Below are 72,089 nucleotides of genomic sequence, written 5' to 3'. Positions count from 1 at the left end.
CAATTTTAGTTCTTGCAAATCCAAACCAAATTACCTTACACAGCATCCACCTGCCATCTCACTTTTTTTCACTTTTTACACCTACCACTCACTTATTTGTCATAAAGACTTTGTAGTTACTTGTAGAGAAGTATATTTTAGACTTGTGGTCGAGCGGCTTTTATATCTTGTAGTAGTTTCCCCACCAGATGTCATGTAGTGACGGGAGAGGTAAAGAATAGTATGGGACTATTTTTATTTGTCTTGGAAATATTAAACAGGTATAAGAGTATAAGTCCCGGGTAGCTACCTTCCTGTCTCGCTATCTCTCTCTCTTTCTGTTCTAAGGCTAATCTCCGTCTCGACCTCTCTCTAGGGTCGCTTGTCTCCTTCTGTCTAGCCTGTTCGGTGGCTAATCTCCGTCTGAGCTCTCTTTCCTAAATTCTGGTATAGCAGGGGTGGACTAGATCTTTGTTCACGAGAGGACTGCTGACAGCTAACTGCATCATCTCCTTACTGGCCGCTGTCGTCAGCTTTCCTCAGTGTTAAGAGTGTGTAAGCATGCTTAGCACTGCTCGATTCTCGCAGACACAACACCTTCTCATCATTTGACTTCCTGCTTCTATCTGTCTCTCTATCTATCTATTTATCTATCTATCTAGTATGATTTGCAATTATAATATGGAGACCTACCACATATTCAGTTCCTCCTTTTACCCCCATTCATCATTTTTTAACACATTCCTCTCTCATTATAGGCACCCATTATTCCCACAAGCTTTCTCTCCACAACTTCCACTTTATTGAGTGTACCTTTCACCATTCCACCCCAGTCCACCTACTTCAATCTACAGATGCCTTCGCTTCACCCCATCACAACTTTACCTTTCTTGATAGACCCAAACATGGAGTTCTCATATGGCACCCATCCAACCACCTCACTTTCTCACCTGTCTTCTTACATCCACCTATTCATATCCTCTTTTTATCCCTATTTATCACTTTTTAACACAATTCCCTCTCACTACATGCACCCATGTCATCAGCTCACAGTCAGCCAATAGTGCATTTCAAAAGTACCACCCCCACACTCCATTTCAATTCTCACTTCCCCTACAAGTTTTTTCTCCCAAACTCCCACCTTATTGATTACACATTATACCACACCACCTCCTCCCCCATCCACCCACATTAATTCACAGATGCCTCCTCTTCACTCCATTACAACTTTAGTCTTTTGACAAACCTGAAACAGCAGTCTTGATGGCACTTGTCCTCCCTCACTACTCCCAAAAATTAACTTTACATCACCTTTTCTTACTTCCCCACCTTCACACCCACACTACTACTTAACACATTACCCTGCTCTATACTTTTTTTTTTTTTTTTTTTTTTTTTTTTTTTTTTTTTTTACTCAATTATCACCAACCCCAGAAGCTCTCTTCCCTTAACTCCCAATTTTTTTACTACAGCATCGAGTGAGTGGATGGTGAGCGCCCCCACCTACGACTAGCATTTCTGACATAATTTTTGAATGTATTTCAGGTGGAACTTGCTCTCATGTAGCAGCCATTCTTTTCTATACTGAAGCTGCAGTACGCATCAGAGGCAAGAAAACTGTGACACAAGAGAAGGCATATTGGTTACTTCCTTGGGCACTGGGGAAACTAAAGTATGAAGAAGTATCCAGCACAGACTTTACCTCTTCAGCCCGAAAGAAAAGAATATTGGATGATTCTTTGGCCAGCACATCAAAAGAGGTCAATGGTAAGAGGCAAAGGAGCTACAGTGAAATGGAGCCAAGTGAGAAGGAAATATACCATCTTATGAAATCATTTAGTGATAGTGGTGCCCGAAGTGTTATGCTGTCTATAAAATCACCCTTTAACAGATCTTTCATTCCAACTGCAGTAAGACTAGCAAATGATCTGCCTGCACCACTAACCAACCTTAAAAATGACAAAGATATAAGCAGTGACACTGAGGAACTTATTAAATCAGTTCTGCAAGTGAAGGTTGTAATAACTGAGGAACAGGTATCACTGGTGGAGTCTGCAACTCGTCAACAGTCTAACTCAAGGTTGTGGTTTGAAAACAGGGCAGGAAGAATCACCTCTTCAAATATGAAAAAGGTATGTTCAGCTCAATCAGACAAACCTTCTATATCTCTGATTCAAGAAATATGTTATCCTAGCAAGAATAAGTTGAGAGTACCAGCAACCAAATGGGGTTTAGATCATGAGAACATTGCCAGACAAAACTACATACATCATCAGAGCACAAGTCACCATAACCTTACTGTAAATACTTGTGGTTTGTTTATAAGTCCTAGTCATCCTCACATTGGAGCTTCACCAGATGGTATTGTTAACTGCACCTGTTGTGGCAAAGGATGCATTGAAATCAAATGTCCCTATAACCTTGCAGAGGGAAATCTTTTGGAACATCCATGTCTAAAAAATGACCCAAATCTTGGATGTCATCTGAGCGAGAGTCACCCTTATTACTATGAAGTTCAGTCACATCTTTTTGTGACCATGACTTCCTATTGTGATTTTATTTTGTGAAATCCAAAAGAAATATATATACAAAGAATAAAACCAAACACAGAATTCCAGAATGTTATGGTGAGTAAAGCCTCAAAATTTTTCAGTAATATTGTACTTTTAGAGCTTTTAGGATGCTACTTTTCAAAGATGAAATGCTCAAAGAATAATGAGAATAAAAAATCCCATGAAAATATACCAACAACTTCGTGTTCTAACTTGTAAAATCTAAAATTCTCACACAACACTCACAAATTGCTGTTCAACCTATGATTCCACTGTAACTGTGATCAGCTTCTGTACAAATTTTGGAAAGGAAAAAAAATCATATAAAGCAGTACATGAAAGAAAAGCATAAATGGAGAGAAGAGGTTATGTTTACATAGATATTCACAGCTCACATACTTACCAATAAAAACATTTTTATTAGCAAGTTTTCTACTGTATATTACTATCCTTACAGTTCCTGATGTATTAATGCTTACAAAAAAGAATATGTTGGTACAAAAAGATTTTATTTCATTTGATACATTTATTGTCAAATAATTATTAAATACACATGCATATATTATCTGACATTGCTTACCAGACAGTACTTCATCATAACCAATGCAGGACCAAGGATGTCTGCTGTTTTACTTGAGTAGCCCTAGACAACTATATTCTCTCAGGTAATATCAAAGTACCTGAAGTTCTTTGGTGGACATTTGTGCTGGGAGGGGGTTGGCCATTGCCAATAACTTCTTCAGACACAAAATGATCCACAGGTATACATGGCAAGTGATGAGGAGAATGAGTGAGGTATTGGAAGAATGGAAGGCAGTGACTGATTGTGTGTGTGGGTGGGCGAATGAGAAGACAAGTGATGGATGCAAGAATGTGGAGAGGGTGGGGGAGTGGATTATCTGACCATTACATAATAATGACCAGATTAACAGTACAAAAGAAGTAGATGAGAGGGAGAAGGAGTAGACAGGAGGAGACAGCTCCTGTGTATAGAGAATATTTTTGTTGGCTTCCATAGCCACAGACCACTGAACTAGGCTGTGGAAGAGGTATAGGGATGGGTGGGTTTAAGTAATTATGAATGGAACAATTTTAAAATATAAGACAAATGTCTCTACTCATCTGGGTGGACAGCTGGTCAATCAAAGGTTATGACTGAAGGACAAAAATTGCAAAGAGCACAACATACAACAGCTATCTTATCAGATGTTGTCATTTTTTGGCTGTCTGAGTTCATAACATAATGTACAGGTATGGGTCCTCCCAGGATTTTATACTTTTGACGTACATGACCAATCACCCTCTCAACATGTATCCGTACATTAGCAATATTCCTGGTTGCTACCACTTCACTCATACTCAGTTGCCTCCTTCCTTTCATGTATGCTGGAATAACAAGTGATCCATGCACAAGACCTACACTCTCAGCTATATCAAACCCTCTGTCAGCCATTACCAAATCACCTGGCAAGATGTGATCCAGGATACCACAGTTTTCAGCAATGTATTTGTCACTTGTTCTACCACCCCATGCCTTGGATATAAATGACACAGAACCTTGAGGAGAGATTCCAATTAAATATTTCACAGTATTATGGTGCTATAAGATGACCAAGTTTTAGTCTGTGCCAGTAAGTTTGTTGGCCGATCCAAAAACACTTCAAAACAGTCCATAATAACCGCTACCTTCTCCCCATAATGTTCCCTGAAACACATTGGCATTGTTAGCTGCAACTCCTCTCGGGTTGGCCATCTGACATTCCATTTTGTCCTGACATACAGAATGTCCAGTAACTTAAGGAATATTTTTGAGGAAGTGTTAGTGGAAATATCAAATCTGATGGCCAAGTCTTGGAGTGGAAAATTATGATGCAGTTTCATGAGTGTGAGCATCATCTGCTGAAAAGGTGTTAAGGCACTCTTACCAGTTACAGTAATGTAATGTTTTATAAAATGAAACAATTTCTGTAAATCAGAGTAACTGTTCAACCCAGTATAAAATATAACTCTTTCATCATGTCCTTCAAAAAAGTCTTCCGTTATTTCCTTTCTGCTCAGCTTTTCCTGTAATTTCACTTTGTCCATAATTAACCTGTTAAGCTGATCCTGTAATAATTCTACATGGTTAGATGTAACTTCCGTTTGTGATCCACTTTCAACCATACTGTTAGCTGACTGTTGCTTGAGTTCTTGGCCAACAGCAGAAATATCCAAAACACAAGTGCAGCCTGGAGCATGAGCACCAGTATCATGGCTAGGTGTATAATCATCCACAGTATTGCCAGACGCAGAAGCATCGTTAACTCCTAGATGGGGTGGAGAAGAAGCACCCACATCAAGATGACCAGGAACAGGTACACCCACATCAATGGCAGGAGCATCAGACTGGACAGCAGCACCCATACCTACAGTGTTGTATAAAAATCATACGTATATCATGTATACAACACCTTTTCCCTCAAAGCATTTACAGTATATGATGTAACCTATAGACAATACAAAAACACAGTTAAGCAACGAAGAAAGTCAAATTGGGGAAAGCCCAAGGAATTGATGGAGTGTCTGGTGAAATGCCGAAGCATAGGGGAGAGACAGTAGTCGAATGGTTACATAAGATGGTAAGATTGGCTGGAGCTGGAGGTGGGGCTGGAGCTAGCTCTGTGGTTAGGGTGAGAAGTGGTTGGAAGAAGTTCAGGGAGCTCTTGCCTCTCCTGACATTGAGAGGGCTCTCCCTACGTGCTAAGGGGTCTTTGTATGCAGCATGTGTTAGGAGTGTAATGCTGTACGGCAGTGAAGGAGGAAGTCATTCGCCGGCTCAGACGTACAGAAATGACAATGATTAGGTGGATGTGCAGTGCGTCCCTGCGTCCAAGGCCTGGAGGGGCTGGGTTTACAATGGAAGAGTTGAGAGGTAGGATGGGACTGGAGTGTATTGGTGTTGTGATGAGGAGAGGTAGATTGAGGTGGTTTGGACATGTGGAGAGGATGGGGGATGATAATTGGGTGAGGAAGGTGAGAAGTGTTAATATTGGGGGTGGGGTTATGAGGGGTAGACCGAGAAAGACGGGACGAGGTCATTAAGTGTGACCTTAGGGGTAAGGGACTGAACAGGGAGGCTGCAATGGATCGTGCAGCGTGGGGAGCCGCCATTAGGTGACCAAGGCCGACACATGCAAGCATGTTGGAGCCTTTAAAAACAAAACGAAACAATTGGCCTGGGAGGATGGTTGAGTCCCGGAGGATTGGAAGTCAGGTATAATTATTCCCTTGTACAAAGAGAAAGGAGAAAAAGAAATATGTGGTAATCACAGGGGCATTTGTCTTCTTAGTGTAATGGAAAAAGTATATGGTACGATACTGACAAGGAAATAACAGAGGAATTCGTTGGAGAACAGGGAGGCTTTAAGAAAGGAAGAAGTTGTGTAGATCAGATATTCATTCTTAGATCTTTAGTGGAAAAGTTTCTAGAGAAGGGAAAGAATTAGTATGCAGCTTTCATGGATTTCGAGAAAGCATATGACAGGCTGGACGGACAAGGATTGTGGAACGTATGAAAAATATATGGAGTAGATGGGAAGTTGTTGAATGTTGTGAAGAGTATGTATGATGGTGCCAAGGTTGCAGTGCATGTCGATAGTGAACTGAGTGAATTTTTCTGTTTGAAGGTTGGGTTGAAACTGGGACGTGTCATGTCTCCATGGATGTTTACTCTGTACATGGATGGGGTAATAAAAGAGATACAAGGTAGGGCAGTGGATGTTGGAGTGGCCCTAGTGAGAGAGGGTAGTGTTTGGAAACTCCCTGTACTGTTGTTTGCAGATGATACTGTGTTGTTGAGTGAAGACGAATGGGAGCTGCAAGGCTTGGTGGATGAGTTTGGGAGAGTATGTAAGAAACAGAATCTAACGTTGAATGTTGGGAAGAGTAAAGTGATGGTCTTTGCGAGAAGTGAAGTCAGTGAATGTACGCAGAGGTTGGAGGGTGAGGAAATGAAAAATGTGAGTACGTTTAAGTACTTGGGGAGTGTGATGAGTAAGGATGGAAATTTGGAGGGTGAAGTGCTTGAAAGAGTTCAACATGGAAGAAAAGTTGCTGGTTCCTTGAAAGCAGTGATAAGAAACAGGGAACTGAGCATGGAAGTGAAAAAGTTACTACATGACCGAATTGTGATACCAACTCTAACACATGGAAGTGAAGCCTGGACGTTGTTGGAGGGACACAGGTCAAGAGTGAGAGCAGTGGAAATGGGTTACTTAAAGAGGAGCATGTTGAGTCACAGGGACACACAGGCAGACAAAGGAAGTGAAGGAGGGTTGTGTTGTGGATGTGGATGTTATAGGAAGCGTTTGGAGGAACACATTGAGGTGGTTTGGCCATGTGGAGAGTGAGAAACTAATGAGAGTGTATGTGAGGGAGGTGGAGGGTTAGAGGGGGAGGGGAAGGCCAAGGATGGGATGGAGTGGAGAGATATATGAGAGAGGGGGGTGTGAGTTGAGAGCAGGGCAGTGAAATGGCGGGGGACAGGGCCATGTGGAGGCTATTTGTTTGTGGCCACCCCGTATGGGATTAAAGTGTTTGGCAATAGATAGATAGACAGTTAAGTATCACTTTATATCTCACTTGGTTGTATCGTCAACTCTAATAAACCCTCAGCTGCAGCAAATCTAGTTGTTTGTGCATGTCGCTTTGATAAACGCTCATCTCTCTCCATTGACTTCATAGACTTTGTTGCATTAAACACAAATTTTGAATGTCCCAGGTTCAGGTTTGGTGCCCAGTCTGGGTTGTCCAAGTCATATAAGACAGCAGGAGCACCTGAACCGATACAAAAATCATTATAAATAAACATGCCCTACCATTTACACTCTGGGTAAAGCATTTGTATTTTTTCTTTACATGAAGGTATACGTTGGTGCTACAGTGAACAGAATTACATAATTATACTTGCAGTAATATCTTGTCCAAGTTCATGAAATAACAACCTTACATAAATGACACTATCTTGCACAGAGATAATAATACTGGACTGTATTATCAGGGCCTGTAGCAAAGCAGACAAGGAAAACTTTGACGTCCGTGTTACTTTCTTCACTCATGGATCATACTATGTATAAAGATTTAATTACCTGTTATAAAGTGCTTCCCGCTGACCTTCCAGATGTCAGGGTTTGAGGTCTTGGCACGAGGAATCCTTGCTAACCATAATTTTCTCCTTTCTGCAGTTAATTTCTTTCGTGCTTCTCCCCGACTTGGGATCTTCGGTATACCATAAAAGGAGAGACTGGGGTGTTTATTGGACTTATTTCCACAGCCGACAATGCAGCAAAAGTGTGGCATTGTTATTCGTTACGAGACAAGTACACACACCACGTATAAGTCCCCAGAATCTGAAAATATTCACCACCGTACCAAACCAAAACAAATACACAGGAGCCTGGCTGGTCTCACACTTCCGCGCGCTAACCCACAATGCACCAGGATGATGACGTCACATGTTTGTGACGTCAGTCGAAAATACCCTGTTAAGGTGCTCCAGTCAGATTGAGCATGTGTAGGTTTATATCCACGGCGTGGTAGGGGTTTATTGCTCATATAATGCCACTCAGGGATGAGTAAGGCTGGTCACTCTCATCTTAAATGTCAGGACCAGTTTGCCCAGCCCCCGGCTCCTATATTCCTCATGGGGCAAAACTGGATTGGATGATGGAGGGATGGATGGTTTGTGGTCACCATCTCGAGGAGTAAGGCATCTGGCCATAGACATACAGTATAGAGTAAAGCTGTCTGTGGTCACCACCTTGAGGATTAAAGCATCTGGCCACAGACATACAGTATAAAGTTGTTTGTGGTCACCACTTCGAGGAGTAACGGCCGTATGCTTAAAGCTAATGTAGGGCCTTTCCTAAGGGCCCTATATCAAAACGGTATGCTAAAAGTTTAAGTAGGGAACGACTTCCCTCAATATGTAGGGTTGTTTCAACATTTTTTTAAGGGAAGGAATTAAAATGCCCGCCGTGCCCGCCACGGGACCCCCCACACCACCACCCCCCACACCACCCCGGGAGGACACACCGGTGAGGTTAGTGACCCCGGGCAAGAGGGTCATCGGGGATCCCGGCCCTGAGCCCCTATTCCCCGCAAGTGCCCCAACCCCAGGCGTTCAGGGAAACCGAACTACTGTGCGGGCGGGGTAGTGATCGTCAGACCAGGGGTGGGACTGAAAAGAGGTCAGTCCCAGGTAAAACCGTATTGACGGTCTTGTTACACCCTCTAGGGCAGGAGGCCCAAGGGCAAGAGGCCCAAGGCTACGGCCTAAAGAGAGATAGACACAGGCTACGGCCTGACAGAGTGTGTAAAGGGGAAGGTGACCCCAGGCTCCGGCCTTAACATGCTGAGGAGAGAGAGTTGCCTGTGTGCATCCCTCTCCAGTCGCTCTTTGGCTACGGCCAGAATACGGTCCAGGGTAGAGAGACCCTGCTACCGTACGTGTAGCGCTACCCAATGGGGTGCTTCTGAAAAGCCTAGTATTCCGTCAGATGGCTCCACTGTAGCAGTAAACACATTCCCGCGCTGTTTAAAAAGCATAATTTTATTTGTTAAATATTTACACTGTTGTGTGAAATTGTGAATCATGGTAATGTCATATGCCGTAATATAAATAATACAAACAGAACACGTATATATAACTTATCATGAATTGTTTATATTTATCATAAACTGAAATTAAAATATCACTGATGGCATGTGATGGCAATCCGCCATTTCAGTGGTCCTACATTATTTAATTTCTGCTACATTTAGTGCAAGTTAGATTCTTAATACATAGTTTGTTCAGAGTGTAAAGTACGCCTAGTGGGTATCTTGACTCATCCAGTCTCTATGTGGGCAGAAATTTAATGTTGAGTAAATACTGGCATTCACCATCAAAAATGATCCGGTCTGAGGAACCGTCCCAAAACCAAGATCGTTTACGCGTCATTCTTTGCCCGGTCTCACCGAGGACAGACGACTGTGGAAGGTACACAAGCCAAGACATCGCCTCCAAGTGATCCACAAGATTCACACGGAGTCAAGTTCAGTATTCACGATTTTATATATATATATATATATATATATATATATATATATATATATATATATATAATATGTATATATTATATATACACACACACATGCAAACGTGAGAACACATGATGAGTAAATACTACTGTATCCTCTTAAATGTCTACCCCGAGTGAGATTGCATCCAGGTCAAGAGGACTGGTATGTGCACAAGCTACTGACTCAGTCAGTGGAAGATCTTACAAACATATGTGTGTGGACAGGTGGCCTGGAGACAGTTCTCACATGACCATACCATTAGAGACTTGCCAAGAGGGGGCAATGTGTGTGAGATATTGAAGATAAGATGACCTTAAGGTATTTATTTGGTAGGCACTTGGTGAAATGTAAAAATTAAAATAACCACTAGTTCTCAACAGAAAAAGACAAAACTTCACTGTAACACTTTATTTACAAAAAGCTACAATGATACATATATGACTCACTCATGGTGCAAGGAAGCTGCAGGGGAAGGTCTCTCTCTCTCAGCTCAACAGTCAGGAACTCACATTACTGAACTATATGTGTTTGTGGGTGTGTCCGTTTACGACAGTAATGTAACCAACGTCGGGTACAGGGACATGAGAAATGGGCGTAGCTTAGTTAACAGCTAGAGAGGCAATATGTGGGAATGACAATCACACAAAGATATCGCTCAGTGAAACACACTGCCTGTACATAGTCACTTACGAACCAATGACGAATGTTATGAATTTAGCTTGTTTCTACTCTGAGTGAATCCGTGACATTACACGTCATCAAAATAAAATTTTTCATGGAAACTTGACATCCCTCGTGAAAAACTTAAACACGGGACTGTCTTGTGGTGCGCATGCGTGAAGGAAGCGAGCAAAATGTTGAATGCCAGTATTTACTCAACATTAAATTTCTGCCCACATAGAAACTGGATGAGTCTAGATACCCACTAGGCGTACTTTACAGTCTGAACAGACAATGTATTAAGAACCAAATTTGCACTAAATGTAGCAGAAATTAAATAATATAGGGTCACTGGAAGGACGGGTTGCCATCACATGCCATCAATGATATTTTAATTTCCGTTTATGATAAATGTAAACACTTCACGATACGTTATATATACGTGTTCTATTTGTATTATTTATATTTCGGCATATGACATTACCATGATCCACATTTTCACACAACAGTATAGATATTTACACAATGAAAAATATGCTTTTTAAACAGTGCGGGGAATGTGTTTACTGCAACAGTGGAGCCATCTAGCGGAATACTAGCTTTGAAAGCACCCCATTACGGAAGCGGCGTCCCGGGGTCGGTATCTTGCCGCAACGGACGGGCGAACCAGTTCACTCGTTAGTTGCTTTCCGTACGGGCAGACACTCGGCTTCGGCCGGGGCACGTACCAGGGTGGAGAAATCCCTGACGGTAGGATCTGTCCGTATTGGAGAGAGTGCGGCTCCTGAGCCCCTCACTCCGGCTTGTCTCCTACTGCGGGAGGAACACCACCCCGGCAGTACCTTGCCACGGCGAAAGGGCGATCTCGATCACCCTATAGATGTCCCCCGTACGCCGGGCAAGTTCACGGCTACAGCCAAGGTGCACAATAGGGGAAGTAGAGCCCCGACTCAGACCTATAGACACACTCAGGAAACCACGAAGAGCGTGAGTCTCCCTTTAGCCTCTTTCCCTTCGGGGAGCCCTTCGTCGCCATCCAGGCTTATAGGCCCGGAGGAGACACTAGAGTGGTGGCAAGGCCCGATAACGGACTTACCGCCCACACCCGGGAGTTCTTTGGCCTTGCCGGAGCCCTGCAGGAGACGCTGCCGCAGCCCAGCCCTGACGGCGCCTCTCCCCCTGAGCACCCGCAGTCCCAGGACGCCCAGGCCCACCACCGCAGTCTACAACGACGGAGATCCAGGCTCCCTCACTCCTCGGAGGCAGAGGAAGCAGGCCCGACTACTCCGGCTGTTCGGCCCTAGTCCCGAGGGCCCCCGATCAGGTCGAGGCCCCCAGACCACAGGGCCTCCCTGCACCCTACCAGCGCGGCCCTAAGAAAGGAGCCGCCCCTCAGGTCGAGGCCCCAGACAGGGGAGCCTCCCTGACAGTAAGTACCAGTGATTTGATAACCCAGGAAACAAGGGTAAGACAGTGACAGTGACAGTGATCCAGAGTACAGTGACAGTGTTTATGTAGAAGATATATTAAATAGTGGCATAACAGAAACTCGTGCAATCAGGGTAAGAAGTGTAAAGTGGTAAATGACTCAGTCCCCCCTGCATCAAGGAACTAGGGAGTTTTCTGTGAAACTAGAGGTAGGTGCGCGAGTGAGCCGCGACCTGGTGACAGTGTCGAGTGTCACCATCCGCACCATACCTCTATTATAGTAAATATCCCCGAAACAGACTCCCAATCTCAGTGATCCAAAGTGAACCGCCCCAGTTTATTATTATCTTGAAGTGACATAATAATTAATTCAAACTAACAACCCCAGTGATGTAATGTTCCATCCAAGTGACAGTGAAGAATATCCACGACTTCTCTGTGCCACAGTTTTTTTTTTTTTTTTTTTTATGCGAGGAAGAAGGAACCAAAGGCCATGAGCCCGCAGTAACAGTTCCCTCCAAGAGAAAAACAAAATACAATAGAGAGCCAAATTCAAGATCCGATCATTTTGAGATGCCTGGACACACTGCGTTTGAAAGACTGGAGATCATAGGCAGGAGGAAATACAGACACAGGGAGACGGTTCCAGAGCTGACCTGTTGCATGAATGAAAGACTGGGAGTAACGGTTAACTCTTGCATTAGAGAGTTGGACAGAAAAGGGATGAGAGTTTGCTGCCAGACGGGTGCTACGCGCCCATCGTAGAGGTGGAGGAATGCAAGCAGACAGTTCAGAGGAGCAGTGACCATTAAAGTAGCGATAGAAAAGAGATAAAGATGCAACAGTGCGGCGAAGAGACAGAGGTTGAAGGGAGTCAGTAAGAGGAGGAGAGTTAATGAGACGAAAAGCCTTTGACTCCACCCTATTGAGAAGAGCTGTATGTGGGGAGCCTCCCCACACATGAGAGTTGTACTCCACACAGGGTCGGATAAAACCCCTGTATAGAGTCAACAATTGTGCAGGGGTAAAGAAAGAGCGGAGTCGGCTTAGCACACCCAATCTCTTGGAAGCAGATTTTACAAGAGATGTAATATGATCTTTCCAAGATAAGTCCCGAGTAAATGAAACCCCAAGCATGTTCAAGGATGATGCAGGATTAATCTGAATATTATTAAACATTAGTGGGTATACCTGTGGAAGATTTTGTCGGGTTGATAGGTGTAAGAACTGAGTCTTAGAAGCATTAAAGACAACCATATTATATTTACCCCAGTCAGAGATATGAGCCAAGTCAGACATTAGGTGTGCCATAGCCTCATCCCTTGTTTCTTGAAGTAACTGTTGAGATGGGCGTTGCGGGAACCGAATGGAAAGGTGAAGGGTGGAGTCATCAGCGTATGAGTGGATAGGGTTAGATGTACAGCTTAGAAGATCATTGATGAATAAAAGGAAGAGAGTTGGTGATAGGACAGAGCCCTGAGGAACACCACTGTTGATAGATCTAGGAGAAGAATGATGGCCGTCTACGACAGCAGCTATAGAACGACCAGAAAGGAAGCTGGCGATGAAGGTACAGATAGAAGGATAGAAACCGTAGGAGGGCAGTTTGGAAATTAAAGATTTATGCCAGACTCGATCGAAAGCCTTTGAGATGTCAAGTGCAATGGCAAAGCTTTCGCCAAAGTCCCGAAAGGAGGATGACCAGGAGTCTGAAAGGTAGGTGAGAAGATCGCCTGTGGAGCGTCCCTGACGGAACCCGTACTGACGATCGGAAAGAAGGTTGTGATAGGAAAGATGCCTTAAAATTTTTTTATTAAGAATTGACTCGAAAACTTTTGAAATACAGGACGTTAAAGCAATTGGACGATAGTTGGAGGGTTGGGAGTGGTCACCCTTCTTTGGGACTGGCTGAATGAGAGCAAACTTCCAGCAAGAAGGAAAGGTACAAGTTGACAAAGGCGAAATAGTTTGCCTAGGCAGGGTGTAAGCACAGAAGCACAGTTTTTGAGAACAACAGGAGGGACCCCATCAGGCCCATATGCCTTGTTAGTACTGAGGCCAGTAATGGCAGAAAATACATCAACTGAAGACATTTTAATGTCAGCCATGAGGAAGTCAGAGGGGGGAAGTGATGGAGGAACAGCACCGGAATCGTCTAAGGTGGAATTGGAGGAGAAAGTCTGTGCGAAGAGATCTGCTTTATCAGTAGAAGAAATAGCTACAGAACCATCAGAGTAGAAAAGAGGAGGGAAGGATGATGAGGTAAAGTTGTTAGAAAGATTTTTGGCAAGGTGCCAGAAGGAGCGGGAAGAATTCGAGTTGGAGAGTTGAGAGCATTTAGTATGGATGAAATTATTTTTAGTAGAGCGAAGAACAGACTTAGCACGATTCCGGGCAGAAACGTAAAGATTTTGTGATTCAGGGGTGGGTTGGCTCCGGTACCTTTTGTAGGCCTTCTCCTTGTTGCGGACAGCATTAGAACAAGCGTGATTAAACCAAGGCTTTCTTGCGTTAGTCAAAGGATATGAGAAAGGAATGTATGCTTCCATGCCCGAGAGAATAACCTCCGTAATGCGCAAGGCACACTCAGATGGCTCACGGCCATGGAAGCAATATATATGTGATCATTCTGTGCAGTTGAGTGTAATCTTGTATCTCTGTTCTCCTATGTACTAAATATCATTGTATGTACACTGTAATGAGTAGGACTTAAGCAATAGATGTGATACGGTATACTGTCTCTTTTTATGCCCTGTTCCTTTGTTAGTGCATTACATCCGGTCTAGTAAAAGGACCCCCGTTCCAGTGCTCGTGTTTTTACGACGAGAAGTCGCCTTAAAAACACAGCATTACAGGAATGCTTGGCTTTCGCAAACCCTACATTTAATTATTCTTAACAAAGTAACTCTGTACCTCCAGAACGCATAATGTTAATAGTTTATGTAAAAAATATTTTAACTTGCTAAAAGTACAATGCAAACATACACGGGAAATGAACCGTCGGTTATTAAAACACGCGGGCTGTACCTTACCGAGTAGTAGGTCAAACCCGGGCCCGTCTCTGCCCTGGCGTAGTCATTTTTATTTTCTTAAGAGTAGTTGACAGTAGGCGAGATCCTAAATTTGAAATGTGTAAACCACTTTTATACGTTACTCATGTGATTTAACTGAATATAGAACGTTCAGTCAATGCTAAAGGTAATAATATACGTTAATATATGTAACGAGAAAGATACTGTTCTTCGCTCATTGGCCAAACTACTGTTCTTCGCTCATAGGCCAAACTATGAAGCGTCGTGCCAGCATTGGATCATCATTGCGTTTTAATCTCAGGCACCGCAAACTGTTTTTCATTTTCTTATATCATTTTTTGTTATATTTCAGCAGCATAGGAGATAAAGGACCACCTTATTTTGCATTTTTTTCCTTGCTTTAGCCATTCATGGAATTCTTCATGTACTCTCGAATTGTGTTTTCAAGTTAGTGTTTTTCGTTTCTTTTAAATATTAAAATGCCCGCGGCCGGACCTTCCGCCCCGCCACCCCCCACACCACCACCGGGCCACCACCACCCCACCACCCGAGGAGGAGATAACGGACAGGTTAATGACCCAGGACAAAAGGGTCATCCAACCACCACAGACCTGTGCCCCTTCTTCCCGCAACTACCTCAACACCAGGTGAGCCTAGACCTGCAACAAGTTACACGGCGGGTTAACCATCGACAGCAGTGGGGTGGGACTGATACGTCAGTCCCTCGTAGTCTTGTGGTGACGACCACAACTTCACCCCAACGGGACAGGAGGTCCCTAGGTGAGCCACGGGGAGTTTACACCTACTGCCACTGCGAGCCACGGGGAAGTACTTTCCTCTGCCGCAGTAACCCAGGTGAGCCATGAGGGGCTTGTATCCTCTGCCACAGTGAGCCACGAGGGCGTAATACCCTCTGCCACAATCAGGACAGGAGGTCCTTTGACGAGGGAAGAGAGCCCTCTATAACAAATAGGGCAGGAGGCCCAATAGTGGATTGTACGGGGCTCACGCCCCTAGCCACTCTAAGGGTAAGAGACCCTCACACACCGCCACAAGTGGGTCCCAGGACCGATCAACCTGGTGCCACGGCAATTGTAAAGACAAGAGAGAGAGTCGCCTCTGTGCTACCCTCCATAAGTGCAAGAGAGACCACGGCCTCCATGTGTCCTCTAGAGCCAGCTAACTCCTGCAGGAGTAGCCGGACACTACCCGGGGGAGTTACCCCTAAAGTGTCACCTGAACAGAGGCCTGGTCCCAGTCGGGACCTACCTCCTACCCCCGGGAAATTCTTGACTTCCCCAGGTACCAGCGGGAGACGAGGCCGCAGCCCACACATGACGGCGCGTCCCCCAGTAGACCTCCGCAGTCCTCGGACCCCTAGGCGAGCCCGGCAACCCGTCGACGCCGACCTCCCCCTGCCGCAGACCCTACGACGTCAGGCCCGTCTGCTACACCTGTTTGGCCCCAGTCCCTAGGGCCAACACAGACAGGCCTCCCTTCACCGTGACCAGAGGAGTGCCTACAACAGGTCGAGACCCCAGGCAAGAGGGTCTCCCTGCACTGTGACCAGAGGAAGACCTACAACAGGTCGAGACCCCAGGCAAGAGGGGTCACTGTCACTATCACTGTTCTACCCGTGTTTCTTGGGTAGTTGGGTCACTAGCACTTACTGTCAGGGAGGCTCCCTTGTTTAGGGCCTCGACCTGAGGGGCGGCTCCTTCCTAGGGCTGCGCTGGTGGGGTGCAGGGAGGCCTCGTAGTCTGGGGGCCTCGACCTGATCGGGGGCCCTCGGGACTAGGACCGAACAGGCAGAGGATTCGGGCCTGCTTCTTCTTCTGCCGGGGCGTGAGAGAGCCTAGGTCGCCGTTGTCGGGGACCGTGGTGGAAGGCCTGGGCATCCGGTGTCTGCAGGTGCTCAGGGGGAGAGGCGCCGTCAGGGCTGGGCTGCGGCAGCGACTCCTGTAGGGCTCCAACAGTGCTAAGGAGCGTCCAGGTGTGGGCGGTAACTTCGCAATCGGGCCTTGCCACCACTAACGCCTCCGCTTGGCCAAGAAGCCTGGATGGCGACGAAGGGCTCCCCGGAGGAAAAGAGGCTTGAGGGAGACTCACGCTCTTTGTGGTTCCCTGAGTGTGTTCATTGGGCTGAGGTGGGGCTCCACTTCCCCTAGTATGGACTTTGGCTGGTGCTGTGAACTTGTCCGGCGTGCGAGGGACACCAGTAGGGTGATCGGGGTCGACCTTTTGCCGAGGCAAGCGGCCGTCAGCGTGGTGTTCCTCCCGCAGTAGGGAACAAGCCAGAGTGAGGGGCACGAGGGCCACACTCTCTCCAATACGGACAGATCCTACCGTCAGGGAATTCTCCACCCTGGTACGTGCCCCAGTCGTAGCTGAGTGTCTGCCCGTACGGGAATCGACTAACGGAGAAACGGGATCACCCGTCTGCTCTGGCGAGAGGCCGGCCCCGAGTCGCCGCTTCCGTAATTGGGTAGCGCTACACGTACGGTAGCAGGGTCTCTCTACCCTGGACCGTATTCTGGCCGTAGCCAAAGTACAACTGGAGAGGGATGCACACAGGCAACTCTCTCTCCTCAGCGTGTTAAGGCCGGAGCCTGGGGTCACCTTCCCCTTTACACACTTTGTCAGGCCGTAGCCCGTGTCTGTTTCTCTTTTAAGGCCGTAGCCTTGGGCCTCTTCCTGCCCTTGGGCCTCTTCCTGCCCTAGAGGGTGTAGCAAGACCGTCAAGACGGTGTTACTTGGGACTGACCTCTTTTCAGTCCCACCCCTGGTCTGACGGTCACTACCCCGCCCGCACAGTAGTTCAGTTTGCCTGAACGCCTGGGGTTGGGGCACTTGCGGGGAATAGGGGCTCAGGGTCGGGATGCCCCGATGACCCTCTTGCCCGGGGTCACTAACCTCACCGGTGTGTCCTCCCGGGGTGGTGGTGGGGTGGCGGCTCGGTGGTGGTGTGGGGGGTGGTGAGGTGGGAGGTCCTGCGGCGGGCATTTTACCACCTTCCGCGTTGTTGAAGTCACGGCCCCGTGACTGGAGGTGGTAGGTGGTGGAGGTGGAAGTCTGGTAGGCCGGGGTGAGGTGTTGGGTGAGGCTGACCCAGTGGGTGGTGAAGGTGTTAGCCTCCTGATGGGGATTGAGAGTGAGCTGGAGGGAGGATGGATGGTTGGTCCGGCGTAGGAGTCGGAGAAGGTGGTGGGTCCCTCGGATTCTGACAGGTGGGCGGTCGTGGCGGCGCCATAGCACTCTCTCAATTTTTGTTTCCTGTTGTAATGTGTTGGTGGCGGGCGTAGCGGGCAGTGATTGAGAGTGGCGGGTTGGAGGAGGTGGGGTGGTTGGTGAAGGATCAGAATCGGAGGAAGGTGGTGGTGGGTCAGGCAAGGGTGACGTGGGGGAAGGGGTTTGTGGGTATGGTGAGGTTGAGGGTGGGGTGGGGGAAGTGAGCGAGGAAAGAGAGGGTGTGTAGGTGGGAAAAATGAGTGGCGGGGATGTGGTGGTGGTGGGTGGTGCGGGGTGGTAGGTGGGAGGGAGTAGACAGGAGGAGGCAGTTTTGGGAAGTGGGTTTGGGAAAGATGGGGTAAGGGTTCTAGGAGGCCTGCGAAGGGGGAGGCAGGCTTTGTGTTGGGGAGGAATAGGAAGGGGGGAGGCGGTAGTAGTGGAGAAAGTGGTGTGTGAGGTGGGAAGGTTAGGAATAGTAGTAGGAATAGGGGAGGGCAAAATAGAAGAGATAGTGGGAGGAGAGGAAATGGAAAGATCACGTTTTCCCCTGTCATCGACTGGGGGAGATGTGAGGTGGCCCCCGTCATTACGGTGAGATGCGGGGGCAGTAGGGGGGCGCCTTCTGTGACTTCCTCATTTCGCTTTTCTTCTTTGAGGCTTGGGGCGATCGGCGTATGGTGGGGAGGCTTGTGGGCGCTCTTGGTTTGTTTTGCTGCCCCGGGCAGCTTTTAGCTGCTCACGAATGTCGTGGATTGGGCACTCAGGGCAGCAAGGAGTAAATTCCCAAGGATTTACAGGGATGAGATCCGTGGGGAAGTGGTTGATGATGCCGATGCGTTTGGGGGAGGAGTGGACGGTTAGAAGGCGCCTTATTAAGTTGATTTGTTTATCCAGGTCTCCCGTTGGTTCATGTATTATGAAGTGGTTTTTAATGAAATCGGGGAGGATCCTGAGGAGTTTGTGGAATATGAGTTGTTCCCGGGTTTTTGCGTCTGTGCCTGGGTACGCAGCGGTGACGAGCCGCCTAGCCTGGATGAAGGTGTCATCGAGGATTCCGTCGTATGTGAGGGCGTCTAGTTCCGACAAGGCTACAACTGTGCCCAGAGATGGTGTCGCCGCCTGTTTCACAATTTGTTTGAATTGATCCCATTTTAGTCTCGGGACGATTTTGGGAGTGACACTAGTGATTATTTTACCCAAGTTAGGTAGAGTGACAGCGATCTTTTCTCTGTCAGAGTCAAACCCTATGTCTAAGAGGGGTTTGACCATGTCCAAATACACGTCTATGTCACACTGGTCCGGGTTGAACCTTGGCAATTGGATGTGCAGTTTAGCTGCCATTGTAAATTCCCTTTCGCGTTCCTCCGTGCGTTACTCGGATCTAGGACCACCGCTTGCCACCAGTGTAATGCTGTGTTTTTAAGGCGACTTCTCGTCGTAAAAACACGAGCACTGGGACGGGGTCCTTTGGCTAGACCGGATGTAATGCACTAACAAAGGAACAGGGCATAAAAAGAGACAGTACACCGAATCACATCTATTGCTTAAATTCTATCCCTTACAGTGCTACATACACAATATTTGATACACAATAACACAGAGATACAATAATACACTTATAATTGGATCCAATCTACTTTTGCACAGGGCACAGGGCAGTCAGGGATATGGGTTACTGTTATTGAGGAGAGATATCACTTCACTGCGATGGTCAATCGAGAACATTTGCCGTGTCACTGGTGGATAATAATAAACGGGGGAGTTTTACTTATATTCACTGTGATCGGGAGTCTGTGGGGGATATGATACTATAATAAAGGTAGGGTGCGTGTGGCGACATCCGACACCGTCACCTAGTCGCAGGGTAGCACTTCACTAGCCTTTCGGCTCGCTCACACACCTACCTTCGACTCCACAGAAAACTCCCCGCTTCCTTTCTGAGAGGGGGAACTGAACTGTTTAATGTTCAAGCACGACTTACTCCCATATCACTGTTTAACATAACTTTTATTTGTCACTGCCACTGGTCATTGGATCACTGTCACTGTATTAGGGGTCACTGTCACTATCACTGTTCTACCCGTGTTTCTTGGGTAGTTGGGTCACTAGTACTTACTGTCAGGGAGGCTCCCTTGTTTAGGGCCTCGACCTGAGGGGCGGCTCCTTCCTAGGGCCGCGCTGGTGGGGTGCAGGGAGGCCTCGTAGTCTGGGGGCCTCGACCTGATCGGGGGCCCTCGGGACTAGGACCGAACAGGCGGAGGATTCGGGCCTGCTTCTTCTTCTGCCGGGGCGTGAGAGAGCCTAGGTCGCCGTTGTCGGGGACCGTGGTGGAAGGCCTGGGCGTCCGGGGTCTGCAGGTGCTCAGGGGGAGAGGCGCCGTCAGGGCTGGGCTGCGGCAGTGACTCCTGTAGGGCTCCATCAGTGCTAAGGAGCGTCCGGGTGTGGACGGTAACTCCGCAATCGGGCCTTGTCACCACTCTAACGCCTCCACTTGGCCAAGAAGCCTGGATGGCGACGAAGGGCTCCCCGAAGGGAAAGAGGCTTGAGGGAGACTCACGCTCTTCGTGGTTCCCTGAGTGTGTTCATTGGGCTGAGGTGGGGCTCCACTTCCCCTAGTATGGACTTTGGCTGGTGCCGTGAACTTGTCCGGCGTGCGAGGGACACCAGTAGGGTGATCGGGGTCGCCCTTTCGCCGAGGCAAGCGGCCGTCAGCGTGGTGTTCCTCCCGCAGTAGGGAACAAGCCGGAGTGAGGGGCACGAGGGCCGCACTCTCTCCAATACGGACAGATCCTACCGTCAGGGAATTCTCCGCTCTGGTACGTGCCCCAGTCGTAGCTGAGTGTCTGCCCGTACGGGAATCGACTAACGGAGAAACGGGATCACCCGTCTGCTCTGGCGAGAGGCCGGCCCCGAGTCGGCGCTTCCGTAATTGGGTAGCGCTACACGTACAGTAGCAGGGTCTCTCTACCCTGGACCGTATTCTGGCCGTAGCCAAAGTACAACTGGAGAGGGATGCACACAGGCAACTCTCTCTCCTCAGCGTGTTAAGGCCGGAGCCTGGGGTCACCTTCCCCTTTACACACTTTGTCAGGCCGTAGCCCGTGTCTATTTCTCTTTTAAGGCCGTAGCCTTGGGCCTCTTCTTGCCCTTGGGCCTCTTCCTGCCCTAGAGGGTGTAGCAAGACCGTCAAGACGGTGTTACTTGGGACTGACCTCTTTTCAGTCCCACCCCTGGTCTGACGGTCACTACCCCGCCCGCACAGTAGTTCAGTTTGCCTGAACGCCTGGGGTTGGGGCACTTGCGGGGAATAGGGGCTCAGGGTCGGGATGCCCCGATGACCCTCTTGCCCGGGGTCACTAACCTCACCGGCGTGTCCTCCCGGGGTGGTGGTGGGGTGGCGGCTCGGTGGTGGTGTGGGGGGTGGTGAGGTGGGAGGTCCTGCGGCGGGCATTTTACTCCAGCTTGTCTCCTGCTACGGGAGGAACACCACGCCGGCGGTCCAGAGCCGCAGCGAAAGAGCGACCCCGATCACCCTATAGGTGTCCCCCGTATGCCGGGCAAGTTCACGGCTACAGCCAAGGTGTGTAATAGGGGAAAGAGATCCCTGGCTCCGGCCTCCAGACACACCTGAGAGACCACGGGCAACGTGAGTCCTCCTCTAGCCTCTTTCCCTTCGGGGAGCCCTTCGTCGCCATCCGGGAATATAGCCCCGGAGGAGACATTAGAGTGGTGGCAAGGCCCGATAGCCGACTTACCGCCCACACCCGGGAGTTCCTTGTTCCTGCCGGAGCCCCGTAGGAGACGCTGCTGCAGTCCAGTCCTGACGGCGCCTCTCCCTCTTGGTACCCGCAGTCCCAGGACGCCCAGGCTCGACTCCACAACCCACGACGAAGGCGATCCAGGCTCCCTCACTCCCCGGAGTCGGAGGAAACAGGCCCGACTACTCCAGCTGTTCGGCCCCAGTCCTGAAGGCCACCTATCAGGTCGAGGCCCCCACAAGGGAGAGCCTCCCTGTACCCTAAAGTGCAACAGTGACAGTGACTATACCCAGGAAACAGAGGGAAACAGTGACAGTGACAGTAACCAGGAAACAGAGGAAAACAGTGACAGTGACTACTCAAGAAAATATAGTAAACAGTGGCCCACTAGAATCTAGTGTTACTAGGGCAGAAAGTGCATTTTGTGAATTGTCTTAGTCCCTCCCCATATTAAGGAACCAGGGAGTTTTCTGTGAGTCTAGAGGTAGGAGCACGGGCGAGTCGAAAGTTAAGTGTACGTGTCTCCATGACCAGGTGACAGTGTCGAGTGTCGCTATCCGCACCCTACCTCTTTTATAGTAATATCCCTAAACCAGACTCCCAATCTCGTGTATTCTTAAAGTGAACAACCCCATTTACATATTACCTCCAAGTGACATAAGAACCCTATTAAAGATATTACCTCCAAGTGACATAAGAACCCTATTAAAGAATACTCGCAATCTCCCTGTGTGATAAGTAGTGCATATGATCATTCTGTGAAGCCAAGTGTTAATTCTGTATCTCTGTGTCTCTGTATCCTAAATATCATTCTTTGTGTACTGTTATGAGTAGGACCTAGGTAATAGATGTGATACGGTATACTGCCTGGTTTTTATGTCCTGTTCCTGTGTTAGTGCTTTACTTCCGGTCTAGAAAGAGGACCCCGCTTCAGTAGCTAGTGTTTTTACGACGAGAAGTCACCTTAAAAACACAGCATTACATTTGGGTAAATGAGCACTGATAAAGGGCAATTTCGCTGAAAAATGGCGTTCTAAGATGGCGTTTGTTAGTCTTCGCGCACAGATTAGGATAAGTTTGGTTGGGTTAGCATAAAATTGGTTAGGTTAGTCTCAAATAGGTTAGGTAACGTTAGGAGAAATAAAGGTGGGTTGTTACGAAAGTTTAGGTTAGGTTTGTTTAATTAGGCCTGCAAGGGTAATTTCGATCGTTTATGGCGCTCTAAGATGGCATCCATTGGTCTTCATGCACAGCAAGATAGTGGCTGTCCATGAACAAACTATCTATTGCCAGACATGAACAAACACCGTTTTTTAAAGCACTTTTTACCATATTTAAAAGAAACGAAAAACACTAACTTGAAAACACAATTCGAGTGAAATCCGTGGCTTTAACAGTACTCCCGGAGAATACCATAGTATCCCCGACGACAGGGCGAACCAGGAACAACAGAGTTTGCCCACAAGCATGCCGACACCCCCACACGGACCCCACGGGGTAGCCGCCACCAGCCACCACCACTCCGGGCAACAACGACGCATGTCAGCCCGGGCCGTGCGCCCCTGTGACATACAGCCACCACACCGCCGCCACCGTAGGCGAAAGACACTACCTTCGCGTGGCGGAATCACTGAGCTAGCTAGGGGTGGAGTTAGAAACAATACTCCAGACAGCGCTCCCTTAGGGTTCCGGTAGAGACGATCAATGGTCGCTCCCACAGTGTTCAGGTAGAGACGATCAATGGTCGCTCCCTTAATGTTCCGGTTGAGACTATCAATGGTCGCTCCCACTGTGTTCAGGTAGAGATGATCAATGGTCGCTCCCTTAGTGTTCCGGTTGAGGCGATCAATGGTCACTCCCACAGTGTCCAGGTAGAGACGATCAATGGTCGCTCCCACAGTGTTCAGGTAGAGACGATCAATGGTCGCTCCCTTAATGTTCCGGTTGAGACTATCAATGGTCGCTCCCACAGTGTTCAGGTAGAGATGATCAATGGTCGCTCCCTTAGTGTTCCAGTTGAGGCGATCAATGGTCACTCCCACAGTGTCCAGGTAGAGACGATCAATGGTCGCTCCCTTAGGGTTCCGGTTGAGACGATCAATGGTCGCTCCCACAGTGTCCAGGTAGAGACGATCAATGGTCGCTCCCTTAGGGTTCCAGTTGAGACGATCAATGGTCGCTCCCACAGTGTCCAGGTAGTGACGATCAATGGTCACTCCCTTAGTGCTCCGGTCAAGACAATCAATGGTCGCTAAAATGCCCGCGACCGGACCTTCCGCCCCGCCACCCCCCACACCACCACCGGGCCACCACCACCCCACCATCCGAGGAGGAGATAACGGTCAGGTTAATGACCTGGGACAAGAGGGTCATTCAACCACTACTGACCTGTGCCCCTTCTTCCCGCAACTGCCCCAACACCAGGTGAGCCTAGATCTGCAACAACTTACATGGCGGGTTAACCATCGACAGCAGTGGGGTGGGACTGATACAATATCAGTCCCTAGTAGTTTTGTGGTGACGACCACAGCTTCACCCCAACGGGACAGGAGGTCCCTAGGTGAACCACGAGGTGTTTACACCTACTGCCACCGCGAGCCACGAGGAAGTACCATCCTCTGCCGCAATAACCCTGGTGAGCCACGAGGGGCTAGTACCCTCTGCCACCGTGAGCCACGAGGGCGCAATACCCTCTGCCACGACCAGGACAGGAGGTCCTTTAACGAGGGAGAAGAACCCTCTATAACAAACAGGGCAGGAGGCCCAATAGTGGACTATACGGGGCCCACACCCCTAGCCACACCAAGGGTAAGAGACCCTCACACACAGCCACAAGTGGGTCCCAGGACTGATCAACCTGGTGCCACGGCAGTTGTGAAGACAAGAGAGAGAGTTGCCTCTGTACTACCCTCCCTAAGTACAAGAGAGACCACAGCCTCCATGTGTCCTCTAAAGTCAGCTAACTCCTGCAGGAGTAGCTGGACACCACCCGGGAGAGTTGCCCAGAAAGTGTCACCCGAACAGAGGCCCGGTCCCAGTCGGGACCTACCTCCCACCCCCGGGAAATTCTTGTCTTCCACAGGTACCAGCAGGAGACGAGGCCACAGCCCACACCTGACGGCGCGTCCCCCGGCAGACCTCCGCAGCCCTCGGACCCCCAGGCGAGCCCAGCAGCCTATCAACGCCGACCTCCCCCTGCCGCAGACCCCACGACGACAGACCCGTCTGCTACACCTGTTTGGCCCCAGTCCCTAGGGCTAACATAGACAGGCCTCCCTTCACCGTGACCAGAGGAGTGCCTACAACAGGTCGAGACCCCAGGCAAGAGGGTCTCCCTGCACCGTGACCAGAGGAGGGCCTACAACAGGTTGAGACCCCAGGCAAGAGGGTCTCCCTGCACCGTGACCAGAGTGAGGACCTGCAACAGGCCGAGACCCCTGGCAAGAGGGTCTCCCTGCAACATCGGACCCGGGTCGAGTCTCCCCCCAGCGGGTACGGTGATTCCCGCCACGGGTAGAGCCCCCGGAGGTCCTCTTATAGTGACAGAGTGATATCGCCCCAGAAACTCGGGCAAGATTAGTGACTTTTCCTTTCCTATAGTGAGACAGAGATAGTGATACAGTGACAAAGTGAACCAGCGGGATTCCACCTAGAAGTGTCCGTAAATACCTTCCCTTGGAAAAGACTATAAGTTCTGGGCCCGTACAACTAGTGCTATTCCCAAGTCCTGTCTAGAGGAGTCCCCCCCTTACCAGTGTACGCGCGGGCGAGAGTTGCCGCGCCGAGCCCAAACAGTGAATTATAGTGATCGCTGCCCTTGTTCTTTTATAGTAATAATCCCTCCCCGGCTCAAGCCCAGACATCTCGATTGCACCAGTACACTAAGACCTTTTGGACTTTAATGCAAGTTAGTCTCATTCCCTTGTGGACCCTTAACCCATTGTACAGTATAATTATAGTGTGTGTGAATATCCCGTGTTGTACTAACGTAACTTTGTATATCTGTATCCTCTGTCCAGAATATCATTCTATGTAATATTGTCACGGTGTTAGAATTAAGGTAATAGATGTGTTAAAGGTGGACTGCCTAGTTTTTATGTCCTGTTCCTTTGTTAGTGCATTACTTCCGGTCCGGAAAGAGGACCCCGCTCAGTAGCTAGTGTTTTTAGTACGAGGAGTCGGCCTAAAAACACTCAGCATAACAGTCGCTCACACAATGTCCAGGTAGAGACGATCAATGGTCGCTCCCTTAGTGTCCCGGTAGAGACGATCAATGGTCGCTCCCACAGTGTTCGGGTAGAGACGATCAGTGGTCGCTCCCCCAGTGTCCAGGTAGAGACGATCTATGGTCGCTCCCAGGGCGTAGCTAGGAGAGGGACGTCTCCACAACCGGAGATTGAACTCCAGGTGTCCTGTTCCAGAACATCCCGGACAGACCTCCCTGCCTCCCCCTAGAGCAGACACACCTGTCGGGCCCCAGTGACAGTCGCTGCCGCAGTCCTCCCCTGACGGCGCCTCTGGACGTGGGAGACCGCGGCCCGTCGCCTCTCTCGGCCCTCCCTAGGACACCCGGGCGAGACCTCGCCACGCCCCCACGACACCGGCACCTGACCCAGAGGTTCCGGGACTTATTCGGCCCCAGTCCTAAGGGCCTTACGCCGGAGCCCAGTCCGGAAGTCACCAGGAGACCCGGACGCGAGAGGACGCCCTTGCGAGCCGCCCCGTGCCCTCTCGGCTCGCCCCGTCTTGACGGTGCCCCCAGTCCAGCCAGATCACCGATGTCATGCCCCTGTTTTCTTCCCTGAGAAAATACGGGTGATAATGTAACGATAATGAATTAGGTTAAGTGTGACTCTCTCTCTCCTAGAACAAGTATTGTGCAGTGAATTTATGTGATGTATATCGGGGTAAATCAGATCACAATGAGAAGTTAGAGGTCGAGAATGTGGACTAAGATCTGAGTGAAAATACATGCGAGTGCCACCCCTGATATTTATAAAGACATATCCCCATTGCTGGAAGAAAGACTGTGAGGAAGAAATATCATTAATGTTCTATTGGTTAGCCGCGAAGTAATATTGTGAAAGTAGTATTACCAGTATTTCGACCCTGTTACGCGTTGTGAAGCGAGAGTCTATATACCTCACCTGGAGGACCTCTCTGACAGAAGTGTAATTAGTAAGCCTGTGCCTAAGGAGACATCCCCTCCTTCCTGACAAGAAAATATCAAGAAAGGAATATTAATCATATTCCCTCCCTCTCCACGCTACCCCCTTTATTTCTCGCTCACGCTCTTAAAACTAAAGTAAGTGTCAAGCAAGAATCAGAGTTATTGGTCAAAGTACTTTCCCTAGCAGACACCATATAAACTCCCCTGTTAATATCTGTCGTCTTCCAATATTACTATAGCTTTCTCCCCGTTTTAAGTCACTCTCCGCGCCTCCCCTATCTCCTCCTAGTGAGTCATAACCCCCTCCCCCCCCACTTCCGCGGTCTGCGTGCACCTGTATTTACTGCACTCCTAATACTCTAGGATTTGTTGTGTTGTTATTAGTATCTAGAAAGCAAGTATCCTGCGAGATACACATATCTTAGATAAGGTTTTATATTGCTCAATATTGTGTTGTAATATCTGCTGAAATGTCCTGTGTCTGACTGTGGTAATATATGTGTATGGTGTTGCCGAAGGTTTTTATGTCCTGCCTCTCTTTATTGCACTAGCTCCGGTCTCGAAAGAGGACCTTGCTCCACTTTGGGTGAAATAGGAACGAGAAGTCGAGCCTAATTCCACCCAGCATTACATCGAGAGTACATGAAGAATTCCATGAATGGCTAAAGCAAGGAAAAATGCAAAATAAGGTGGTCCTTTGTCTCCTTAATGATTACCAAGAATTATGAATAGAATGCTGCTGAAATATAACAAAAAATGATATAAGAAAATGAAAAACAGTTTGCGGTGCCTGAGATTAAAACGCAATGATGATCCAATGCTGGCACGACGCTTCATAGTTTGGCCTATGAGCGAAGAACAGTAGTTTGGCCAATGAGCGAAGAACAGTACCTTTCTCGTTACATATATTAACGTATATTATTACCTTTAGCATTGACTGAACGTTCTATATTCAGTTAAATCACATGAGTAACGTATAAAAGTGGTTTACACATTTCAAATTTAGGATCTCGCCTGCTGTCAACTACTCTTAAGAAAATAAAAATGACTACGCCAGGGCAGAGACGGGCCCGGGTTTGACTTACTACTCGGTAAGGTACAGTCCGCGTGTTTTAATAACCGACGGTTCAGTTCCCGTGTATGTTTGCATTGTACTTTTAGCAAGTTAAAATATTTTTTACATAAACTATTTACATTATGCGTTCTGGAGGTACAGAGTTACTTTGTTACGAATAATTAAATGTAGGGTTTGCGAAAGCCAAGCATTCCTTCCCTTAAAAAAAATGTTGAAACAACCCTACATATTGAGGGAAGTCTTTCCCTACTTAAACTTTTAGCATACCGTTTTGATATAGGGCCCTTATGAAAGGCCCTACATTAGCTTTAAGCATACGGCCGTTACTCCTCGAAGTGGTGACCACAAACAACTTTATACTGTATGTCTGTGGCCAGATGCTTTAATCCTCAAGATGGTGACCACAGACAGCTTTACTCTATACTGTATGTCTATGGCCAGATGCCTTACTCCTCGAGATGGTGACCACAAACCATCCATCCCTCCATCATCCAATCCAGTGTTGCCCCATGAGGAATATAGGAGCCGGGGGCTGGGCAAATTGGACCTGACATTTAAGATGAGAGTGACCAGCCTTACTCATCCCTGAGTGGCATTATATGAGCAATAAACCCCTACCACGCCGTGGATATTAAAATGCCCGCCGTGCCCGCCGCAGGACCTCCCACATCACCACCCCCCACCCGACCACCGAGCCGCCACCCCACCACCACCCGAGGAGGACACACTGGTGAGGTTAGTAATCCCGGGCAAGAGGGTCATCAGGGCATCACGGCCCTGAGCCCCTATTCCCCGCAAGTGCCCCAACCCCAGGTGATCAGGGGAACCGAACTACTGTGCGGGCGGGGTAGTGATCGTCAGACCAGTCCCGAGGGCCACCGATCAGGTCGAGGCCCCCAGACCACAGGGCCTCCCTGCACCCCACCGGCACGGCCTTAGTACGAGGGCCGCCTCTCAGGTCGAGGCCCCCAGACAGGTGAGCCTCCCTGACCTTATGTGAAACAGTGAACTATTAAACCCAGGAAACAAGGGGAAAGACAGTGACCAAGAGTACAATGATAGTGCTTACACAGAAAATATATTAAACAGTGGCCCACTAGAAACTAGTGCCATCGGGGTAGGAAGTGTATTTTGTCAAATGATTTAGTCCCTCCCCACATCAAGGAACCAGGGAGTTTTCTGTGAGTCCAGAGGTAGGTGCGCGGGCGAGTTGAAAGATAAGTGTACGTGTCCCCGTGACCAGGTGACAGTGTCGAGTGTCGCTATCCGCACCCTACCTCTATTATAGAAATATCCCCGAAACAGACTCTCAATCTCGTATTCTTAAAGTGAACAACCCCATTTTCATATTACCCTTCAGTGACATAAGAATCCCATCCAATAATATAAAGTGAACAACCCTATTTGCATATTACCTTCCAAGTGACTTGAGAACCCTATCAAAGAATACCCGCGATCTCCCTGTGTAATAGTGATAATATATATGACCATTCTGTGAAGCCAAGTGTAACTCTGTATCTCTGTTTTCTCTATATACTAAATATCATTGTATGTACACTGTTATGAGTAGGACCTAGGTAATAGATGTGATACGGTATACTGCCTGGTTTTTATGTCCTGTTCCTTTGTTAGTGCTTTACATCCGGTCTAGAAAGAGGACCCCGCTTCAGTAGCTAGTGTTTTTACGACGAGAAGTCGCCTTAAAAACACAGCATTACACTGGTGGCAGCGGTGGGATCTGGATCCGAGTAAAGCACGGAGGAACGCAGAAAGGAAGCTTACACAATGGCAGCCAAACTACACATCCAGTTGCCGAGGTTCAACCCGGACCAGTGCGACATAGATGTATATTTAGACATGGTCAAACCCCTCCTAGACATAGGGTTCGACTCAGACAGAGAAAAGATCGCAGTCACACTACCTAACCTGGGTAAAATAATCACTAGTGTCGCACCAAAAATCGTCCCAGAACTGTCATGGGACCAATTCTCACAAATAGTGAGACAGGCTTTTACGCCATCAATAGGCCGAGTTGTCGCTCTCTCTCAACTCGACGCCCTTACCTACGACGGAAACCTGGATGACACATTCACCCAGGCTCGGCGCCTCGTTAGCGCTGCCTATCCCGAGGCACCTCCAAATGCCCGGGATATACATACATTCAATGCTCTATTGAGGATCCTCCCCAGCATAGTCAGGGAGCATTTCTCAATCTACGACCCCTCAGGGGACATGGAAAATGACCTACAACTCGTCCGACGTCTGCTTGCTGCCCGCCCCACACCACAGCCACTCCACGCGGTGACACGTTTTCCAACAAAGCAACACCCCCCATCCAAACCTAAGCTGCTGCCTCACCAGCCAACTACTGAGCCGTCTCCCACAGTCCCTAGAGCCTACCCGCAGAAGAAACGCCCAAACCCCAGGGAGCAAGGAAACCTCATCACAATTAATCCTTGGGAATTCACGGCTTGCAGTCGCACCTGCCCTCTACACGACATTAGGGAACAGCTTAAAGCTAGCAGGCGCAGAACCTTTCAACAAGGGCGCAAGAAAGTCTCCTCCTTAGACGACGACGCCCTGGAAGATGATGCACCGCCACAACATTACTCGGGAACGGACGACGACGACCAAGAGGACACTACTCCACAACAGATGGATTTTTAGGCCCGCCCCCGCACCTCCCCACGGTGGCGGGGGCCACCTCACAGAACTACAGACCCCTAGTTTACGACAAGATTTGGCTAAACGGGGTCAAGGCACGTCTACTAGTGGATACGGGAGCAGCCAGATCGTGCCTCTACTTCCACTTCTACTCCCGCCACATTGGTGCATTCGGCCCTCTTTTCCCCACCTCAGCCAACCTCGTCAACGCGGGGGACGGCCTCCTGCCTATCCGTGGGGAAACTCGGGCCCTTCAAACCCACACCCACCAACAAATATCCACTAGCCACCCATTCATCATATTCGACTCGACATGCAATCAATATGATGGATATTTAGGGCCGCCTCCACTTCAGTCCAGCCCATCCCAACCAACCAGCAGTCAACAAGAAAGAAGAAGAAGAAAAAAAAAAACATCGAAGAAACAACAACACCCCCCCTCACACACTACCACCAAACACTCACCTGTCCCAAATCACACACACACCTAACCTCAACCCAACCCCTCACACTACTCTACCCCCGTCACCACCACCCACCACACATCATCTGCATCCCTCCCCATCTTTTCCTGCCACTGTCGCCTCCTCAATCACTATTCCACCCCACCATGAAGCTTGGGTAAAACTAAACAAACCTTCTCATACCTCCGTCCTCTTCTCACCATCCATCCCCACCGGACCACTCTCTTCCTGTTTAGTAAGCCCCACCTTCCTCCCCCCACATGCCCATGAAATCCATATCGCCAACCTCGCTACTACCCCACTAACCCTACCAAGAGGACTCATCATCGGCGACACTGAAGAAGCCGAACCATGCCAAACGCCACCTCCAGACCAGCCCACTCTCCCCGCCCTACCATCACACCTATCCCCTGCCCAAACCAACAGCCTCCGACAACTCCTCCTGGATTTTCAAGACCTATTCTCCTCCGGCCCAACCGACCTTGGCCATACCACCTATCTCAGCCATGAGATACACACGACCGGACCTCCAATTCGCCAACCATCACGACGAAAGAATCCAAAGCAACGGGCAGAAGAAGACCGGCAGGTCCAGGACATGCTAGATGCTGGCATAATCTCCAACTCTACTAGCCCATGGTCCTCTCTGGTGGTACTCGTAAGGAAAAAAGATGGGACAATGCGTTTCTATGTTGACTACTGCCGAGTCAACGACGTCACAGTCAAAGATGCAACTCCCCTACCCCGCATCGACGACTCACTAGACTCATTACATGGCTCGACATGGTTCTCCACCCTAGACCTGCAGTTGGGCTATTGGCAAGTCCCTGTACACCCCAACGACAAACACAAAACCGCCTTCTCCACATCGAATGGCAAACACTATGAATTCAACATCCTCCCTTTCGGACTCTGCAACGCCCCTGCCACATTCTTCCGTTTGATGGAGTCTGTCTTTAGTGGACTAACCTGGGAGACTTGCTTGGCGTATCTCGACGATGTCATCGTTTTTAGTCGTACATGGACCGACCACCTTCATCGCCTCAAGCAAGTGTTTCACCGCATACGCCAAGCAGGGCTAAAGCTGAAACCTACAAAATGCGTCTTGGCAGAGAGATCAGTGTCTTTCCTGGGACATCTAATTAATGCCGAAGGCATCTCACCAGACCCAGATAAACTTCGAGCCATCACAGACATCCCCCTGCCCCGCGACGTACATGAGACCAGAGCCTTCCTGGGGTTAAAATCATACTATAGGCGATTCGTCAAAGGGTTCGCTGACATCGCAAAACCCCTTCACGAGCTAACAAAAAAGGGTGAGCCTTTCGTGTGGACCGAGACAAGGAAAACAGCATTTACCACCCTCAAATCAAAGTTAACCACCGCCCCAGTAGTCGCGTTCCCAGACTACAACCTCCCATTCCGCCTGTATACTGACGTGTCCCTCATCGCCATAGGGGCTGTCCTTGCACAAGTACAAAATGGGAGAGAACACATCATCGCCTATGCCAGTCGCACCCTGAATGCAGCAGAACGAAACTACGCGGCCACGAAACGTGAGTGCCTAGGGATCATTTGGTCCCTAGAATATTTTAAGTCCTACATCTCAGGCACCCATGTAATAGTCATTACAGATCACCAATCTCTACAATGGCTACGGCAATCAAACACCAACAATGCCCAACTGATACGCTGGCGAGAGACCCTCGAAGAGTATGACTTTGAAATCGCATACCGACCAGGCAAACTCCACACCAACGCCGATGCCCTATCCCGTCTCCCAATCAACGTCATCAAGACAGAACCAGACCTGGTCCAAATGTGGAACAATAAACAACGCCCCACCTGGATTCCACAGACCACGTTCACTAAACTCCATCCACACGGCGAACATCTCTTCAACCCGAACGGACACATTGTCCTTAGCCCAGCCACTGCCCACGACACCATGCTCCACCTCCATGCCCACAACAGCATTCGCCTGGGAACGAAGAAGCTGCTACAAGTCTTTAACGATATGTACTGGACCCCAAACCCATCCACCATCGCAAAGAAGATCATACAATCATGCCGAGCGTGCGCCCTTGGAAAGGACATCACCTGAACACCAGGCCCTACAGGAAAGTTAACAGCACAAAAACCGTGGCAACTACTCGCCCTAGACGTTGTCGGCCCTCTCACACCAAAAGCAGGCTACAAGTACATAATTACCTTCGTGGATGTATATTCTAAGTTTATCATCGCCTGCCCCGCCAAGGATCACACCGCACTATCAGTCGCCAATGCCCTCACCCGACATGTCTTCCCTTATTTTGGGATTCCACAGGCTCTTCATACGGATAATGCTCCAGAATTTACGGGAAAAATCTGGGAAGAACTAGCTAGCATATTCGGATACAACATCTCTCACTCATCCCCCTACTGGCCCCAGGGCAACAGCATATGCGAGAGAAGCCATCGCTCCCTTATGAATCAGGTCCGCACACGCATTATGCAAACGGGGAACGAAGACTGGCCTGCACACGTCAAGATCATACAATGGGGATTAAATACGTGCCCAAGAGAAGATGGAATAACTCCACACGAAAGAGTCTTCGGAGAATCGCCCCTACTCCTACCACTCCGCCACCACCTACAACCGCCCACTCCACCCTCCACCACCGACCCTCTCCACCACCTCAAACGCCGCCTTCACCATCTGCACTCAAAACAAGACTTAGCACCTGACGCAACCCACTCCAACCCATACACACCTGGCCGGTCTGTTGTTGTAGCAAACCTGCCTACCCCACCCAAGACCTCCCCCCGATTCAACGGACCTTACAAAATTGTGCGAGTACTCAACCCATACCAAGTCACTGTGGATCAACAAGGACAACACCGCACATACAGAAATAGCCACGTGCGTCCCTTCCACCCACCTGACACCACCCACCCCCGCACTAAGCCTACCTCCACCCCGGCCCACACACCTGGCCACCCCGACCTTTCTCAGAATCACCCCCAGACTCCTACTCCTACTCCTTCTCACCCCCCTCCTCAAACTCTCCAGCAACCAGCCCACCCCCCCGACACACCACCACCACAGCCTGAAACCACCACTACTTCACAACCTGAAATTCACCCACCAGACACCCATCCACCCACCACCTCCCAACCCACTCCACACATGCCGCCCTCATCACCACAACCGCCCCCCCCCCCCGAAAGCCACACCACCCCCACACCCACCACCGTCCTTCCTCATGACCACTCCCATTATACGTGCCACACTGCACCACCAACCATCCCCCCCCTCACCACCGCACACCCTCACCACCACCACACACACAACCAGCCTCACCACCCACACCCACCATAACCACTACCACCACCAGATCAGGACGACTCTCACGCCCACCCGCAAGATACATCCCGACACCTCCACCCATCACACACCTACCCCAAAACCCACCCTCCCCACATACCCTCCCAAACACCTCCCCCATAACCCTACCCCTCCACCAAGCACGTTGGAACTTTCCCAATTCCCAATTCCCCAAAGGACGACGCTCCTCCCACCAAATTAGCCCCAATAAAACCACCAACCTCCCATCACTCTCCAGCATTCAAATTTCATCTCCCCACCAGGCACCATTCCCCAAGATGAAGGTGACGAAAGTCCGCTGGCAACCATACAACCACCCACCAACCAGAGTCAAAGGCACCGACCACCTGCTACACCTCCTACGCCGGACCAACCATCCGTCCTCCCTCCACTTCACACTCAACCCCCATCAGGAGCCCAACCAGTTCACCACTCACTGGGTCAGTCTCACCCAACACCTTACCCCGGCCTACCAGACAGCCACCTCTACCACCTACCACCTCCAGTCACGGGGCCGTGACTTCAATGACGCGGAGGGTGGTAAAATGCCCGCCGTGCCCGCCGCAGGACCTCCCACCTCACCATCCCCCACACCACCACCGAGCCGCCACCCCAGGAGGACACACTGGTGAGGTTAGTAATCCCAGGCAAGAGGGTCATCAGGGCATCACGGCCCTGAGCCCCTATTCCCCGCAAGTGCCCCAACCCCAGGTGATCAGGGGAACCGAACTACTGTGCGGGCGGGGTAGTGATCGTCAGACCAGGGGTGGGACTGAAGCTAATTCAGTCCCAGGTAACACCGTATTGACGGTCTTGTTACACCCTCTAGGGCAGGAGGCCCAAGGCTACGGCCTAAATAAAGAGAGATTGACAGACATAGGCTACGGCCTAACAGAGTGTGCAAAGGGGAAGGTGACCCCAGGCTCCGGCCTTAACACACTAAGGAGAGAGAGTTGCCCTCGTGCATCCCTCTCCAGCTGCTCCTCAGCTACGGCCAGAATACGGTCCAGGGTAAAGAGCCCCTGCTACCGTACGTGTAGCGCTACCCAATTACGGAAGCGGCGTCCCGGGGTCAGTACCCTGCCGCAACGGACGTTAGTCGTCTTCCGTACGGGCAGACACTCGGCTCTGGCCGGGGCACGTACCAGGGTAGAGAATTCCCTGCAGGTAGGATCTGTCCGTATTGGAGAGAGTGTGGCCTCTGTACCCCTCACTCCAGCTTGTCTCCCACTACGGGAGGAACACCACGCCGGCGGTACCTTGCCACGGCGAAAGGGCGACATTGATCACCCTATAGGTGTACCCCGTACACCGGGCAAGTTCACGGCCACAGCCAAGGTGCACAATAGGGGAAGGAGATCCCCGGCTCAAGCCTCCAGACACACTCAAGGGACCACGAGTAGTGTGAGTCTTCCTCTAGCCTCTTTCCCTTCGGGGAGCCCTTCGTCGCCATCCGGGCATATAGTCCCGGATGAGACACTAGAGTGGTGGCAAGGCCCGATATCGGACCTACCGCCCACACCCGGGAGTTCCTTGTCCCTGCCGGAGCCCCACAGGAGATGTTGCCGCGGTCCAGTCCTGACGGCGCCTCTACCCCTGAGCACCCGCAGTCCCAGGACGCCCAGGCCCGCCTCCGCAGTCTACAACGAAGGCGATCCAGGCTCCCTCACTCCCCGGAGGCGGAGGAAACAGGCCCGACTGCTCCGGTTGTTCGGCCCCAGTCCCGAGGGCCACCGATCAGGTCGAGGCCCCCAGACCACAGGGCCTCCCTGCACCCCACCGGCACGGCCCTAGTACGAGGGCCGCCTCTCAGGTTGAGGCCCCCAGACAGGTAAGCCTCCCTGACCTTAAGTGAAACAGTGAACTATTAAACCCAGGAAACAAGGGGAAAGACAGTGACAGTGACAGTGACCAAGAGTACAATGATAGTCCTTACACAGAAAATATATTAAACAGTGGCCCACTAGAAACTAGTGCCATCGGAAACTAGTGCCATCGGGGTAGGAAGTGTATTTTGTCAAATGATTTAGTCCCTCCCCACATCAAGGAACCAGGGAGTTTTCTGTGAGTCCAGAGGTAGGTGTGCGGGCGAGTTGAAAGATAAGTGTACGTGTCCCCGTGACCAGGTGACAGTGTCGAGTGTCGCTATCCGCACCCTACCTCTATTATAGTAATATCCCCAAAACAGACTCTCAGTCTTGGTATTCTTAAAGTGAACAACCCCATTTTCATATTACCCTTCAGTGACATAAGAATCCCATCCAATAATATAAAGTGAACAACCCTATTTGCATATTACCTTCCACGTGATTTGAGAACCCTATCAAAGAATACCCGCGATCTCCCTGTGTAATAGTGAAAATATATATGACCATTCTGTGAAGCCAAGTGTAATTCTGTATCTCTGTTTTCTCTATATACTAAATATCATTGGATGTACACTGTTATGAGTAGGACCTAGGTAATAGATGTGATACGGTATACTGCCTGGTTTTTATGTCCTGTTCCTTTGTTAGTGCTTTACATCCGGTCTAGAAAGAGGACCCCGCTTCAGTAGCTAGTGTTTTTACGACGAGAAGTCGCCTTAAAAACACAGCATTACAGATATAAACCTACACATGCTCAATCTGACTGGAGCACCTTAACAGGGTATTTTCGATTGACGTCACAAACATGTGACGTCATCATCCTGGTGCATTGTGGGTTAGCGCGCGGAAGTGTGAGACCAGCCAGGCTCCTGTGTATTTGTTTTCGTTTGGTACGGTGGTGAATATTTTCAGATTCTGGGGACTTATACGTGGTGTGTGTACTTGTCTCGTAACGAATAACAATGCCACACTTTTGCTGCATTGTCGGCTGTGGAAATAAGTCCAATAAACACCCCAGTCTCTCCTTTTATGGTATACCGAAGATCCCAAGTCGGGGAGAAGCACGAAAGAAATTAACTGCAGAAAGGAGAAAATTATGGTTAGCAAGGATTGCTCATGCCAAGACCTCAAACCCTGACATCTGGAAGGTCAGCGGGAAGCACTTTATAACAGGTAATTAAATCTTTATACATAGTATGATCCAGGAGTGAAGAAAGTAACACGGACGTCAAAGTTTTCCTTGTCTGCTTTGCTACAGGCCCTGATAATACAGTCCAGTATTATTATCTCTGTGCAAGATAGTGTCATTTATGTAAGGTTGTTATTTCATGAACTTGGACAAGATATTACTGCAAGTATAATTATGTAATTCTGTTCACTGTAGCACCAACGTATACCTTCATGTAAAGAAAAAATACAAATGCTTTACCCAGAGTGTAAATGATAGGGCATGTTTATTAATAATGACTTTTGTATCGGTTCAGGTGCTCCTGCTGACTTATATGACTTGGACAACCCAGACTGGGCACCAAACCTGAACCTGGGACATTCAAAATTTGTGTCTAATGCAACAAAGTCTATGAAGTCAATGGAGAGATATAAGCGTTTATCAAAGCGACGTGCACAAACAACTAGATTTGCTGCAGCTGAGGGTTTATTAGAGTTGATGATACAACCAAGTGAGATATAAAGTGATACTTAACTGTCTATCTATCTATTGCCAAACACTTTAATCCCATACGGGGTGGCCACAAACAAATTGCCTCCACATCGCCCTGTCCCCCGCCATTTCCCTGCCCTGCTCTCAACTCACACCCCCCTCTCTCATATATCTCTCCACTCCATCCCATCCTTGGCCTCCCCCTCCCCCTCTCACCCTCCACCTCCCTCACATACACTCTCATTAGTTTCTCACTCTCCATCCTCTCCACATGGCCAAACCACCTCAACGTGTTCCTCCAAACGCTTCCTATCACATCCACATCCACACCACAACCCTCCTTCACTTCCTCATTTGCCTGCCTATGTGTCCCTGTGACTCAAAATGCTCCTCTTAAATAACTCATTTCCACTGCTCTCACTCTTGACCTGTGTCCCTCCAACAACGTCCAGGCTTCACTTCCGTGTTAGAGTTGGTATCACAATACTGTCATGTAGTAACTTTTTCACTTCAATGCTCAGTTCCCTGTTTCTTATCACTGCTTTCAAGGAACCAGCAACTTTTCTTCCATGTTGAACTCTTTCAAGCACTTCACCCTCCAAATTTCCATCCTTACTCATCACACTCCCCAAGTACTTAAACGTACTCACATTTTTCATTTCCTCACCGTCCAACCTCTGCGTACATTCACTGACTTCACTTCTCGCAAAGACCATCACTTTACACTTCCCTACATTCAACGTTAGATTCTGTTTCATACATACTCTCCCAAACTCATCCACCAAGCCTTGAAGCTCCCATTTGTATTCACTCAACAACACAGTATCATCTGCAAACAACAGTACAGGGAGTTTCCAAACACTACCCTCTCTCACTAGGGCCACTCCAACATCCACTGCCCTACCTTGTATCTCTTTTATTACCCCATCCATGTACAGAGTAAACATCCATGGAGACATGACACATCCCAGTTTCAACCCAACCGTCAAACAGAAAAATTCACTCAGTTCACTATCAACATGCACTGCAGCCTTGGCACCATCATACATACTCTTCACAGCATTCAACAACTTCCCATCTACTCCATATATTTTTCATACGTTCCACAATCCTTGTCTATCCAGCTTGTCATATGCTTTCTCGAAATCCATGAAAGCTGCATACTAATTCTTTCCCTTCCCTAGAAACTTTTCCACTAAAGATCTAAGAATGAATATCTGATCTACACAACTTCTTCCTTTCTTAAAGCCTCCCTGTTCTCCAACGAATTCCTCTGTTATTTCCTTGTCAGTAAGTATTGTACCATATACTTTTCCTATTACACTAAGAAGACAAATGCCCCTGTGATTACCACATGCTTCTTTTTCTCCTTTCTCTTTGTACAAGGGAATAATTATACCTGACTTCCAATCCTCCGGGACTCTACCATCCTCCCAGGCCAATCATTTTGTTTCGTTTTTAAAGGCTCCAACATCCTTGCATGTGTCGGCCTTGGTCACCTAATGGCGGCTCCCCACGCTGCACGATCCATTGCAGCCTCCCTGTTCAGTCCCTTAACCCTAAGGTCACACTTAATGACCTCGTCCCATGTCTTTCTCGGTCTACCCCTCATAACCCCACCCCCAATATTAACACTTCTCACCTTCCTCACCCAATTATCATCCCCCATCCTCTCCACATGTCCAAACCACCTCAATCTACCTCTCCTCATCACAACACCAATACACTCCAGTCCCAACCTACCTCTCAACTCTTCCATTGTAAACCCAGCCCCTCCAGGCCTTGGACGCAGGGACACACTGCACATCCACCTAATCATTCTCATTTCTGTACGTCTGAGCCGGCGAATGTCTTCCTCCTTCACTGCCCAGGTCTCACTGCCATACAGCATTACACTCCTAACACATGCTGCATACAAAGACCCCTTAGCACGTAGGGAGAGCCCTCTCAATGTCAGGAGAGGCAAGAGCTCCCTCAACTTCTTCCAACCACTTCTCACCCTAGCCACAGAGCTAGCTCCAGTCCCACCTCCAGCTCCAGCCAATCTTACCATCTTATGTAACCATTCGACTACTGTCTCTCCCCTATGCTTCGGCATTTCACCAGACACTCCATCAATTCCTTGGGCTTTCCCCAATTTGACTTTCTTCGTTGCTTAACTGTGTTTTTGTATTGTCTACAGGTTACATCATATACTGTACTGTAAATGCTTTGAGGGAAAAGGTGTTGTATACATGATATAAGTATGATTTTTATACAACACTGTAGGTATGGGTGCTGCTGTCCAGTCTGATGCTTCTGCCATTGATGTGGGTGTGCCTGTTCCTGGTCATCTTGATGTGGGTGCTTCTTCTCCACCCCATCTAGGAGTTAACGATGCTTCTGCGTCTGGCAATACTGTGGATGATTATACACCTAGCCATGATACCGGTGCTCATGCTCCAGGCTGCACTTGTGTTTTGGATATTTCTGCTGTTGGCCAAGAACTCAAGCAACAGTCAGCTAACAGTATGGTTGAAAGTGGATCACAAACGGAAGTTACATCTAACCATGTAGAATTATTACAGGATCAGCTTAACAGGTTAATTATGGACAAAGTGAAATTACAGGAAAAGCTGAGCAGAAAGGAAATGACGGAAGACTTTTTTGAAGGACATGATGAAAGAGTTATATTTTATACTGGGTTGAACAGTTACTCTGATTTACAGAAATTGTTTCATTTTATAAAACATTACATTACTGTAACTGGTAAGAGTGCCTTGACACCTTTTCAGCAGATGATGCTCACACTCATGAAACTGCGTCATAATTTTCCACTCCAAGACTTGGCCATCAGATTTGATATTTCCACTAACACTTCCTCAAAAATATTCCTCAAGTTACTGGACATTCTGTATGTCAGGACAAAATGGAATGTCAGATGGCCAACCCGAGAGGAGTTGCAGCTAACAATGCCAATGTGTTTCAGGGAACATTATGGGGAGAAGGTAGCGGTTATTATGGACTGTTTTGAAGTGTTTTTGGATCGGCCAACAAACTTACTGGCACAGGCTAAAACTTGGTCATCTTATAAGCACCATAATACTGTGAAATATTTAATTGGAATCTCTCCTCAAGGTTCTGTGTCATTTATATCCAAGGCATGGGGTGGTAGAACAAGTGACAAATACATTGCTGAAAACTGTGGTATCCTGGATCACATCTTGCCAGGTGATTTGGTAATGGCTGACAGAGGGTTTGATATAGCTGAGAGTGTAGGTCTTGTGCATGGATCACTTGTTATTCCAGCATACATGAAAGGAAGGAGGCAACTGAGTATGAGTGAAGTGGTAGAAACCAGGAATATTGCTAATGTACGGATACATGTTGAGAGGGTGATTGGTCATGTACGTCAAAAGTATAAAATCCTGGGAGGACCCATACCTGTACATTATGTTATGAACTCAGACAGCCAAAAAATGACAACATCTGATAAGATAGCTGTTGTATGTTGTGCTCTTTGCAATTTTTGTCCTTCAGTCATAACCTTTGATTGACCAGCTGTCCACCCAGATGAGTAGAGACATTTGTCTTATATTTTAAAATTGTTCCATTCATAATTACTTAAACCCACCCATCCCTATACCTCTTCCACAGCCTAGTTCAGTGGTCTGTGGCTATGGAAGCCAACAAAAATATACTCTATACACAGGAGCTGTCTCCTCCTGTCTACTCCTTCTCCCTCTCATCTACTTCTTTTGTACTGTTAATCTGGTCATTATTATGTAATGGTCAGATAATCCACTCCCCCACCCTCTCCACATTCTTGCATCCATCACTTGTCTTCTCATTCGCCCATCCACACACACAATCAGTCACTGCCTTCCATTCTTCCAATACCTCACTCATTCTCCTCATCACCTGCCATGTATACCTGTGGATCATTTTGTGTCTAAAGAAGTTATTGGCAATGGCCAACCCCCTCCCAGCACAAATGTCCACCAAAGAACTTCAGGTACTTTGATATTACCTGAGAGAATATAGTTGTCTAGGGCTACTCAAGTAAAACAGCAGACATCCTTGGTCCTGCATGGGTTATGATGAAGTACTGTCTGGTAAGCACTGTCAGATAATATATGCATGTGTATTTAATAATTATTTAACAATAAATGTATCAAATGAAATAAAATCTTTTTGTACCAACATATTCTTTTTTGTAAGCATTAATACATCAGGAACTGTAAGGATAGTAATAAACAGTAGAAAACTTGCCAATAAAAATGTTTTTATTGGTAAGTATGTGAGCTGTGAATATCTATGTAAACATAACCTCTTCTCTCCATTTATGCTTTTCTTTCATGTACTGCTTTATATGATTTTTTTCCTTTCCAAAATTTGTACAGAAGCTGATCACAGTTACAGTGGAATCATAGGTTGAACAGCAATTTGTGAGTGTTGTGTGAGAATTTTAGATTTTACAAGTTAGAACAAGAAGTTGTTGGTATATTTTCATGGGATTTTTTATTCTCATTATTCTTTGAGCATTTCATCTTTGAAAAGTAGCATCCTAAAAGCTCTAAAAGTACAATGTTACTGAAAAATTTTGAGGCTTTACTCATCATAACATTCTGGAATTCTGTGTTTGGTTTTATTCTTTGTATATATATTTCTTTTGGATTTCACAAAATAAAATCACAATAGGAAGTCATGGTCACAAAAAGATGTGACTGAACTTCATAGTAATAAGGGTGACTCTCGCTCAGATGACATCCAAGATTTGGGTCATTTTTTAGACATGGATGTTCCAAAAGATTTCCCTCTGCAAGGTTATAGGGACATTTGATTTCAATGCATCCTTTGCCACAACAGGTGCAGTTAACAATACCATCTGGTGAAGCTCCAATGTGAGGATGACTAGGACTTATAAACAAACCACAAGTATTTACAGTAAGGTTATGGTGACTTGTGCTCTGATGATGTATGTAGTTTTGTCTGGCAATGTTCTCATGATCTAAACCCCATTTCGTTGCTGGTACTCTCAACTTATTCTTGTTAGGATAACATATTTCTTGAATCAGAGATATAGAAGGTTTGTCTGATTGAGCTGAACATACCTTTTTCATATTTGAAGAGGTGATTCTTCCTGCCCTGTATTCAAACCACAACCTTGAGTTAGACTGTTGACGAGTTGCAGACTCCACCAGTGATACCTGTTCCTCAGTTATTACAACCTTCACTTGCAGAACTGATTTAATAAGTTCCTCAGTGTCATTGCTTATATCTTTGTCATTTTTAAGCTTGGTAGTGGTGCAGGCAGATCATTTGCTAGTCTTACTGCAGTTGCAATGAAAGATCTGTTAAAGGGTGATTTTATAGACAGCATAACACTTTGGGCACCACTATCACTAAATGATTTCATAAGATGGTATATTTCCTCCTCACTTGGCTCCATTTCACTGTAGCTCCTTTGCCTCTACCACTGACCTCTTTTGATGTGCTGGCCAAAGAATCATCCAATATTCTTTTCTTTCGGGCTGAAGAGGTAAAGTCTGTGCTGGATACTTCTTCATACTTTAGTTTCCCCAGTGCCCGAGGAAGTAACCAATATGCCTTCTCTTGTGTCACAGTTTTCTTGCCTCTGATGCGTACTGCAGCTTCAATATAGAAAAGAATGGCTGCTACATGAGAGCAAGTTCCACCTGAAATACATTCAGGAATTATGTCAGAATGCTAGTGGTAGGTGGGGGCGCTCACCATCCACTCACTCGATGCTGTAGTAAAAAAAAGTGGGAGTTAAGGGGAGAGAGCTTCTGGGGTTGGTGATAATTGAGTAAAAAAAAAAAAAAAAAAGTATAGAGCAGGGTAATGTGTTAAGTAGTAGTGTGGGTGTGAAGGTGGGGAAGTAAGAAAAGGTGATGTAAAGTTAATTTTTGGGAGTAGTGAGGAAGGACAAGTGCCATCAAGACTGCTGTTTCAGGTTTGTCAAAAGACTAAAGTTGTAATGGAGTGAAGAGGAGGCATCTGTGAATTAATGTGGGTGGATGGGGGAGGAGGTGGTGTGGTATAATGTGTAATCAATAAGGTGGGAGTTTGGGAGAAAAAACTTGTGGGGGAAGTGAGAATTGAAATGGAGTGTGGGGGTGGTACTATAGAAATGCACTATTGGCTGACTGTGAGCTGATGACATGGGTGCATGTAGTGAGAGGGAATTGTGTTAAAAAGTGATAAATAGGGATAAAAAGAGGATATGAATAGGTGGATGTAAGAAGACAGGTGAGAAAGTGAGGTGGTTGGATGGGTGCCATATGAGAACTCCATGTTTGGGTCTATCAAGAAAGGTAAAGTTGTGATGGGGTGAAGCAAAGGCATCTGTAGACTGAAGTGGGTGGACTGGAGTGGAATGGTGAAAGGTACACTCAATAAAGTGGAAGTTGTGGAGAGAAAGCTTGTGGGAATAATGGGTGCCTATAGTGAGAGAGGAATGTTTTAAAAAATGATGAATGGGGGTAAAAGGAGGAACTGAATAAGTGAGTGGTAGGTGTAAAAAGTGAAAAAAAGTGAGATGGCAGGTGGATGCTGTGTAGGTAATTTGGTTTGGATTTGCAAGAACTAAAATTGTGTTTGGAGAAAGTGGAAGCATCTATGAATTAATGTGGGTGGATAGGAGGGTAGTGGGGTAAAAGGTGTAGTCAATAAGGTGGAAGTTAGGGGAGAGAGCTTGTGGAAGTAGTGGAAATTGAGCTGGGAAGTAGGGTGGTGTGTTGGAAATGCATTTTTTGGCTGGCTGTGAGCTGGAGAAATGGGTGCATGTAGAGGTAGGGAAATGTGCTAAAAGATGATGAATGGGAATAAAAGGGAGAAATGAATGGGTGGATAAGGTAATTGGAAAAGTGAGGTGGCTGGCTTGGTGTGGTGATTTTGGGTTCGGGTTTTTCAAGATCTGGATTTATGGTGGGTGAAAGGTACTGTAGGATTAATGAATAGGAGTGTTGTGCAGAAAAAAGTGTACCAGGAAAGGAAGAGAATGACAGATGAAGAGAAGGTTATGTTGGGGTTACAGGGGATTGTGTGTGTGTTGTGGGAGTGGTGAGCTTGAAAAAGCATTTTTTATTTTTAAGACCTGTGGCACGGTGTTGGCTGCTCATAGTGGTGGGAGAATAGGTAGAATGGGTAGTAATAATGGTAAAAAAGATTAGAAAAGGTGGAAGAGTGCAGTAGGATGAGTATTTGGCTGAAATGGGGTAGAATGGGTACTGTCGATTCATGGGTTCGGGTTATTGGCAGGAAACTAAAGTTGTTGTGGTGGGGGACAGAAGTATTTGTAAATACTGTTGAAAGAATGGAGGGGTGGGACAGGTGGTGGTGCACCCAAAAAGGTGACAGTTGAGGGGAAGGATGTGTAACTGTTGTGGAGAATTGGATTTTGTGTTCAGAAATGCCAACTACTGTAAGATAAGAATCATGAATATAAAAACAAATAATGAACTACTGTCTAATAACTATAGAAACCACATAATAATATTGTTTGTGTTTTGATATGAATAATATCCAAACAAAAATAATTTTCACCTTGACCAGCTTTGCAGTCACAGTGTGCTGTTACTACCACACCATCATGTGTAGCAACAATCCATGAATGCGTTGCTGTAGCACCAACAGATTGTGAATGTAGAACCTGAAATAATCATCGTGTATTAGAAAAGAAGTAATTATGTTGTGGGCATTAACCATTCTCACTATGATGACAATCTCCTATCATATACTGTGTTTATAAAGGACAGGTAGGGCCCTCTTGACTGAAGCACTATTCTACTGGTTGCATCATTTAAGTAAATCCAACATATCCTGGCTTCCAAGAATATGAACACCAGATGTTTATGTTACTACCAGTAACAGAGAGAGAGAGAGAGAGAGAGAGAGAGAGAGAGGAGTAAAAGAGAACTATCATCGATACTGGAGTGAAATGTACAGAATGAGGTGTGGTACTTACTCTGCCTCTGACAATCACAGGTTGACCTGGGCTGGATTCTGCTACACCAATGTCTTTCACCCAGCCACTGGTGAAATAGTTGTGGGCCTGCAGGCTTTTACACATCTGAGTGTATTTTTGCATTATTCGGAGCATATGGATCCAGTTTTAGAGAAGCAGACTTTAATTTTTTTTCGGAAGTTGCTTTGTCCTCTGAACTAAGTGAATAATAATACATGGAATACTCCATTGTCCAAAGAAAAAACGTATAAAAGATGTGATTCAGGGGTGGGTTGGCTTCGGTACCTTTTATAGGCCCTCTCCTTGCTGCGGACAGCATTAGAACAAGTGTGATTAAACCAAGGCTTTTGTGCATTAGTCAAAGGATATGAGAAAGGAATGTATGCTTTCATGCCCGAGAGAATAACCTCCGTAATGCGCAAGGCACACCCAGATGGTTCTCAGCCATGGAAGAAATAATCATTTCATGGAAAATCAAAGAAGTACTGCCTGAGGGCCTCCCAATCCGCAGCTCCAAAGTGCCACAGATGACGTTTTTTTGGAGGGTCCACAGGCCGTACCGGAGCAATAGGACAGGTTAAGGTAATAAGGTTGTGATCAGAGGAGCCCAACGGAGAGAAAAGATTAACAGTGTAAGCAGAAAGATTAGTTGTAAGGAAGAGGTCAAGTATGTTGGAGCTCACTCTAAGGCGGTCTGGGATACGGGTAGGGTGCTGTACAAGCTGCTCTATGTCATTAAGGATAGAAAAGGTGTAGGCTTGTTCACCAGGTGGATCAGTGAAAGAAGAGGAAAGCCAAAGGTGGTGAACATTGAAATCTCCTAGAAAGGAGATTTCAGAGAAGGGAGAAATGGATAGAATGTATTCCATCGTAGAAGTAAGATAGTCAAAGAATTTTTGATAGTCAGTAAAATTAGGAGATAAGTAAACAGCACAGATATATTTGGTCAGAGAATGACAGGAAAGCTGAAGCCAGAGTGTAGAGAATTCAGAAGAATCGAGTTCAGGAACACGAGAGCAAGATAAGTTGTTGCGTATATATACACAACAGCCACCTTTGGCTTTGAAATGAGTATAAAGAAAGTAGGAGGATACAGAAAAGGGTCTACTGTCAGTTGCCTCACTTTCTTTTTCTAACAAAAGAAGGTGAGGTTTAGAGAAGAAGTGGTGCTCAACAGTGTGAAAGTTAGAGGAAGGGCCATGAATGTTACAAAAGTAAAGAAGAGAGTCAGACAGTGGTTCCAGGCACTTTGAGTCATCACCGGGAGAGAAGCAGAAGGTGAGGGCATTTATGGTCCCCCCCCACCCCCCAGGGACTCCAAGGCTATGTTATTCGACGCTTTTTTTTTTTTTTTTTTTTTTATTTTTTTTAAGGAAGTGTGGTGTGTACTGTCCATGTAGTTTGGTGTTGATAGTTTGGGAAACTTGTATTGGAGAGCATGCTGGCCTACTCTCTGTGTTACTGAGACACTGAAAAAGTTCAGCAAAGGGGGATGGTCGGGAGGGACCTAGTCCCGAGGGCTGATGAAATGGGAGCTCAAGCTCTTCCTGTCATCAGCTTTCCGTCCACCTTGGGAGTACTGCACTGCTCGACTGGTGCTGCAGTCTACAAACAAAAAGTTTAAAGAGGGTGCCACTGCCCACATGAACAATAATACTGTGCCTGTAACATAAGAGTTTTAGTAGCTAGCTACATGTTTTCTGAAGTAGCTACATAGTGCTTCTTGCCACCTAATATACCATATGCTTTAAGGATATGCTATGTATTAATGGAATGAAGGAGACAAAAATTAAATAAAAACAGAAAACAGAAAGGTAGTCACGATAAAGAGGCAGGGGAAATGAAGCCTACAACATACCCTTGATTTGCATGGTTAATGTATCTGTAAAAGATGCTGCATGAATTGTTTCATAAGAACGACTGTTACAATGCCTGACTACTATGGGGGACGAAATCTTAAAATTTTCCAGAGTCCCTATTTATGCCGAGGATGTGATGGAGGGATGGGGTGGAGAGGTATATGAGAGAGGGGGGTGTGAGTTGGGAGCAGGGCAGTGAAATGGTGGGGGACAGGGCGTCGAGGAGGCGATTTGTTTGTGGCCACCCCGTATGGGATTGAGGTATCTGGCAATAGATAGATGGATAGATATATTCACAACATATGATCCTGCAGCAATGTTTTCACATCTGCTGAGCCAGGCCTAGATGGTTTGGATGATCTTGTCTTTATTTTTCCTTAGTTTTGATTTAAAAAACAAAAACAAAAAATTAAGATCACTTGCTTTACTGAAAGATTTATTGAAAGCCCAACAATGTTACCATACTGTATTATGAGGCTTTAATGGATTGCACATGCCAATTTGCTACACTCTTAAAAGCTAAATGGAAATGGAGAACCTGTACTGAACTGGGTGAAAAAAGGCAACTTACCGGTAATTATTCCAACTGCTCACTAAAATTGTGACAATGAAATTACCTGGGAAAGTAGAGGGCATAAGAACACTATGACCATTGTTCTAACCAACCAAACTCTTTACATAAGATGCCTAAGGATGAAAACAGGCAAAGAAAAAGATTGCTTTGACTTATCAGACCATGATCAATGATAGCATACTTCAACATTAACCAATATGAATGTCAAATACAGTATACTGAATGAAAACATGAGAGATTTTGAAAAAATATTATATACAGAACAAGAACAAAATAGAAGAATTAAACAACAACATAGCAACTGGCCAAATGCTTAATCTAGAGGATTTTGAACAAGGGAAAAAAAGATGTACACTAGTAAGCCAAATACTACAAGAGACAAGGTATAGTATGTGGCTAGACAAAGAAACTATGCTTAACACACTGTGGTGGTGGAATAATACAGTGCTGTACATAAATTCAGATGAAATGGGGAATATTAGATTATTCAGGGCCCATAAAATGGTGGTAGGCTAGTGAGAGTTGTACCTGGCTGCTAAATTCAAAATCAGAAGAGAAGTATTAAAGTATTACGAGCCGTATAGGTTATGCAGGACAACCTTGTTAACAACCTTAACTGTATGGGTGGTTAAATATGTTCAAAATAGCAGAGCAGTTGTTTGGCAATAAGATGGATATAGTGTAGCTGGAGAACAATACATGGAAAATGTATCATGAGAAGTGACTGGTGGATGTGCAGGAATGAGAAGTGCTTGGAGGGAACTTTAGTGTGGTAAGAGACTTGTGAATTTAACTGGGATAAGGATTACTTGGACCAATATTATACTGGTAAGAGACTGGTGAATGTTAATTGATTCAGGGATGACTTGGACCAACATTACAGTGGTAAGAGACTGGTTAATGTTAACCGGGCCAGGAATGACTTGGACCAACATTGCAGTTGTAAGAGACTGGTTAATGTTAAATGGACCAGGGATGACTTGGACCAATAAAATAGCTACTGGTATGAGCTTGGTGAATGTTAACTGGGAGGATTACTTGAACCAACATAATTCTGGTAAGAGACTAGAGTATTTTGAGTCTGACTGGGATAGGGATGACCTGGTCTCACCAGCATCACATTAAGGTTTTCATATTACATCTCATCATGGAGTGTGACACTGTAAAGATGGCGGGAAAAAAAAAAAATTGTACGTCTGTACTTATTCATATAATTTATAAAAGCTCCAACATGCCTGCATGCAATGGCCTTAGTCACCTAATGGTGGCTCTCCACATTGCTCAATCTCTGGCAGCCTCCCTATTGAGTCCTTATCCCTGAGGTCAAACACTATGACCTTGTCCTAGGTTTTTTTCGGTCTGCCTCCCGCAATGCTAACCCTAATGTTCACACTTCTCACCTTCTGCACCCATCTGTCATCCTCCATCCTCTCAACATGTCCAAACCATCTCAATCTACCCCTCCTCATCACACCCACACATTCTAGTCTCTGGAATGTTGTTAAAGCCTCAGAATATGCATCCTACATGTCAGGATAGTATCCAACAAACTTAAGACACAAGGGCAAATTCAATACCAGATAACTGGTTGAAGAGTCTGATTGTGAATATTTACAGAAGAAGGTTGAAGCATTTGAGTGTGGTCACTACAGTGCACTGATGTTACATGATAAAATGATTGGGTGAAAGAAAAATAAAGACTGATGAGATGTAACTTGGATCTACTTATACCATGCCCTTCCCCATGCCTTGCTGTGGTGAGGCAATGTCGATTCACTGCATGGGGCAGCCCGACAGAGGTGATTGCTTGTTTGTGATATGGTATGTGGTTGATGGGTCTGACTGGCTACAGAGACCTGGGTTGCTCAAAAACAACAACATCCTAGTAAGCCTTTACATACAACACCTGCTGTTTTTATAGTCAGACCATTTGCACAAGTTTAGTGCTGATACTGGGTGGTGAAAAGCCAGCTTAGTCCAATAAAACTATTTATGGAAATTTAATTCTATTGGTTATTTCCTCAATATTCAATTATACTGTGGCTCTAGAATGGAAAGAAGGGAAGATAAGTGAAAATAATATGAGAAAAATGCAAAGTTAACCTCATGCTCTGATTTGGGTCCAGCATAGTAAATCCACTGAATTTTGTTCCAGTAATCCAGTTCTGTTTGGTCCCAGGACTAGAGAGGTTCCTGGATAAAAAAAGTTGAACTCTACCCAGTGACTGGATTGGAGAATGTACCGTACTGTACTGATATGTACTGACAGAGTGGCCAGAGAGGTTGTATATACACTCAGTGACCAGTGATAGAAAAGGGACTTGCAGGTCAAAGGATGGTATGTATGCTAATGAAATACATGATGGTTGATGAACATGAGTGAGAGAGGGTGGCAATGGTACAGAATGCTGAGGGTTTACAGTAAAGGTGGCTGTGCATCATGGGTCTATATACCATGATGCTTGAAGTACAGTACCATTATAATTCCTTGTATAACAGTTTTTCATCATAAACCTATTACTGTACCTAACATAATACTGTTCACATACCATGTCAGTGTCCAATATCATGAAGTCAGAATGTGTAGCAAAGGGTCAGGGTTGATAAGGTACAATTTACATTAGTAAATACCTATATATACCTCACATTCTTAAAATGGTTATGGATTTTACCCAACAGATCTGGGCTTCTATGGGAGTTGTCACATAGGCTTGGTACGGATGATTTGGTAGTCACTGCACAGCAAGGAGAATGGTGTAAAGAATTTCATAAAACAGAGGGAAGATATACACTCAACCAGTATGAAAGTAAATATGGGTAAGACAAAGTTATGCTTTGCTGTGTGAAAAAAGGCTTGCTGATGGAGAGTGGTTAGTGGCTTTGTCCTGTAGCCTATGTTGGATAGGGGTCTGTAGTAACTCCATTTTGTGGTGTTTGTGGAGGATGGCTGAATGGCTAATGTCTTTGTGCTGTATGCAGGAAAGGAATTTGCAGTACAGTAACTCCCCATTCCGTGGAACATGGGAGAGTGGTCAGTGGCACTATGCAAGAAAGAGGCTTGTGGTTATTCCATTTTGCATGGTGTTATGTAGATAATGGAAACATAAAAGTAATAGTTGGATAGACAGACTACAAGGTAAGACTATTTTCAAGGGAGAACAATTAGTCCAACCATAACTGTTGATATGACTACTGATTGTGACAAGTTTTGCTCCTGGAGGGACAGGATTAGTACTGGGCATGGGCCAGAAATTGGCACAATCACTGTCCACTAGTGGGCTGAAAAAGTTTAAAGATTTTTTGCCCAACTGATAAGGAAAGAACCCTCTCTAATATGCTTCATCACAGCAAAGCATGATGCTTCATGACAGCAAACAAGTGCAGTAAAAAGAGGAAGACATTCGATCATCATGCTGATGTTGTTTTGCCTGACCCTTGTCTGTCTGGCCAAGAAGATTCATAGATAACAAGTAAGTAACTGCTTCTGTGGGGTTGTCCTACAGGCACAGTAACTAAGTATCTATTGCCAGACACCTTTCAGTACAGTAACCTACAGCACAAATATTGTTCAGGGATCCAGTGCCCCCTTGTGGGAGACACGGCCTCACCTGGGTCCTTCCCATGACGAGATACTTGGAAAAATTAGATTTGACTCTCAGGTGAATGCCCCAGGTGCTCCATACAGGGTGCACAGCACCACTACATGCAGGCTTCTCATCAGCACCTGATTTTGGGATAACCTACTGAAATTGGAATGGTGAGATGATGTGTAATGCTGCACTAACAGACAGAACTTGAGGAAGTTTTGATAGATACTTATTTACTTAAAGTGTTTGTAAGGAGATTCATACATGTAGACTAGGGTGGTCAGAACAACTGGAGAGAATGTGTGAGTAACTGGGTGAAGTGCAGTACAGACCTGAGTGTGAAAGAGACAGCCCCTGCTGGGGCTGGGACCAAGAAAAATATAGAACAAGATTCTGAGAAGGTACCTCAGAGTTGGGCCTAGACTTGACTGGCATGCTGCTGGGACCATACAACTCAAACAGCAGTCATTAAGGAGGGGGGGGGGGGAAGTTGACCGAAGCAAGCATGGACAACTCCTGTACAAAACATATTTAGATACCATTTATACCGGTACTGTACTGTGTTGGCCTAGCAATCATATAGTTTCACTGGCATTTGCAAAATCAACTTCTTGAATCCGAGAGGATTTCCAAGCTGTAAAATCATCTGGTGGTCACCAAATAGTCATCATCTTAAGAAGGGGTCAGGCTTGTGAACCAATGCATCCATGAGGTCCTTCCCCAGTTAACTGAGATTTATTAATCCATCAAGCCCCAGAAGTTCTTCCTATACATTAATTCTATGAGCATCCAGTGATGGTATCTAGGGCTGGTGGTGGTACTGTCAAAGAAGAAGGAGAGTGGCCATGTGCTATTTGCCACAAGGGTGTGGGAAATAATTCCATCTTGTGCAGTGTCTGTGATAAGTGGGTGCACAGGAGATGTAGTGGTATCAGAGGTAGACTCCAAGATAATGCTGATTTAATGTGTGCGGTGTGTCGGGGAGAGCCGGTGTAAGATTGTCAGGTTCGTTTTCGTTTTTAAAGGCTCCAACATGCTTGCATGTGTTGGCCTTGGTCACCTAATGGTGGCTCTCCACACTGCACGATCCATTGCAGTCTCCCTGTTCAGTCCCTTAATCCTGAGGTCACACTTAATGACCTCGTCCCATGTCTTTCTCGGTCTACTCCTCATAACCCCACCCCCAATATTAACACTTCTCACCTTCCTCACCCAATTATCATCCCCCATCCTCTCCACATGTCCAAACCATCTCAATCCACCTCTCCTTATCATAACACCAATACACTCCAGTCCCATCCTTCCTCTCAACTCTTCCATTGTAAACCCAGCCCCTCCAGGCCTTGGACGCAGGGACGCACTGCACATCCACCTAATCATTGTCATTTCTGTACGTCTGAGTCGGCGAATATCTTCATCCTTCACTGCCCAGGTCTCACTACCATACAGCATTACACTCCTAACACATGCTGCATACAAAGACCATTTAGCACGTAGGGAGAGTCCTCTCAATGTCAGGAGAGGCAAGAGCTCCCTGAACTTCTTCCAATCACTTCTCACCCTAGCCCCACCTCCAGCACACAACATGTCTCCCAAATAACACAACTCTTCCACACACTCAAGAGATTCACCAGCAAGTTCAATCCTTTCTCATCTGACAATCTCCACATGCCCACCCCGACACGCCGTACACATAAAATCAGCATTATCTCGCAGTCTACCTCTGATACCACTACATCTCTTATGCACCCATTTATCACACACACCGCACAAGATGGAATTACTTCCCACGCCCTTGTGGCAAACTGCACATGGCCACTCTCCCTCATCTTTGACAGTACCGCCACCAACCCTAGATATCATCGCTTTTGTTTTATCTGCATTTACCCTTAAACTCTTGTGCCCCATACCATCTCTCCACTTCCTCAACCTTTCCTCCGCCTCCCTTTCATTCTCTACAATCAACACCAATTCATCAGCATACAACAACTCCCACGGGAGTCCGTTTCTAAAGTCACGTGAAAGGGCTTCAAGTACCATGATAAACAACATGGGACACAAGACTGACCCCTGATGCACACCAACATTCACGGAAAACTCATCACTCAAATTTCCATTCACTCTTACCTGGGTGTGAGCACCCACATACATAGCCATAACCACCCTAACCAGCCACTCCTCCAAGCCATGCTTTCTCAATGCCCACTTCACCACCTCTCTAGGGACTCTGTCAAAGGCCTTTTCCAAATCAACAAAAACAAAATAAAGATCCCTTCTTCTACCAATATATTTTTCCTGAAGCTGTCGAACAATGAATATAGCATCAGTGGTCCCCCTAACTGGCATAAACTCAAACTGCATCTCATCAATATTCACTCTTTCTCTAATCATACCTTCTAAAACTCTCTCCATTACTTTCATTATGTGATCTAAAAGCTTTATACCTCTATAATTTCCTCTTTCCAGGGCATCACCCTTCCCTTTATACACATTTACAATTACACTCTTCAGCCAATCATCTGGGACAACACACTCATAAATAATCCTATTTATCAGGTCAGTGACTAAACTCACCCCTATATCGCCTGAGGCCTTCAACAATTCGGCAGTCAACCTAGACACACCTGCTGCCTTCCCCACCCTCATCCTGCCTATTGCCTCACTCACAGTAGCAGTATCAATCAAAGGCCAAGGGCCAGACATTGGATCTGCTGGCTCCAAACCTTCCCTGTCCCAGTCAAACTCCTCATTCAACAACCGGTTATAATGCTCTCTCCATGCATCTTTAATATCCTCACTGTTCACCACTACCCTTCCTTCATCATTCTACACACTGCTCACCTATAATATCCCGATTATCCCTCTTCACTTGACCTGCCACCCTAAATATCATATTTTTCCTTTCCCCATGATTTAGGTTATCAAGTAATAGTCTCTGTGACTCAGACTTTGACCTGTATACCTCTCTTCTAGCCCTACGCTTGGCAGCCAAATATTCCTCTTTGCTACCACCCTTCTTCCATTCCCAGAAAAGCCTTCTTTTCTCCTTAACTGCAGCTTCTACACCCTCATCCCACCACCATGTTACTTTATGTCTTGATGGTTCTCTTGTCCAACCGCATATTACATCAGTAACTCTCAAGAAATTGTTCTTGAGGGCTCTGTACTGTTCATTAACGCCTCTGTCTACAGCTCCCTGTTCAGCCACCACTCTCCTCAACTCGCTATAGAAGGCATCCCTTACTACTTGGTTTTTCAGCTTCCATATTTTCCTCCTAGGTACATAGGTCCTCTTTTTCATCACTTGTTCTTTAAGCACCATATCACAAATCAATAGTTTGTGCTGCTGCACACACTCCTCAGTTCCTATAACTTTAACATCCCTCACTAACCTCCTATCGGTCCTCCTAACCAGAAAATAATCTATCTGACTGCTATTTCCCCCAGATTCATATGTAATTAACCTACTGGTGTGAAGATTGAAATTGCTGGTGAGTCCCTTGAGTGTGTGGAAGTTTTGTTATTTGGGAGACATGTTATGTGCTGGAGGTGGGGCTGGAGCTAGCTTTGTGGCTAGAGTTAAGAGTGGCTGGAAGAAGTCCAGGGAGCTGTCGCCTCTCCTGACACTGAGAAGGCTCTCCCTTCATGCTAAGGGATCTTTGTATGCAGCATGTTAGGAATGTAATGCTGTATGGTAGTGAGACCTGGGCAGTAAAAGAAGAGCATATTTGCAGGCTCAAATGCACGGAAATGACAATGATTAGGTGGATGCACAGTGTGTCCCTGAGTGTGAGGCTTGGGAGGGCTAGGTGCATGATGGAAGAGTTGAGGGGTATGATAGGACTGGAGTGTATATACCATATTGGTATTGAGATGAGGAGAGGTTGACTGAGATGGTTTGGGCATGTGGATAGGATGGGGGATGATAACTGGGTGCAGAGTGAGAGATGTGTTAATGTTAGGAGTGAGAGATGTGTTAATGTTAGGGGTAGAGTTGCAAGAGGTAGACCAAAAAAGACTTGTGACTGAGACCTTAGGGATAAGAGACTGAATAGGGAAGCTGCCAGAGATCGAGCAACGTGGAGAGCCACCATTAGGTGACCACGGCTGATGCATGAAAACATGTTGGAGCCTTCAAAAATGAATGAATGAATGAAAGTACAGTGGTCAGAACATAATAAAATCACTGTATATGTTAGTATAGGGATTACAAAATTGCTACAGAAAAAAAAAAAAAAAAAAATGAAGTAAAAAAATCTGATGAGTTGCTACTATCATGAGTCAGGATGGTCCCAGATTTCCAGACTTTGTGGAGACATTACCACCCTACATGGTGAGCAAAACACCAGTAGCTACAGTCAGTGTGGAAACTGCCATATGTTTACATGCTCGGCTGGTTCTAAAGCTTGCACTGTGGCTGAAAATTTAGTGAGACACTGTCCTACTAACAGTGAAAAGGTTCTAAATATATAGATAGATAGATAGATAAATAGATATAGGCTATATATATATATATATATATATATATATATATATATATATAAGTAATCCCTCTAATATCCGAACGCCCAATATCCGAACATCCCCACTAACCGGACATAATCGTCCTGGGATCCAATATTCCCAAAATGGGCCAAAAACCGCAAAAAATTAAAAAAAATCTGACTTTTTTCCCACCCATAACTTGAAATTGCTGCCTGGCACCGAACAGCTGTTACACCATAGTCCCTTCACCCCTTCCTTCCTCCCCCCTCCCCCCTCCCTTGTCAGGGTTGCCATTTGGTATTTTTCATTACCAAGTGTGGGCCAATTTGGTAATGAAAAATTTGTTTGGTAATGAATCAGAATAATGCATTACCAAATGAATTTTTCACATGTATGAGGATACACAGGATGGAGATGGTGGATTGTTTGCTTTCTCTGATTAATCTGTGTGAAAATAATCAACATGGTGTTAATTATAAGGGGAGTGATTACATGTATTTCCACTTGTATATATAATTAGTGAAGAATAAATGCTAGCTATACAAATTTGGTAATGAAAAGTTAAATTTGGTAATGAAAGTTGAGGAGATTGGTAATGTGGCCGTTGCGATCTGGCAACTCTGTTACCCCGCCATCATCAACAGTCACAGAGTAACTCTGATTGAGAGCAGATGCTCATAGCAGTGAAAGCCACAGGTGCTTGTTTTTTGTGAATAAACAGTGAATAAACTGCAATACCTCACCACTAGAACACACATGAATTTACAGTGTTGTGCAGTGTTAAGAAATTAGAATTTAGAGTGCAGAGGATTAACTGTGGACTACAAACTGGCGGTTCAAACCAGTCCAGGAGCCAGGGACTTGGAAGTACCCAGAATGTTTAATAGTGTATAAACTCACCTCTAAAACCTCATTTTATGGTTCTTTTGCATTTATTTCAGTCTTTCATGTCCCTTATTGGTGTGATTTGGGTCTTAAATAGGTGCAATGCAAGTCCAGAGGGAGTTGTATAGGTGTTTCTCTGAGTTAGGGTTCATAAGTACATGTATATAAGCCGGGCCCAATATCCGGACAGGACCACTATCCGGACCTGCCTATGGCTCTATTACGTCGGATATTGGAGGGATTACTGTATATATACATATATATATATATATATAATATATATATATATATATATATATATATATAATATATATAAATATATATATATATATATATATATATATATATATAATATATATATATATATATATATATATATATATATATATATATATATCCCGGTATATGAAAGGGAAACTCTGTGCCTCGTGTGTCCTGTATGGTTGCAAAACATGGGCAATAAAAGAACAATGTTTGCAGATCTGAAAAAGAAAAAGTACAGAATGGAGATAAATGCAAATTAAACATGGGCAAAATAAACACTGTGTTTGCTCCCTCCATTAATGTTTTAGCATTAAAAAAATGCAATTAGCTAATTGTTCAAGTGAGCAAGAATACCATACTTCAGCCCAAATTTGGAGTGTAAAATTCTATCTATCTATCTATTGCCAGACGCCATAATCCTGTACGAAGTGGCCACTTGACTCTTGAGTTATTTGTTTTACTACAGGAAGGGGCACTAACCCTCCACCAACCCACCTGACACGTAGGGAGCACGTAAGGTTTGGTTATATGGTTACCACCCAGCACTGTAAATGGTTTCTTGGCTTACAGGAAACCATTTGACTTGTCACTCAATGTAAAGCCACCTGTAACGGAAAGAAAAGCAATAAGTAGTGACAGAAAAGATGGGAGAAATAGGAAGAGAGGAGGGCAGGCACAGAAAAAGAATGATAAAGGCTAAGGAAGAAGAGTGTAAAATGCTTGCCACAAATGGTTTGTATACTTTCCCTGCTTGAGGAGCACCAAAATCTTGTTTTCTTCTCATCTTGGCTAATGAACTAATCTTGATTTGTCATACCATTATGAAAATGTTATGAAAAATGTCTCCCAGTGGTATCAGACTTTTCCCAAATGGGAGACCAAACAATGTACACTACCGTACTGTAAGAGCTGAAAAAAATGCCTAAAACATTTCTGCTACTCGTAGACAAGAACAGGGCACCAATTTCTTTTTTTGACTGTTATTAGGCAAATTGTAGATGTTGTACCTTTCAAAAATTCCTTTCAAGTGAAACCAGCCACTTAGAAAGTCCAATGATCAAAAATATAATTTTGTCCACAAAGACATATCACACCAGTGGTGGTGTAGACACCTATTTCCTATATTTCAGAAGAGATTGATGATTTGTGTTGGTTAAGGGCAAGATAACAAGACCACTGTAAACACCCTGGCTGCAGTCAGGCAAACCAAATATGAGGTGGGTGGACGAAGTCCTCTATCTATCTATCTATCTATTGCCAGACGCCTCAATCCCGTTTGGGGTGGCAACAAATTGCCTCCAAGTCACCTTGTCCCCCACCATTTCACTGCCCTGCTCCCAACTCACACCCCCCTCTCTCATATACCTCTCCACCCCATCTCTCCATCTCATCCTCGGCCTCCCCCTCCCTCTTCCCCCCTCCACCTCACTCACATACACTTTCCTCGTCAGTCTTTCACCCTCCATCCTCTCCACATGGCCAAACCACCTCAGTGTGTTCCCCATAACGCTTCCTATTACATCCATATCCACACCACAACGGTCTTTTATATCCTCATTTGTCAGCCTGTCTCTCCATGTGACTCCACAGGCTCCTCTTAAATAACTCATTTCCACTGCTCTCACTCTTGACTTGTGTCCTTCCAACAACGTCCAAGCTTCACTTCCGTATGTTAAAGTTGGTATCACAATACTGTCATGTAGTAACTTTTTCACTTCCATGCTCACTTCCCTGTTTCTTAACACTGCTTTCAAAGAACCAGCAACCTTTCTTCCCTGCTGTACCCTTTCAAGCACTTCACCCTCCAAACCTCCATCCTTACTCATCACACTACCCAAGTACTTAAACGTACTCACATTTTCCAATTCCTCACCATCCAACCTTGCTGTACATTCACTGACTTCACCTCTCTCAAAGACCATCACTTTACTCTTCCCTACATTCACCTCTAGATTCCGTTTCTTACACACTCTCCCAAACTCATCCACCAAGCCTTGCAGCTCCCCTTCATCTTCACTCAACTAAATAAAGGCTACAGTACCGTACACGATCCTTTGTTGCCCAGGTCAGGGTGCTGAGACCTTAGATAAATTACAGCTGACAATGATGCCATGAGGCATCTTGACATTGTTGGCTCTGTAACATAAGCAGCAAGCCATTGCAAATAAAGATTAAGCTGGGAGTGAAGACAGGCTGTGTGGGTAAGGTATGTGGTCTGTTTCCACACGTACAGTACCCTCGTGTCCAAGACGTTTCGCATCCAAGACGGAGACCATAAATAATACCAGTATTCCAAAATATTGCTGTAATATGATTGCATATGTCCAATACAGAACTAACGGTTCATAACGACCCAAATCCGAGGAGAATACAGCTAAAACGGTCTCACCCTATCAAAGACGGTTCCCATGCCCGGGAGAGTGACGTGGTTGAGATGTTGTCCAATAAAATATTGGCATCTGGTCATATGATGAGCAAGCAGGGGCTTGATTTTGTCTCACACCAGAGCATCGTGCACACACTTACCGCTTGATGCACTCAGCGTTTGCTCCTAGGTTATTAATTCTCCTTAAGTACCGGTAACCATGATTAGGAAACCATCTGCTAACCCCTTGGAATGCTGCCATCTACCTTAGGATACTAAGCTGGATTGGGGAACTTTCAGCGCGTTGTCTGCTACCGAATTCAGTCTAGGCAGCTCTTTCCCAGTTACTATGCATGTAATATTTGTGGATTATTTTTACTCCCTTGTCGAACTGTGAGATATAGTAATGGCATATATCATTGAGAATAATCAAACACTACTTGGAAAACTCATAACCAATATGAATGATCTTTTTAATTTGTGCAATTTCATGAGTTACGATGGTAGACTCATTTCTTAAATGTTAGTACTTCACACATTCTCTTTGCATAAATGCTATTTTGATCGTTGGATATTGTAGCTGATCCCATACATACATGAAGTCCCGATCATTATTCATTCTTAACACCGATTTTTGACATGACAGTCATTGTCTTACCTGTATGGTAATTTATTAGTTTGTAAATTTTACCTCTTAACATTTCTCCAATACACTCGCGCATGCACACCAAAGGGACAGTCCTGGATTTGAGAAAAGGCCACCGAGAGTGTTTACAAAATCAGGCGAAGGCTAAACATGGATGGAGAAGTAGAATGTGGTTGGCAAAGGGTCAGGTTCTTAATGTGCTGCTACCTAATGTGTACAGGAAACCATTTGGCTTGTCAGTGTAAAGTCACCCATAGACAGAAGGAAGAGGAAAGATAGATAGAAGAGGGAATGTAGTCACCCGTAGACAAAAGGATGAGGAAGGAATGAAGTAAAGAATGACAAAAGGGGAAGGAAAGAAAGAAGGAAGGAGGAAAGGAAAGGATAGACACCCGAGAGCAGCACTGCATGCTGTTACCTAATAAATGCTGAATATTGTTTTCTGTGATAAAAGTGTGTTCTTATTCATTTCTTTTTTCATAAACTCTTACCATTGTGACTACACAATTATTCTGCAGTTGCTACAGTTTCTACATTTCTTATTCCTATGTACCAGTTAACCTGTAAGTGCATACTTCCAAGAAAATACACATGCAGACCGGAACAAACTGCCTTCCCGGTGGCATGTGTAATATAGACAGAAGTCGTACCAAGTCTCCCATGCCGTTTAGAATCATGTATGTTCCTTCAGTTTTTGGAAGGAATGGAAAAATAAACCATAAAACATGTACCAAATGATCAGGTAAGCCTCTGAGCCTCTGAAAGAGAAAGTGATGTCAGAAGTCCGATGATATACAGTTTTATTCTTGCTGCCAAACAATTTATATACCATTTAGAATACTCATACTGAAAGGGATTAACCCGCCCCGTTCCGACCACTTTTTGACCACTGGTACCCCCCAATCCCGACCATTTTTTGACCCTTTTTTTTTTTTGCTAAAACGTTCGCTTTTGGTGAGAATCATCGAAAATTCATAGAGAAATTGCTCACCTGAGGTTTAAAATACTCATTACAGGTAGGAGAGCCTCCTTACCTTACTGGGTTTTCTATCAGGCTGGCACCGAAGAAAACGAGTTCTATGGGAGGATAACTATTTCACACCACTCATAAACGGTATTTATTTATTTACTGTTACGAATTTATATGTAGTACAAGAGTATATTGGTTTTCAAGCAGTAATATAGGCATTATAAGCATTGTTTCACTCATTAATACCTGACCTTTTTTTGCGACATTACCTGATCATCATTTCTAACTGTTTCTTCCTCTAATGCTATGTAAAGTTTGTCCTCCACATTGTCATTGATTGGGGAATCACTCTGGCCCTGAATTTCGTACCGTGGCATGACATGGCTATACTGGCCAGGTCACTGATAACAGGTGAATTGCTGAGAAAAGGGCATGCAGGGGGGGGGAGGAGGTCATGCTGGGTAAGGCATTGTCTCTGCCTGGGATCTTGTTGAGGAAGGTGTCCCGTGTATACGTACCAAAAATGACTCGCGAAAATTGAAAATTGTGGAAATTATGAACCTTGCAATTGCAGGACGTTGAAGTACGTCCTCGGGATTAGCTGTGACAAAATGTGAGGACGTGGAAGTACGTCCTCGGGACGGCGCAGGTTAATGAAGCTGTATCATCCAGTTCAGTCTCTCCTGAGCTGAACAAAGTCGTCCGGATGAAGAATAAAACGATTTACGTCCTCTTAGTGAAGAAAGGAACATGTTCATGTAGCAGCACTATGCTAACTTGTAATTGTCTTTTTTGTATCCTCATTGTATATATCAAGGCACATCATACGAATCATGCAAATGTTGGACTTCAAAACCTTGGTTAATCGCCATAATGGTCTAGTAAATGAACCGTATACACATCCGCCTTCACCAAGAGCTAGCGAAAAGTGAGCTATGTTTTATCCCGCAATGGGGATGGTCGCCTATGGCGTATGGAAACAGATGTCAAGTGGCGGTATTTGGCAAATATTAAATTTCAGAAAACTGAGGCAATGACAAGCTTCAGGAAAGTACTATTCTTACTCAAAAAGAAGATATGAATGTAGATATGAAAGTCAATTCCATCAAACTCATCAGTAACACAACGAAATGACTGTGTGTGAGGGATTGCTGGATGGAAGCTCAATGTATACATATACATAATAGCCAGTTAAAAGTATTCATTCATGGGCAAAAATTTTTTTACCAACGAGTATTTTAGTGACTTTAATGGTCTATAGTGTTGTTAACTCTTGTAAGTTTATCCAGACATATAGAATAGTTGCAATAATTATGTTACCTTTCTAGGTCTGGACTGAAATAGGGCTCACCAGCTAGGTAGCAGACGACACCTGAAAGTCTCTCAGAGCTACTAAGCTAGGGGTTAAGTTCAGAAAAACATACCTTCAAGGTGGACATTTGTTTTGTTGCCAAAACAGGTCTAGGCTGATGTTTTTAAGGGCACTTTTTGAAGATTTTGTGACTATTAATATTTTCCTTAAGGCTTTGTGTTGGTCCAAGATGTTTTTTGTCCTAGACGAGACCCTCAAGCGAAAATATTACTGTCATGGATGCGAGGGTACTGTACTGTATTTATTCCAATTATGAAAACTGGGTTCACAGGTACCCAACAGATATTGGCTGCAGTTATTTGACTGCCTAAATATATAGTGCCAGCAACAAATCAGATGCATGATTCACATCTGGCAAGGTAGGAACAGGATGTGGAAGCGTTGGACGTGGTAGATGGTGGTGGTGCTGCTACAGTTTGTGATGGGGGAGAAGTGCTGTCCTCAAATGCATTAATGCTAATGGCCTGAGTTCACCATCTGAGACAACCTGTACTGAAGGAGGATGTCACCCCAAGCTGGCTGAGGGGGGTTGTGGAGCACAATGGGTGAATCTGATGATGGGACAGTGGTAGCGAGTACAGTTCTGCCATCAGGGAGTGTGTGTGTGTGTGTTGTCTAAATAAAAAAAAGCATCTGAAATCAGATGAATGGTCTTCATTAACGAGCAGAGAGGTGTAGATGACATTCGTCGTTGGCCATCTGACAGTACTAAGGCTACTGATGGAGGGCAGATTGGTTTATTGAGGGACTCGAGGCAGGAGTTAACCTCCTGTAATGTGGCCTTCCCCTCCTGAACCAAGATGTGGAGAGGAAGCCATACCATAAATTGGGCACAACTTGAAGACAACCCTGTGGTCTCCCCTACAAAGATAGTAGTTGGGTGGATTAATACAGGTCTGGCCCTTATCAGAACAATGTGGGTGGAAACCACTGCACACTGGGCATCAGACCTTGTTCCTGTAGCCTATTTGACTTGGCTGTGACTAAACAGGTGACAATTGTAGCATCACAAGAGGGAGATGCAGAGACTGACACAATAAACCACATGCCCAGAGGTGACCTTGGGGAGATGAGGGTCTACAAAGCAAACACATACACCACAGGAGTCCTTATTGCCAGATTTTATTAGACCTTAACAGGAATCCAATACACCTCCAAAACATCCACACAGTCCCCACCCAGAGGATGGACACAGGCCCATAGTTCTTCAGTAGTCACATCCAAAGCAATGGGCACAATCCATGCATAAGTAATGTCTGGTCCAGGTTAGTCAAGGCCTCCACAGGCAAGGTAACTGTTGCCACCACAATGGCTCCATCCTGATGAAGAGCATCAAAGCACTGGCCCAGCACCTTCAGCTCATCTTCATAGCAGTACGAAGGTAACTGAATTCTTAATACGGTACAGGTAGCTCTGGTGATAGTCCTCAGGTCATTAAAAATAGGCAATACATCTGCAGGTTTTACAATAAATGACATCTGACCATCTACCTGAACAGATCCAGTTCTCACCTGTTTGTCAACTGGTTCACAGCTGCTTATGTGTCCTCCACACAGTCAAAAAACATGCACCTGACTCCTGATCCACATGGAAATAGGGGGTCTGTAGCTGGGTCCACGGAGCACTGGGCCACGTCCATGTTGGCCTGAGTCATCAGAGTCCAACACCATGACACTAGAGGGGCGGAGAGCTCAACAAATGTCCACACATGGTGAGAGCCCACAAGCATATCTTGTAGAATATATGGTACCTGGCCTTTGTTTAGCTATGAGCAGTCATTCTTCCTATTTACGCTGTCTGCATATTACAGGAGTGTGGCATGTACTGTGGAGTGCTCCATAATGTGTGTTATATGGGCCTATTCTACAAGCAGTTTAGGGCATATGTCCCCTGTGGCTCCATCAAGTCCAAATCTGAACTTGTATCTGAAAAGGGCTGGTTGATTACCTCATCTAAGCCTGTCTTGGTGAACTCAATCATTTCTATTAAAGGATACATCTGATGCAGATGTTTCTTTATTGCTGGTATTGGAATATCTGGAGGTGGCATGTTGCCGAAGTGGGTTTGATGATGTTGCTGTGCTGTTTTATGTGCTTAGTTATCTTGCATGACTTTATTGTAAAGCTAATAACAGGTGTTGTGTGTCAGCATTAGGCCTAGCTGCCTCACAGAATGCTGCTCCTCTCATATTGAGACATTCTCCTACAGGGAGGGCTTTGGTACAGTATCAAAGTGGTGTGTGTAGCCAGTAATGAAATGCAGAGCAGTGTTCTGTTATGCCTGTAAGGTGCTGTAGTGACAGGAGTGCCTATGCCACAGAAGCTCAGAACATCACTAATCTGATGTAGGTATGGTACTGTTTGTAAAGTAGGTCAAGTGTTCCTTTTTGCTGTCCTAGGTCTGTCCCTTTAAGTGTCCTGAGTCTAGGGGTGCACTGCCTCTTGAAGTTTTGTATACTGTCCTTGAAGGTGAGTCTGGTGTCATACGCCATTCCAAGATCTCAGTGGAGGTTGGCATGTGTGGTACTGGTACACTGTTAAGTGCAATGTAGGGGGGTATACCGGTACCTGTGGTCATGTCTGCTGTTGGTAATGAGTGAAGTGGTGGATTTGGCAAGAGTGACTGTCAGCATGTTATCCTCAAGCCATTTCTGATGTGTGCTGAGGAAGTCATGTTGCAGTGTACGGTACAGGCAGTGTCTGTGATGTTGGCAAGTGACAGAAAAGTATAAAACTCATGGAACAAATTATGGTTGTAACGGACCTGAATTGCACACAGTTGGTCCAGTGTGGAGATTCAGTAGCTAGGCTATATTTAAAACAATAATCAAATGAATTTTTAACTGAATAATGGACTCCTGGTGTCGTGTCAACTATCATATGGGGTAAATTCAAAGCAATGGAACAAAAACATTAAAGATGTAGAAATGGTTTTAGCATTGAAGTGGTCTTTGCATAGTAGTGGTCTTGGCACTGAAGTGGTCTTGGTGTTCAAGTGGTCTTGGCCTTGGCCTTGAAGTGGTGTCGGTGTAGCTGTGGTCTTGGTGTAAATATGGTCTTGGCATTGAAGTGGTCTTGGTGTAAAAATGGTCTTGGCATTGAAGTGGTCTTGGCACTGAAGTGGTCTTGGTGTAAAAATGGTCTTGGCACTGAAGTGGTCTTGGTGTAAAAATGGTCCTGGCATTGAAGTTGTCTTGGTGTAAAAATGGTCTTGGCATTGAAGTGGTCTTGGTGTAAAAATGGTCCTGGCATTGAACTTGTCTTGGTGTAAAAATGGTCTTGGCACTGAAGTGGTCTTGGTGTAAAAATGGTCTTGACACTGAAGTTGTCTTGGTGTAAAAATGGTCTTGGCATTGAAGTGGTCTTGGCGTTGAAGTGCTTGTGGTGGTGAAGTGGTCTTGGTGTAAAAATAGACTTGTCATGTAAGTGGAGAGGAACGATTTAACATACCAATATAAGTTCTTGTTTGGTACTTAAATCAATCAGCTGTTTTCCTTCGTTTATGAGGCCTTAAATCAATGGTGTCATCCCTTTTTTGCTTCCGCCCACCATCCTCCTGCCTCATGCTGAAATTTCTGTACTCGGGACTCCCTAACTTCCTTCGTTTACGAGGCCTTAAATCATTGAAGTCATCCCTTTTTTGGTTCCGCCCTCCACCCTCCTGCCTCATGCTGAAATTTCTGTACTCGGGACTCCCTAACTTCCTTCGCTTCCGCCCAGCGTCATCACTAGCCTCTCTCTTTCTCTTGCGTCCATGACTTGCCTTCTCCACATTCAAATTTTTACACGCACAGCACTGTATTTTATCAGTTTTCCTACGCTTCCGTCCTGCATCAACACATTCTTCCCTTTTTCTCTTACGTCCACCACCTACCTGCCTCCCAATCAACCTCTCATATAACGCAATATCTGGCTTTTCACAACCCTCCACACTCTCACCTGTCAATCCCAGACACTTCCTCAGCTGGGACTCGATAAACCTCCGCTCTGCCATCTGTCCCTCCTCCTCCTCTTCACCCAATCCCTAGCCATATGTGGAGCACTTCAGACACCCCAGATGCTTCAAGACATCCATCCCGATCAAAACCTCTGGAGTGTCCATCACCTCAAGCACAACACCTTTCTCAACATACACCGTCTTGCCACAAATTTCAACACTTACATTAGGTACAAACATTGATATAACATACATTTTGTCAGGCCCCATTACAGTTATAGGCTCATCTAATGGTTTGAGTTGCCAATTATGCATGGACACAACTCGGGGTGGAATATTAACCCGAGCTGCCCCTGTGTCCGCTCTGACCCTCATATTTATTCCCAATACCCGAGCCATCATTGTGCCTGCATACCATGGTAGTATTGGCTCATTAATATATCTAACAGGGAAAAATATATGCGGTATTTCTGAATCCATGTTAATTGTGCATTGATGGCTGAATAGCACATCTGTGCCCAGAACACATTCCCTCTCAGCAACATTATAAGTTACTCCAAAACAGGGCCTGATGACCAAATGATCACTCAGTCCTAAAGGAAGCTACCCAACTGAACCAGCAAACCCGACCAGGGGTACATTTTCCTCAATAAACTTACTTTTTAACGAAAATCTCTCGACAAACCTGAATGGCATTGCAGTTATGGGACACTGGGTGTCCACTAAAAATGTTACTTTATGACCACAAACCTCCCCCTCTACAGTTAAACACCCCCATCTCCACTTGGCCGGGATATAGAACCCACTAGCCATTCTTTTAGTATCAGCAAATACTCAGTTCGTTATACCCTCAAATTATCTTTGTACACCGTATTATTATAACAAATATTTTGATAACGGTATACGAACGAATAGGCAATTCCTCTGACTAATGAACGCCAACCCTTCTTCCGTCACATCACCGACACAACTGACATTATCTTTGTTTGGGATCCTTTACATGGCGTGATTATTTACACCAACCGGTGTGTTGTTATTTGCACCAACTGGTGAAAATAAGTACAGCATTTATTTGCACCAAACGGTGAAAACGAGACCTCAGCGGGCGCTACCCATGAGCAAGTCCCATATGGGCCGTACTATAAAAATTAAACGCCAGTATTGCCGAATGTCCGTGTTTCGTACCATAAATAAATTTCCTGGTCACGTCAGATGTTCGTCTGCTTTGTATGGCGTAAAATAGTATTGGAATGTGACAGGAAGATAAACGCCACAAAAGACACCCCTTTCGTATAACAGTTTTAAATATTCACAAATATTATAGGCGGTGTATGGTATGTAGGAGGACTGTTGGGCCTTGATAGCAGGCTGTGAAGCCTATGCCCAGAGTCGAACACATAAAAAAAAATAATAATAATAATTCAGGAATAACGCTTTCCTTAGCAGGCTAAAATATATTTGAAATACAAGGCTGTTCATATAATTTAACAAGACTACACGTTTCCGTAACGAATACGAGTAAACGAAAACCATTGTAGCGATGTGGCATGTAATATTGGAGTTAGGATAATAAATTGTGCATTCTAGTTTATTTCCGGCTACCTGTGTACTTTATAGATTTTTGAAACGGCAGTTGTTTGAAAGCTTGTGTTAGCCAGCTCAGTGCTGTAGTTAGCACATTTGAGGGCAAGACAGTAAAAGCTTCTTACCCTAACCCAATAACATACATGTGTGACAGTTCTTGCCTATGAAAAACCAAGAAATAAATGACGTGTAAGAAGAGTTTATATACAGTGTTTTATTACATGGCAGAAATTACACATATTGGAGTTGGGTCAGCGACGTTTGTATTTTTCACTACCTTTAGTGCTCTCTTTTAAAGTTACAGAAATTGATAATAAAACAAACAAATTTTTATCTACCAACAATATGTGCAATCACTTAAGTTCTTTCTTGAAAAATGTGATTCGTTTTTGTCCCAAAATAAATTGATAAGCTGATATAGTTAAGATAGTTGGGTAAGGTTACCAGATACTGGTATGAGAGTGAACTGGTTGGTTAGGATGCTGGCTGAAATATTGCCTGTTTCAATCAAGCACTCAGATTTGAGCATAGGTGTGTTGGCTCTAAAGCAAAACTTGTCCGTAAATGCAGATTTTTTTATGCGAATTACAAAAAAACAAAAGCATCTTTCTATCCCAAGAGCAGTTCTTACAAATAGCTACAGGCCTGAGGAAATGGCCTGTTCCATGTATATATAAAATAAAAACCAGTTTCAGTAACTGGATGACAGTTATTGTAATGGAAGAGTAGATAGGTGCAGAAAAGTCATGGAATATTGGTTAGGGTGGAAGGGTTATACAAAAGCATGAAAGGTGCAGTTCAGCAATGACTAACAAACAAGAAGTAATGAGATATATATTTAGTGGAGACAAACATCAAGCATATGACCAGAGTAGGAGAAAACTAGGAAAACAGAACAGTAAACAGTATGAAAATATATAAAACAGAACTGGATGAAAGCACTATAGATGTGGAATGATTCCTGGGAAACAAAAAGGAAAGCCTGTCTAGCAGACTGGGACAGAAATAATTAGCTACTGTATATACCATGTAACTTAGGAAATCATTGCATACTGCTTGAAGGGAAAGGTAATGATAAAGAATATGAATGTCAGAGTAGTATAATTACTGAGCTAAACTGGAAATTTACCAATAATACCTCAAACAGGGAAGGTGACAATAGTGAAAAAACAATAGTTAGATATACAGAAATTGAAAGAACAACTGTTACAGTACACACATCTGATACCCTATATTTTCCAATATGGTCTGCTGGTCATGGCTGGATGACAGGTGTGGAAAGAAGCAGCTGAAAAAGAATGGAGTGTTACTGCATCCCTCTTGTGTTGGTGCTGCAATGAATGCACCATTCAACCAGCTTTGTAAATGTAATGCTGTGTTTTTAAGGCGACTTCTCGTCGTAAAAACACGAGCACTGGAACGGGGTCCTTTAACTAGACCGGATGTAATGCACTAACAAAGGAACAGGGCATAAAAAGAGACAGTACACCGTATCACATCTATTGCTTAAGTTCTACTCATTACAGTGTACATACAACAATATTTGGCACATAATAGAACAGAGATACAATATTACACTCGTTTACATAGTCTGGTCCAATATATATTAATACGTGGCACCTGGCAGTCGTGAATATGCTTTACCGTTACTTAGATGGAATATCACTTCACTGTGGTTGTCAATTTGGATTAATTATCGTGTCACTGGTGGATAATAATAAATGGGGGAGTCTCACTAAAATGCCCGCCGAGACCGCCACAGGACCTCCCACCTCACCATCCCCACACCACCGCCGAGCCGCCACCCCACCACCACCCCAGGAGGAAACACGGGTGAGGCTAGTGACCTCGGGCAAGAGGGTCATCGGGACATCCCGGCCCTGAGCCCCTATTCCTCGAAAGTGCCCCAACCCCAGGCGTTCAGACAATCTGAACTACTGTGCGGGCGGGGTAGTGACCGTCAGACCAGGGGTGGGACTGAAAAGAGGTCAGTCCCAAGTAGCACCGTCTTGACGGTCTTGCTACACCCTCTAGGGCAGGAAGAGGCCCAAGGGCAGGAAGAGGCCCAAGGCTACGGCCTTAAAAGAGAAATAGACACAGGCTACGGCCTGACAAAGTGTGTAAGGGGGAAGGTGACCCCAGGCTCCGGCCTTAACACGCTGAGGAGAGAGAGTTGCCTGAGTGCATCCCTCTCCAGTTGTACTATGGCTACGGCCAGAATACGGTCCAGGGTAGAGAGACCCTGCTACCGTACGTGTAGCGCTACCCAATTACGGAAGCGGCGACTCGGGGCCGGCCTCTCGCCGGAGCAGACGGGTGATCCCGTTTCTCCGTTAGTCGATTCCCGTACGGGCAGACACTCAGCTACGACTGGGGCACGTACCAGGGTGGAGAATTCTCTGACGGTAGGATCTGTCCGTATTGAAGAGAGTGCGGCCCTCGTGCCCCTCACTCCGGCTTGTTCCCTACTGCGGGAGGAACACCACGCTGACGGCCGCTTGCCTCGGCGAAAGGGCGACCCCGATCACCCTACTGGTGTCCCTCGCACGCCGGACAAGTTCACGGCACCAGCCAAAGTCCATACTAGGGGAAGTGGAGCCCCACCTCAGCCCAATGAACACACTCAGGGAACCACGAAGAGCGTGAGTCTCCCTCAAGCCTCCCTCCGGGGAGCCCTTCATCGCCATCCAGGTTTCTTGGCCAAGCAGAGGCGTTAGAGTGGTGGCAAGGCCCGATTGCGGAGTTACCGCCCACACCCGGACGCTCCTTAGCACTGTTGGAGCCCTACAGGAGTCGCTGCTGCAGCCCAGCCCTGACGGCACCTCTCCCCCTGAGCACCTGCAGACCCCAGACGCCCAGGCCTTCCACCACGGTCCCCGACAACGGCGACCTAGGCTCTCTCACGCCCCGGCAGAAGAAGAAGCAGGCCCGAATCCTCCGCCTGTTTGGCCCTAGTCCCGAGGGCCCCCGATCAGGTCGAGGCCACCAGACTACGAGGCCTCCCTGCACCCCACCGGCGCGGCCCTAGGAAGGAGCCGCCCCTCAGGTCGAGGCCCTAAACAAGGGAGCCTCCCTGACATTAAGTACTAGTGACCCAACTACCCAAGAAACACGGGTAGAACAGTGATAGTGACAGTGACCCCTAATACAGTGACAGTGATCCAATGCACAGTGGCAGTGACAAATAAAAGTTATGTTAAACAGTGATATCGGAGTAAGTCGTGCTTGAACATTAAACAGTTCAGTTCCCCCTCTCAGAAAGGAAGCGGGGAGTTTTCTGTGGAGTCGAAGGTAGGTGTGTGAGTGAGCCGAAAGGCTAGTGAAGTGCTTCCCTGCGACTAGGTGACGGTGTCGGATGTCGCCACACGCACCCTACCTTTATTATAGTATCATATCCCCCACAGACTCCCGATCACAGTGAATATAAGTGAAACTCTCCCGTTTATTATTATCCACCAGTGACACGACCAGTGTTCTCGATTGACCATCGCAGTGAAGTGATATCTCTCCTCAATAACAGTAACCCATATCCCTGACTGCCCTGTGCCCTGTGCAAAAGTAGATTGGATCCGATTATAAGTGTATTA

At 46.0% G+C, this 72,089-nt stretch overlaps 1 protein-coding gene across 1 annotated transcript; it reads left to right on the top strand.

The window, feature by feature from the left end:
• Window positions 1-37,308: 37,308 nt before the first annotated feature.
• On the top strand, window positions 37,309-42,893 carry LOC145416329 (uncharacterized). Its single transcript, XM_080285328.1, has 5 exons — window positions 37,309-37,519; window positions 37,831-38,025; window positions 40,275-40,558; window positions 40,781-41,392; window positions 42,855-42,893. Exons 1-5 carry the CDS (start codon window positions 37,309-37,311, stop codon window positions 42,891-42,893), a joined length of 1,341 nt encoding a protein of 446 aa, XP_080141454.1.
• Window positions 42,894-72,089: the final 29,196 nt, after the last annotated feature.

This window comes from Coenobita brevimanus, chromosome 105 (assembly GCF_032717465.1).
Source record: "Coenobita brevimanus isolate Jiangsu-jjx chromosome 105, ASM3271746v2, whole genome shotgun sequence".
Taxonomy (NCBI): domain Eukaryota; kingdom Metazoa; phylum Arthropoda; class Malacostraca; order Decapoda; family Coenobitidae; genus Coenobita; species Coenobita brevimanus.
Note: the sequence above shows the minus strand (reverse complement) of the source record. Positions and strands in the feature narration are given on the sequence as shown.

Excerpts from the sequence above, each read along its gene's own strand:
- LOC145416329 (XM_080285328.1), top strand. The coding sequence starts at position 37,309 with ATGCCACACTTTTGCTGCATTGTCGGCTGTGGAAATAAGTCCAATAAA. Across the intron at positions 38,026-40,274 it reads AGAGTTGATGATACAACCAA|GTATGGGTGCTGCTGTCCAG; the intron begins GTGAGATATAAA and ends ACAACACTGTAG. Across the intron at positions 41,393-42,854 it reads TTGAGAGGGTGATTGGTCAT|GTGCAGTTAACAATACCATC; the intron begins GTACGTCAAAAG and ends TTGCCACAACAG.